General features: G+C 43.4%; 1 protein-coding gene across 1 annotated transcript; it reads left to right on the forward strand.

Moving 5' to 3' along the window:
• The first annotated feature begins 35,191 nt into the window (after positions 1-35,191).
• GCM1 (glial cells missing transcription factor 1) lies at positions 35,192-52,656 on the forward strand. The gene is made up of 5 exons (XM_060111133.1): positions 35,192-35,266; positions 47,143-47,395; positions 48,432-48,544; positions 50,140-50,268; positions 51,922-52,656. The coding sequence occupies exons 1-5, from the start codon at positions 35,192-35,194 to the stop codon at positions 52,654-52,656; spliced, it is 1,305 nt and encodes a 434-aa protein (XP_059967116.1).
• The last annotated feature ends 9,354 nt before the right edge of the window (positions 52,657-62,010 follow it).

Below are 62,010 nucleotides of genomic sequence, written 5' to 3' on the forward strand. Positions count from 1 at the left end.
CCTTCTTTTTTTAAATTTCATTTTATTTTATATTTTAAGGTTTCACATTTTGCTTTTTTATTTTTTTAATTGAAGTCTAGTCAACATACAATATTATATTAGTTTCAGATGTATAACATAGTTTTTCGACATCTATATGCATTAGGAATTGGTCACCAGGATAAGTTTAGTAATCATCTGTCACCACACAAGGTTATTGCAATGTTACTGTGTTCCGCATGCTGTGCATTACACCCCCGTGACTTATTTCTTTATTTTCCAAATGGAGGTTTGTACCTCTTCATCCTAGTTTGCTCCTCCCCCACCCACCTCCCCTCTGGCAGCCACTAGTTTGTTCTCTGTATCTGAGTCTGGTTCTGTTTTGTTGTTTGTTCTTTTTATTTTTTAGATTCCACATATAAGGGAAATCATACAGTATTTATCTTTCTCTGTTCAGTGACCTTTATTTGTCTCAAATGTGGTTTCAGCGCTGATGTTTCATCCCAGCATTTCACACTGGCCTCCTCAAACTTTTTTTTTATCAAAGTCTTAACAACCATCATGTCGAAGTGACCTTAAAAACTGTACAGAAGGCGCCTTTTGGGGACAATATATTCATGGGAAAAAAAATATCTTTGTCCCCCTTCTCCCCACCCATCTGTGCTTCTGCCTAAAGGCATTTGTATTTCAGAGCTTAACACTCTGTTCTTTAGAGCTTAGGTGCCAATTTTCATTTTCAGAAGCCATACCAGAGAAACAGAAATCCCTTTTTTGACTTGACTCCTTGGAACTTTGTAAAGAATGAATGTCAGATTCGGGCTTTATTTAAACCCTGCTTTAGTTCATTAAAGGACAAATTCTGTCTATTTAAAATTTTAATCATTACATGTCAAGAGCCACCATAACCAGACTCAGTACAACTTTAAAACACATCAGCTGATTTGGGCAGGGTCACCAAATGCATCCATTTTTCATTGCATTTAATCTCAAACATCTTTTAGATTTTGCATTTAATCTCAAACATCATTTTTGGCTTTTTAAAAAATTTTATTTATTTTATTTATTTATTTTTGGCTGCATTGGGTCTTCATTGTTGCACGCGGGCTTTCTCTGGTTGCAGCAAGCGGGGGCTACTCTTCGTTGCGGTGCGCGGGCTTCTCATTGCGGTGGCTTCTCCTGTTGTGGAGCACGGATTCAAGGTGCGTGGGCTTCAGTAGTTGTGGCACGTGGGCTCAGTAGTTGTGGCTCGCGGGCTCTAGAGTGCAGGCTCAGTAGTTGTGGCACACTGGCTTAGTTGCTCCTCAGCATGTGGGATCTTCCTGGACCAGGGCTCGAACCCATGTCCCCTGCATTGGCAGGCGGATTCTTAACTTCTGCGCCACAAGGGAAGCCCCATTTCTGGCTTTCTTACTGGTCACCACAGTCGCATCTTTAAAAAAAAAAAAAAAGAAACAATACGTTTAATCAGATAAGTCAATATTAGGAACTATTCACTACTCACATAGAGCATGTTTTTATGTTGTAGGCACAAATATTCCCCAAATGTAACTATCTGTGTGTAGTTTTCTCAAGAAAATTTACCTGAAAGATGATCATAGATTTTGAACTCCATGAAAGAAAATTCTAATTTTCCCTCTGAGATTTTTTTTTTAAGATTAGTAAAGAATGTTTTAACAAAAATGAACCACAGAATGAAGTTAGATTTTTAAAGTATTTTTAAGATCTGTAAGTAAACAGTGACTTCACCTGCCTACTCTATGAAAGACCGTGGAAGTTTTAAATGAACCCCCCAATGCTGAGCTGTGTGTCTCTTTATCCCTTTACCCCAGCCTCTGCATTTTAATGACATAAGTCAAGTAATGCTATCCTCTGTTTGAAGATCCAATGAAGTCACTTTTTCTAAACAAAGGACGAGTTAGACTGGACTTTAAACATTACTAAAGGTTTATCTCACAAGGTTCTCCCAACCTAATGGTTCTGGAGACCTAATGGAGCTGATTTTAATAGGAGGGGTGAAGGTGGGGGCAGAAGACGGAGAGTTGGGGAAGGAGGCAGATTGAAAAGGATTAAAAAAAAAACAAAGACATCTGGCCTCTGTCTGGGTTGAAAGTGCACTCGCTTTTTGCCTCCCCAGAAACAACTGGAGAGGAAACATGGGTTAATGTTAGGGAGACACTAGGAGTTAACCATTCAGGGTACAGAGGAAAGCAAGAAGGAATTCTAAAAATTGTGCCCTCCCTTTCAAAACTGAAGCCGTTTGCAAGAAGCAGAATGGGAGAGCTTATTAGCTTGACTCCTTTGCCCTCGGCAGCAGGTGCTCCCAGGTGAAATCCTGGCACTTCGTAAAATGAGAGTTCGCTCTGCAAAATCAGAATTGAGGGCACCAAAGAACAGCCATCAGGTGAGTTTGGCACAAAACTAAGTCGAAATTCCACGTTTGTGTCGGGGGCTCCTCGACCTCCCCACCCCCCCATTGCCTTCCACAGAGGTAACTGAAAAGAAGTCAGACAGACAGAGCAGCCACTGACGGAGCTGCCATCCTTATGGGCCACTGCTCTGTCATCCTGCAGCATCAGTAGCTTTGGGAGGAGCAAGGGAGGGTTGCCAAGGCATTCGACTGTATGTCCACTTCCATTCTATTTTCAGTGCCCTTTATGCAAAAGAGGCCCTGCTGCAGCCCCACTTCCTCTTAAGAAGCTTGCCACCCAGATCCACCCCGTGCCTTTCCACAAACCCTGAGAATTGTTTTACTCCCCATGGCCGACCGACCCCATGGCTGGTGCTATGAGGTGGATCCCTTCCTCCTTTCTTCTCCTCCTTCCTATGTCTTCCTGCCCTCAAACAATTTCAGCCCTGTACTTGATGCTAGAGATACAAGGAAGACCAGAACGTTCCCTGCCCTCGAATCCTTCTCAGTCCAGTGAAGGAGACATAAACTGAGGTCTGAAAACTCTGGCTAATAAAGCAGCATGTCGCAGAGTTCCAGCTCATATGGAAAGTAGAACTGACGTCTTCTGACTCATAGCAAAAGCTCCGTCACAGTGCCACATACGAAACAAGCTATTTATACATGGATGAGTTCCATTAACAAATAGATTTATCATTTCAGGAAAGGCCATTGGTGCCAGGATAGCAGCATTTCAACTACTACCTTATCTTCCTCCCACTCGCTACAGGAAGACTTTATCTGAAAGAATATGTTCCCCCACGGCTAAAGAGGCTGCCCAAAGGACACAGGCTTTTCTTACCGACAGGTGTGCAGCACATGTGGGTAAGGCCCTTCCCTCAGCATAGGGACCACACCCCACACTGTCACTCATGAGCTCCTGAGGCAGATGGAGAGGCAAGGCCTGGCCAGCCAGTGCCGCCTTCTGGAGGGACGAGGGCCTTGCAGGTGTTGTAGTTGGTGGCGCAGTAGAGGCAGATGTCAGGCCTTCCAGGAAATTCTTCCCTTTGTATACAACAGAGTGTCCTAATGCAGCTGGGCTTTTAGCGGTTGGGCACATTAGCAGCATCAGGAAATTCAAATCGGGGATGGATGCCAGAGACCACGAGAGGTACCAGAAAGACCGAGAAGCTTACAAGTTTACAGATAGCCTGGTGACACAAAATCAGAGAAAACATTAGGGACCTTTATTTAGTCCCTTATGAGCAACTCTCAAATCTTTCTGATTTCAGATGTTACAAATTCATCCCACCAACATTGGACCTGTGAGTCTCAGAGAAAACAAGTCTCCATTGCTTGAGGAACGACTACTTCATTTACTGTCTTTCAACCCTACCCTGCTGCAAACTGTCAGGTCCCTACCCCTTTCTCTTCCTTACAGATCCAAAAATGGTTCTATAAAGCACAGTTTGAAAACCACTGCCATGGTACATTACTGGGAAACTTGTTCATGTGTTAAAACTCAAACATCACTTCTATTTCAAAGATCACCTCCTCAATGTTTTGGTTAGCTATAGCTGTGTAACAAACTACCCAAAACATAGTGGTTCAAAACAACATGGATTTTATTTGCTCCCAGCACTGTCACCTATTAGCAATGTCAATGTGTATGATTCCATGAGGCAGGAATTCAGGACAGCTCAGTGGAATAGTTCTCCTCTATGTGGGGTCAGCTGGGGTCATCAGGTGGCTGGGCTGGGCTGGTTGGGCTGGGCTGGAAGGTCCAAGAAGTCTTCACTCTCATGGCTGGTGCCTGGGTGCTCCTCCAAGTGGCCTCTCTCTATCCGCATGCCTAATGAGCTTCCTTACAACATAGTGGTCTTTGGGTAGTCAGTCCTAAGTCCATGATGGCTGGCTTTCAGGGGAAACCATTCCAAGCAACAAAGGCAGGAACAGCAGCAGATCCCCTGCCTCGGAAGTTACATGGGCTCACGTCTGCTGCACTCTGTTAGTCAAAACTAGTCACAAGGACTTCCCTGGTGGCGCAGTGGTTGAGAGTCCGCCTGCCGATGCAGGGGACATGGGTTCGTGCCCCGGTCCGGGAAGATCCCACATGCTGCGGAGCGGCTGGGCCCGTGAGCCATGGCCGCTGAGCCTGCGCGTCCGGAGCCTGTGCTCCGCAACGGGAGAGGCCACAGCAGTGAGAGGCCCCGCGTACCGCAAAAAAAAAAAAAAAAAAAAAAAACTAGTCGCAAGACCAGACTAGATTCAGAGGGAAGGTAGGTAAACCTGCCTCTCCGTGGGGCAAGGGCAAAAGAATTTGCAGCGACCTTTAATCTACCACAGTGAGGGCAGCTTTTCCAGAACTCCAGTTGAAGCCTCAGACTCTATTATGGTCTCTCCTTGCCTCTTGAATTTCTGTTTCATGACATTTATCATAAGTTAGTTATGTGATGAACTGTCTTCCTCATCAGGAACCTTATGGCCAATAAGGGCAGGGAATGAGGTGACTCTGTTAGACTCACCATCACATACCCACTGCCTGGGGCAGTGCCGATGCATCGTAGGCTTTTGGAAAATGTTTGTTTAGAGAATAGGATAAACTGTTACCAGGAAAATAGAAAAACACACTTAGGGAAAGTCAGAACAACATAATGTAGTTCATGTGGTATAGTTATATTGGAGGAAAAAAGATAAAATAGTGCTCTGAGTCTTTGAAATCCATCTTTTTGGGTAACGAACTTCTCATTAACCACTAGAAATCTCATACTCCCTATCTTTTCCACCACGGAGGAAAAATCTGATATGTTCCATTTAAGCACATCTGTATATGAATTTTCCAGAGTATCTATATATTTAAAAAAATTTTTTTAATTGTGGAAAATTACACACACAGAAAGTTTACCATCTTAACCATTTCTAAGTGTATATTTCAGTGGTGTTAAGTATCTTCACATTGTTGTGTAACCATCACCACCATCCATCTCCAGAATGCTTTTAATCTTGCAAAACTGAAACTCTACCTATTAAACAACTCCCCATTTCCCCACCTCCCCAGCCCCCATTTTATTTTCTGTCCCTATACCTCTACTCTATAGATACTCCATGTAAGTGAACTCATACAGTATTTGTCTTTTTGTGTCTGGCTTATTTCACTGAGCATGATGTCCTCAAGTTTCGTCCATTTTGCAGCACGTGTTAGAATTTCCTCCTTTTTGAAGGCTGAATAATATTCAGAATCACCTATATTTTTAAACCAGGTTTTTTCTTGTAATTGTGAAATTAATTATATCTATTCTGAGAAGGTGTAAGAGAACGGCAGTGCCTTGAAACACTAAACTTACCTACCCATGCACACCGTATAGCCTTATTCTTTTTTTTTAGAGTTGCTTTACAATATTGTGTTAGTTTCTGGTGTACAGCAAAGTGATTCGGTTACATATATGTATTCTTTTTCAGATTCTTTTCCACTATAGGTTATTGCAAGATACTGAGTATATCAATAGATCCTATGCATTTTAGTTATTCCTCATCTTCTCCGGAAGATGTCGCTAGTCCTTGAAAGTGGAAGGTCACATCTGGCCATTAGGCAATTAGGTGATAGATTTTCCTTCAAATAAATTCTACTTGGCCACCCAGACAAAGCTGTGCTGAGCATACCCAGGGAATCGTGCCCCTGACATCCTCCCATCTGCCTTTTCAATCTCTTTTCTTCTTGTTACAACCTCCCTCCCCATGCCCTCCCCCTCCTCCCATCTTTTAATACTGACCTTTTCCAGGAGTCTCTCTCCTGGGCAGTCACCTTGGAGTTTAGTAATCCCCTTCTCATCCTGCCAGACTCACCTGCCATGTCTCTTGTATCCCAGAGACCCTTCCCAGTAAACACCCAAGTGTGAATAAGATCACAGATGGTATTTCTGAGTGAAAGGTTCGTAGCTGGGTTTTTTTTCCTTTATTTCCCAAGCTTTCTTTGAATTGGTTACACATTTTATAATTTAAAATTGATCTTAGGGACTTCCCTGGTGGCACAGTGGTTAAGAATCTGCCTGCCAATGCAGGGGACACAGGTTTGCGCCCCGGTCCAGGAAGATCCCACAGGCCATGGAGCAACTAAGCCCGCGAGCCACAACTACTGAGCACACACGCCACAACTACTGAAGCACACACGCCCTAGAGCCCTTGCTTCACAAAAAGAGAAGCCACCACAATGAGAAGTCGGTGCACCGCAATGAAGAGTAGCCCCCGCTCGCAAGAGTAGCCCCCGCTTGCCACAGCTGGAGAAAGCCCACACACAGCAACAAAGACCCAACACAGCCATAAATAAATTAATTAATTAAATTAATTTTTAAAAGTTAAGTCAAGTTTTTACTAGGTCAGCAGTGGCATAATTCTACTCTGTCTTTTACACCCAATCTTCCCGATTTTTGCCATTACTGAGCACCATCTGTGTTATTATTTGCTTAATAACTTTAAAAAAATTATTTTTATTTATTTTTTTGTTTTTCATTGACGTATAGTTGATTTACAATCTTGTGTTAGTTTCTGGTGTACAGCAAAATGACTATATATGTATACATGTATTCTTTTTCACATTCTTTTCCATTATAGATGTTATTACAACATATTGAATATAGTTCCTTGTGCTATACAATAGGACCTTCTTGTTTATATATTTTATATATAGTGGTTTGTATCTGTTAATCCCAAACTCCTACTTTATCCCTCCCACACCCCCATCCCCTTTGGTAACCATAAAGTTTGTTTTCTGTGTCTGTTTCTGTTTTATAAATAAGTTCACTTGTGTCATATTTTAGATTCCACATATAAGTGATATCATATATTTGCCTTTGTCTGACTTACTTCACTCAGTATGATAATCTCTAAGTCCACCCATGTTGCTGTAAATGGCATTATTTCATTCTTTTTTATGGCTGAGTAATATTCCATTGTATATTTATAACACATCTCTTTATTCATTCATCTGTTAATACACACTTAGATTGTTTCCATGTCTTGGCTATCGTGAATAGTGCTGCTATGAACATAGGGGTGAGTGTATCTTTTCGAATTATAGTTTTGTCCGGATATATGCCCAGGAGTGGAATTGCTGGATCATGTGGCAACTCTATTTTTAGTTTTTTTAAGGAAACTCCATACTGTTTTCCATAGTTATTTGCCTAATAACTTTTATTAAACTTATTCACTTTTCTACAAAGTTAAATAAGTATATCTTAAAAGATAATTTTATGTGACATTTTAAAATGGGAAACGCATTTGCCACAAATATAAAGTAACCATAAAAATAAATACAACAGAAATAAAACAATATTCTCAAATCAACTTTAAATCATTGCCTGCAGGAAGCTGGGATCCTTCGTTAAAAGGGTGATTAGCAAGTGTTCGGGGTCTTCTCCCAGGGGTCATCAGATTGATTGCAGGAGCACTGAGTCATTGTTAATTAGTACAATGGGCCTCATATCTCTTTAGGGTTCATTTGCACTTTAATGAAGTAATCTTGAAGACTACACCTTGGCTGGAGGGAAAGACTTTCTCAAAGTTGTATTTCAGATGTAGGGGCTGGTGGGCGTGGAAGAGGTGTGTGTGCACCCATTAGGGTTAGGTGGCCTTGTCCCAAAGGTGATACCCCCTGGGGTGCACTAAATTGTTGGGCCTGCACCCAGGCCCCACAAGCAGGGATTAAGGTACGAAGATGATAGAGTCATCTACCAGGGCCTGACCATAGCTCCTGTACTCATACAGATATTCAAGAAGGCGAAAACATGCTTTTCTTGTTTTTTCGACCATGAGCATTAATCACAGACAGGCAGAAGGAAAAAAATGCAGCAAAGCTGAGAGCAAAGTGCTGCAGAAATAGACTTCCTGCAAAATTGTCTTTGCAGCTTTTTCCCTCTTCAATTTAGTCTTTGCTCATTGCTACAGTTATTGTCAAGTCACTAATTACAAGTGAAGTCCCAAACACTAGATAAACCTATGAATATTAGGCTGTAGTAGAAAGAGCTCTAGAGCTGGAAGTAGGAAACCTGAAATCCAGTCCTCTTCCAGCACTTCTTCGCTGTATCATCACCAAGACCCACTCATCCCATCGCTCATCACGTCTCATCTGCCATTAAATCTTCAATTCCCTCCCCCTTATTTGAATGAATTAGGATCTGAGGGCTCCAACAAGAACCTCTGTAAGATGAGAGCGACATCTTATCCCCACCCTGGAAGGCTGGGGACTGGACCAGATAATCTCTTGTACCCACCAGTTTGGAGGTCATAGAATCCTATGAACGAGCAAAATCAACTGTACACCTGTGCCTAATTCTTGAGCATGAAGCAAATACAAGATATACCACTGTCTGAGATGTCAACAGAGACAGTTATGTATAGATAACCAACAATGCACAGTAAGGATGATGAAGATATGTAATTTTTATTGAATCCTCACAACAGCCCCATGAATTAGTTTCTATTACTATCCCCATGTTAAAGGGGTAGAAACCAAGGCACAGAGAGTCCAAGTCATTTGTCCATAGTGCACAATCAATACGCAGGAGAGAGGCTTTCGACGGGAGTTGTGCTCTAAGTGCTAACATCACACCACTTAAGCAAATAGGAGGAAAAAGATATACAAACCACTGCCTCGCCCTCAAAGCCTTGCACCTTAAAGGGGGTGGGCACAAATGCAAGCACTAAGCCAGGTAGAATGCAGTCAGGGGCAAATACAGCTGTTAGGAGAAAGTGTTCCTTCTGGATGGGCGTGTAGGCAAGAGTGAGGGGCAGTGGGCCTGGTGATTCCCTGGGAGGGAACACAGAGGATCATGCAAATAGAATAGCACAATTTTCAAAAGATGGCCTGATGGTCCCCTTCACGCCTGGCCTGCCACCTGTGTTCTGACATCAATCAAACTTAACATCACTAATAGGGACAGCAGGCAAGGGTCCCTGATGGGATGGACAGGAAGCCCACTGCCCCTCTGAGGAAGGAGTCTTGCTCCTGTTAAATCAGTTAAACAAGGAGGCTATAGACCCGAGGTGGCTTTAATGCCATGGCGACCTGAATAAGCAAAGCAAAACCTAAGCCTGTAAATGCCTCAAGGTTACGAAATTGAAACCTAAGGACAACCAATCACAAACAGACAACTAGGCTTTAAGCTACAGCCAATCAATAATTTCCATGCTCTGTTTCTGCCTTTTCTCTCTAAAAGTCTCTCCCAGTCCTGCTAGTGGAGGACTCCTAACCAGCCCTGGTTTGATGCTGCCCAATGTGGAATCAATTTTTGCTCAGATAGACTTAAAAATTTTAATATGTCTCAGTTTATCTTTTAATACTCCCAACAACCTAATGATGTCCTCAGAGCTAACTTACATGAAATGCAGGAAATAGAGGAGAAAGTTAAATGATACCACAAGGAAGCAAGGCAAAAAATCCAGAATATGGAAACATTCTGTAGGAAAACAGACCTGTTTTCTGTAAGTCAATGACATGGGAGGTCAAAGGAGAGGGGACTAGTGTGGATGAAAACACTAAAGAGCAATAACAACGTCATGTAATATGGACCCTAACTCCAAGAAGCCAACTGTAAAAAGATATTTTTGAGATAATCAAGGAAGTCTGATTATGGGTGATGTAGTGGATAATACCAAGAAAAAGTCATTTAGTTAGGAGTAAATGTAGCATTGTGGTTGTATAAGAAAATGTCATGCTTTAGAGATCTGTCATGCTTTTAGGGATCTTATATAATTTCCAGCATCTTCTTTAAAATATTTTAGCAAGAAAGAAAAAAAGGGAGAGATATAGAAGACACGGCACAATTTTTATACTATTGAGTTTCACCAATGGGGGGGGGGTGGTCACTCCACTGGTCTCTCTCCAATTTTATGTATGTTTGAATATTTGTAACAAACTACGAGTACACAGCCCCAAGCTGGAAACAAACCAACTGTCTGTCCATCAACAGGTGAATGGATAAACCAATAGCCATACAATGGAATACTACTCAGCAGTGAAAAGGAATAGACAGCTGATACACAAAACAACATGGATGAATCACAAAAGCCTTGTGCTGAGTGGAAGAAGCCAGATTCGAAAGGCTGTATGCTCTATGATTCCATTTATAAGACATTCTGAAAAAGACTAAAGGGACAGAAAATTGATCAGTGGTTGACAGGGCCTAAGGTAGGAGGATGGGATTGAGTTCAAAGAGGCAAGGGGAATTTGGGGGGTGGGGATGGAAATGTTCCATATCCTGGTAGAAATGGTCTATATCTTGGTGGTTATACATTTGTCAAAATTTATAGAACTATGCACCAAAAAAAGGTGAATTTTACTCTAAATAATTATACTTTAATTACTTTAATATACTACTCTAAGTAGTATACTTTAATTAACCTGAGTTTAAAAACAAATAGAATGAGACCAAGAGCTAAGGAAGAAAGGGAGGGAGGAAGGGAGGAAAAGAGAGGACGGGGGATCCTCTGCATAGCAGGCTTGGAGCCTGGAGACGGAACAAAACTCTTTGCAAACACTGCCCAGTGCAAGGTCAGAGACATCTTGAGAACCACTGCTTCCCTGTGACTGTTTCCACAGTCTCAGGGAGAAAAACAAAAATATATAAATTCTGCTTCTCTTTTCCCTTCGTGTTTGTTGGGCTGTGCTTCTTTTCCTCTGCTGTGGCCCCTTCTCCTTACCTTATTCATACTCTCTTAGGAAGACAGTCTCCGCATAGACTCAAGTGCTGGCTGATGAAAGCAGGACTGAAACATTTGATCTCACCTTGATTTAACTAGAACATCCTGTTCCGGGGTTGGAACAAGCAGTGACCCAGAGGTTTTTGTTCAAGAATCTGACTGTATTGATCCAAGTAAATGAAAGATAAGTATTTTTACTGCAGCGTCTGGCTAAGAATTGATGGGAAAATATTCATGAAGAGTTAAATAGAAAACAATGGTGTTCTCTTGCCAGCATCCTTTTCAGGTAGTGGAGAATTCATTTCATTTTTTTAAATTTAAGTAATGAATTTATTTATTTATTTTTGGCTGTGCTGGGTCTTCATTGCTGCACGCGGGCTTTCTCTGGTTGCAGCAAGTGGGGGCTACTCTTCGTTGGGGTGTGCAGGCTTCTCATTGCGGTGGCTTCTCTTGCTGTGGAGCACGGGCTCTAGGCACACGGGCTTCAGTAGTTGTGGCGTGTGTGCTCAGTAGTTGTGGCTCGCGGACTCTAGAGCGCAGGCTCAGTAGTTGTGCACAGGCTTAGTTGCTCCGCAGCAGGCATGTGGGATCTTCCTGGACCAGGGCTTGAACCGATGTCCCATGCATTGGCAGGCGGATTCTTAACCACTGCGCCACCAGGGAAGCCCCGAGAACTCATTTCAGATTTCCATTTTTAGCAAATATGTCCCATATCTCCCTAGGCTGGAGCCCCTGACCCTCCTCGGGACACCTCTCAGACAGAAGAGTTGCCTAATCACAACCTGTTTATTTCACCCTAAATTTTACAGTCCTAAGTCCTTTGCCGAGCTGTCATTTTCATGAGATCAAAGTACATTTGCTTTAAGAGGTACAAACTACTATGTAGAAAATAAATTAGCCACAAGGATAGGGAATATGGCCAACATTTTATAATAACTATAAATTGAGTATAACCCTTTTTTTTTTTTTGCCTCTCCACACTGCTTGTGGGATCTTAGTTCCCCAACCAGGGATCGAACCCAGGGCCTTGGCAGTAAGAGCAAGGAGCCCTAACCACTGGACTGCCAGGGGAGTATAAGATTTAAAAATTGTGAATCACTATGTTGTACACCTGAAACTTATATAATATTGTAAATCAACTACACCTCAAGAAAAAATAATAAAAATAAATTCTACTGCTAAAAAAAAGTACGTTTTCGAAAGACTGAAAGTTGATTGATTAGCAAAATAATAAACTTGTTGATGAAGTATTGTTTCTTGTAACAAGAATTTTGGTGACCATCAAGAAATCAAACTATTAGAATTTTTAAAAAGTGTTATTTTCATTTCATATCTTAACCTTTTATTTTTATTTTAAAGTTTATTCTTTAAGTGTTAGAATGGGTAATCCATTCCAATGGTTGAAAAAGTAGAGTGGAATGTTTCCTTCCCTCAGTTGTCCCCATTTGCCCACTACTCCCCTCCCTAAAAGTTTCTTTTGTATTCTTCTAGGGATTTTAATGCATATGAATGTGAATATTTACTTACTTTTAAAACCTAAACTTTCTATTAAAGTATATATGTCTGGAGGAAAAAGCACACAAATCATAAGTGATCAGCTCAATATTTTTTCTCAAAGTGAACATACTCACATCCTCCTAGATCAAGAAAGAAAACTTTCTCAGACTCTCATGGGCCATGATACCTAAAGAGCTTCCCTATTTTATTTCTTGAAAGCAGAATAGTATTCTAAAGAAGAATAAGCCATAAGTTATTTTATCAGCCCCTACTGATGGACAATTAGGTTGATTCCAATCTTTTTTTATCATTCATATGTCTAATGAAGACATTAAGACTTTACACAAATTGTTTTCTTTGGGGGTCATAAATGGAAGTTGTAAGACATTCGTAAGTTGTTCTTATTGTTCATATACTGGGAATATATAAAATATAACAATATAGCATATGATCAAAAAGTCATATAGAGGGATTAGGGAGACCTCTATATGGCTTTTGGCCAATATTGGCCATTTTAGCAATTATAGTAGCTGATACCAAAAATAACTAACATTTTTGCAGAGCTCTCGTATCATAGAGTCACTCAATAGTTATCGCACACACATTCATCTCACCAGTGAGGCAAGGATGTATTATCATTTTCACTTTACAGATGAAATGCCAAGAGGTTAAATGACTTGTCCAAGGTCTGTAAGGAGAAATGAGGTGGAGTAGCCAGTTGCCTGACTTGATGTCTAGCATAAAGGCAGCCAAGCAATTATTTCATTTAGCCCTAGGGTGAATTAGAGCTCACTCCACCGTGCAAGCTCCATGCCATAATCGTTTAGATTAATTGCTCAAAACTAAAGCCAAGCTTTCCAGTGGTAATGACTTAACTTGTTAAATATAACCATGACCCTAGGGAAAGTAATATTTTAGATCTAACTATCTTCTTAACTTGGATTAGGTAAGAAACTTTAAACAGGTTTGAAGCAAAAATATTCTATTGATCCACTGTGGGTCAATAAAAAGACATTTGCTAAGGATCTGATTCAACTGATTTCTTCCACATCAGGTACAGGATGGGCCAGAACCTAGTTCTTAGATTACCACCCACTCATTTTACTAAGTGAATGCTTAATTACATCTTTGAATATTTTGCTTAACTGTGTTTACTAGGTGGAGCCATAGGGGATGTGGCTCTAGCATCTGGAGATTTGTATTTAAAAAACAGATCGGGGGGCCTCCCTGGTGGCGCAGTGGTTAAGAGTCCGCCTGCCAATGCAGGGGATACGGGTTCGTGCCCCGGTCTGGGAGGATCCCATATGCCGCGGAGTGGCTGGGCCCGTGAGCCATGGCCGCTGGGCCTGCGCATCCGGAGCCTGTGCTCCGCAACGGGAGAGGCCACAACAGTGAGAGGCCCACATACCGCAAAAAAAAAAAAAAAAAAAAAAAAACAGATCGGGGACTTCCCTGGTGATCCAGTGGTTAAGACTCTGCGCTCCCAATGCAGGGGACCCAGGTTCAATCCCTGGTCAGGGAACTAGATCTCACATGCTGCAACTAAAGATCCCACATGTCTCAGCGAAGATCCCGCAAGCGGCAGCGAAGATCCCACATGCCTCAACTAAGACCCGGTGCAGCCAAATAAATAAATATTTAAAAAAAAAAAAAAAACAGATCGAACAGACCAGGACCCCAGCTCTTGGTGTTATGATGGAGCTTCACATTGGTAGAAAGAATTGCACAGGCTTCTCCTCCACAACCGATTCATGAGCTGGGACTAGTTTTGAGTTAGGGGTCGTCAGGAGTCGTCCCAGGCTCATTCCCTTGGATAAGGGAGCGTGGAAAGCCAACCTGGGACCCACACTGGAAACCGGTTAACTTCTTTTTCAAAAATTGGAGCCCTTGAAGCGCAGCCCTCTTGGGCAAGAAGGGTAGTTTAGGCTAAATGGCTCTGACCCCACATCCTCTGATTCCATTCAGTTTTGTGGCCATCTGCCTATTGTTGTTTCTGTCTAAAACAAGTAAGCTTGGGAAGAAAGAGAAAGAAAGATGGCTAGGAAGAAAGATGGTTAGGGCTCTCCACTAAAGGGTCCTATCTCTTCTTTTTACATCGCATTATTAATGCAATGACAAGGCTTACTTAGTTATGGGCAGCATAAGGTTTTTTAAAATGAATAATACTAACATGGCTAGATGGATGCTTTTTGCATTTAATTATTAACTGGTAGAGATTCTGCAGTTTTAATACTTATCTTAAGTGAGACTTTACGGTGACATAGAAAACTGTCTCCCTCCTGACTCCCTACAAATCTTAGGGCCAATTCCAGCCCTATCCACACGTTGGAGTGATGAGTGTACTCTTAGGCACAGCTGGTTGCCAGTTTCCCAGGTTTCCCAGCCTCCTCCTCCAAAACTTCTAATGCAAGTCTGAGGGCTTCCCAGGGCAGAAGTGGGAGGAGCTTAAGTTTGGGGATGAGAAGGTAGTAGGTAGTAGCTTTTCTACTGGTTTTATCTTGGTTTTCTCTTCTAGGTAAAATAATCTGGATCTGGACTATAGCGGTTGGTTCTTCTGAGTACAAAAGACAGTGCATTCTAAATAGTCTTTAGATTTTTTAAAACAAAGACAAGTTCTCTGAGATCCTCATCCTCTAAAGGTCTAGGAAACATCACCTGTCCAAATTATTTAGGTAACATTTTTTTCTCTATTTTTCCCATCTTCCTTCACTCTTCTCATTCTCCATCACTTCCTCTTGTCCAAAACCTCCAGGCAGACGTCAGGTCAACTTGATTCTCTTCAACTGCAACTTCATCAAGGAAACCTTTAAATCCCATAAAAGTAAGTGATTTGTTATATGTTTACTTCTTCGTGTATTTTTAAAATATTCCTACCTATTTAAATAATTTAAGTTTATGTTATTTAAGTGTGTGAATTATTTTAGGAACAAATGGAATTATAATCACAAGCAAGTGTCCACTTCTAACTTTTCCTTTGCTGTTATTTTGGGAAGTTCTGCTTTGATTTACTGAAATTTGCTTTCCTTATGGTCTCCAAGACTGCATACATGACGCGAGTGCCCTTGTCATGCCTTGGATCCTCATGACAGGAACACAAGGTAGCCTTTAGCAAGCTGGAAACAACACTATTTGTGGAGTGAAAAAAGACTGAGGTCCTCAATTTCACTTTTCAAGCTAATAACCTGTAATCTGTGCAAGTGACTTAAACTTTTTAAACATTGCTATCCTTATAGGTTACTAAAATAGAAACTGAGGCATATTAAAAATTTGAAGAGTTTATTTGAGCAAAAACTCATTCAAATCAGGTGGCACCAAACTGGACATGGTTAGGAGAGCTCTGCTGACAGAAAAGACATACAGAGGGAAAAGACATACAGAGAAGGTGCAAAGCACAGAAAGGAAATTGTGGGATTGGCTATAGCTTAAAGCCCCATTGGCTGTTTGTGATGGATTGCCTTTAGGTTTTGATTTTTCTACTTAGACATTTCAGCCTTAAGTTTTGGTTTGCTTATGTAGCCGCCAAAGCTTTCGGGCCACTTCACTCCACTGTCCTCCTTGTTTAATGAATTTTATGGGTAAAATGGAGATAACACATAACTCACAACGTCGTTGAAAAATTAAGTACAAAACAAAGGCAAAATCATCTAGCAAGTAGACATTCAGTTCATTCATTTGACAAATATTCATTGAGAGGATTTATTGTCAAGCACCTGGAACTAAATAATTGAAGTGGACAAAACAGACAAAAATATATTGCCTTGTGGAGTTAACATTGTAGGCATAATAAGTACGTGGTATAATATGTTAGACGTTACAGGGCAAGGTCCTACTGGAGAGCAGGGCTGAAGGATCAGGAGGTCAGGTAGGTCACATGGCAAAGGTGACATTCAAGCAGATTTGAAGGTGACAGAAGTTCCCCATGCTGCTGTCTAAGGAAGAGCATTCAAGGTAGAGGGAACAGCCAGTGCAAAGGCCCCAAGCGGGAGCAGCCCTGTCTTGTTGCAGAAGCAGCAAGCAGGTCATGCATTGTGCTGAGTGGGTGAGCGGGGAGATGAACGGAGGTGGAGTCAGAGAGGTGAGGGATAAGGAGGCAAGGTCAATTGAGTTTTGTAGGCCGTTCAGGGACTCTGGCTTTTCCCTCTCTTTCTTCCTTCTGAAGTATACTTGATGGGTGACACTATGTGTTACAGGTGTACAATATGGTGATTCACAGTTCCTGAAGGTTATACTGCATCAATAGTTATTACAGGGGCTTCCCTGGTGGCGCAGTGGTTGAGAGTCCGCCTGCCGATGCAGGGGACATGGGTTCGTGCCCCGGTCTGGGAAGATCCCACATGCCGCAGAGCGGCTGGGCCCGTGAGCCATGGCCGCTGAGCCTGCGCGTCCGGAGCCTGTGCTCCGCAATGGGAGAGGCCACAGCAGTGAGAGGCCCGCGTACCACAAAAAAAAAAAAAAAAATGTTATTATAAAATCTCTGGTTTTTGCTCTGAGTGAAACGGGGAGTCAATGCAGGGGTTTGATATGACTTCCATTTAATAGGATTTTTCTGGAGACTGGGTGGAGACAATATCAGACAATAGTGGAAGCAGGGAGAACTGTTAGGAGGGTATTGCCGTAATCTAGGTGAGATGATGAGGTGGTGATATCCGTGAGATGTGGTCAGAGATGCTGGATAAATTGTAAGTGGAGAGCCAGCAGAATCTCCTGACCGATTCTAGGTGGAGAGAAAGAGGGTGATCAAAAAGACGTCAGGGATTTGGGCCTGAAAGGAAGGATGGGGTGCCAGTAACTGAGGGAGGGTTGGGATGCTGGGGAAGGTGAGGGACCTGGAGTTCACTCTGGACTGATGCTTGGACTGTGATGTTGACTCTGTGGGGTCTCTTAGATGTTCCTGTGGCGATGCCAGGCCGGCAGTGGGTGACGAAGCACGGCAGGGGAGAGGCCTGGGTGGGGGTATTTATTTGGGAGTCATAAGCCTGAGAGATGGGCTTTAAAACTGTGAGTCAGGAGCAGCCTAGAAAGGTAAGGGCAGGAAGAGAGCGAGGAGGTCCTGGGGCCCCAGCGATAAGAAGGGAAAAGAGGAACCAGGGGAGGAGGCTATGAGGAAGCATCCAGTAGGCGGGAGAAAAATCCAGAGGGTGTGGTGTCTTGGAAGCCAAGTGAAAGGAGAGCTTTGAGGCCGAGAGCAATCCCGGTGTCACAGCTGCGCAGCGACCAGGTAAGATAAGCCGGGAACGGCCGCTGGCTTTAGCCTCACAGGGGCCGTTGGTTACTAATGCGAGCAGTTTCGGTGGAGTGATGGGGATGGTTTAAGAGAGATTTGGGGGGCTTCCCTGGTGGCGCAGTGGTTGAGAATCCGCCTGCCAATGCAGGGGACACGGGTTCGTGCCCCGGTCCGGGAAGATCCCACATGCCGCGGAGCGGCTGGGCCCGTGAGCCATGGCCGCTGAGCCTGCGTGTGCGGAGCCTGTGCTCCGCATCGGGAGAGGCCAAAACAGTGAGAGACCCGCGTACCGCAAAAAAAAGAAATAAATAAAATAAAATAAAAAAGAGAGATTTGAGGAAGAATCGTGGCCTTCAAGTGCAGATAATTCTTTGGGGATTTCGGCTGCGGAGGAGAGCAGTAGCTGGTGGGAGCAGAAGGAAGGCCGGGAAGAGGTTTTCTTTCTTTCTTTTTATTTTTTTAAGATTGGAAAGATTACAGCTTTTTGGTGTGCAAATAAGAGTGATTTAGTAGACAGAAAACCTGATAATGCAGAACTGGGTAAAATTAATGGGGCAAGGATCTTGAGTACAGGAGAAAGGATGGAATTAAGTGGCTTTGGATTGGAGCACAGAAGGTGGGGGGTCAGCAAACGCTTTCTAGAAAGGACAAGATAGTAAATATTTTAGTATTTGCAGGTCCCACGGTCTCTGTCACAACTGTTCTGCTGCGGCTCTAAAGCCGCCGTGGACGATACATAAATGAATGGGCATGGCCACGTTCCAATAAAACTTCGTTTCAGTTCATCGAAATTTTAATTTCATATAATTTTCACATGTCGCAACCTATATTCTTCTTTTGATTTGCCCTCCTTCGACCATTCCAAAAGTCAACGGCAGGCTGTACAGAAACGGGCAGTGAGCTGGATTTGGCCCCCAGGCCAAAGTCTGCCAACATCCAATCTATGTACCTGAAAAGAGTAACTCAGACAGGTACAAAGAAATTGGGTAGAAGTGGTGAGGGGAATCTGAATTCTCCGGAGTGCTTCAATTTTCTCAGTGAAGTAGGACCCTGAGAATGAGGATGAGTGAGAAAGTATAGAAGATTTGAGGAGAGAAGCAAAGACATAAAATACAGAGCATGGATTGACCGGGAACATCTAAGTAGAACGAGTCTCCCTGCAGCCTTAAGTCCCCTTTTGAGGTCTGCCGTCTTGAGTTTGAAGTCAGATCTCTTCAGGGGAGGCTGTGTTTTTCTGCAGCCGCGATACAGAGTTGTCACAAAGTTGGGCTTGAGAAGCTGTGGTTCTGCCAAAGGAGTTTCAAGTAGGAGGAAGCGAAGTTAAGAGTTTTCATCTAAGAGATTATAGATGATTGTAGGCTTATGAGAGATTTAACAAAAAATAATACAGGACGCCCAGTTAGATCTGAATTTCAGATAAACAACAAATATGTTTTTAGTATAAGCCTGTCCATGATTAGGAGGAAGAGAGAAGATAAAGCAGTCCGGGGAGATGTGCAAATTGGGACATCAATGGATTGGAGGTCTTGTCTGGGAACGGGTGTTGGGGAGGATCACCAGCAAGGACAAGGTAGAGTCGAACGCCTGACCTTGAGATGCTGAGCAGTGGCAGCTACCGGTCATGACAAATGTTAGGGTTCAGCCACTGGAGGAATGAGTGGCATTGGGTGGGGGAGGAGATCATTGGAGGTAAGGAATTCAAGGAACGGTTCAGGGGGATCCTATACATTGATAGGGTATGGATAGCGCCACGGATGACTAACAGTTCACACTCACCACCGTGTGTCCAGCTCTATGTGGGGACATGAAATAAAGATTAATCAGGATCCCAGTCCAGCGTGACCTAGAAAGGGCATTTAGAGCTAGATCTTGGGCCCTTGGATGTGATGCTAAGAACTTCAGACCACTGGTTTAACATCCCTCCCCTCCTGTGTGAAGGAAAGTAACAAATCAACGAAATCAGTACACCTCACCCGATTTGACATACCTGAATATGAAAGTGTTTAAAATACTTGCAACACATTATGTTATGATATATATATATGGGGGTTGGGTTAGCTGCAGTTAGGTTTTTGGTAAGCTTTCATAATCTTCTGATTACTTTTAAATGAAAGTGATTTAGAAAATACTTGAAGGACATTCTTTTTAATTTGCCCGGAACAAGTGAGTAAAATTAGACTGAATAAAAAGAGGAAGGTTGAACCCTAAAATATGCCTGTGGTTGATGCTGCAGGGTGGGCTTAAGGAGGACTTAGGGAGGAGCCAGCAAGGGGGTGTGTGACCCGAACCAGGTGTAAGTTCTGACCTTCCAGAAGAGGGAAGAGGCAGGCAAACATTTTCTGCTAACTCATGTCCCTGGTCCACTTCAGCGTGAGCTCACCACTCCCCTTCCCCTTCGCACACCCAGGCGGTCACTGGGATTTGGAAACAAAAGCTCCAAGGAGACACACAGGGGCTTTAGAGTTTTCAAAGTAGAGTCCACTCGGCAAGATGTTGGCTAAGATGTGTGGCCACCTCTCCAGAAGGTGAGCTCTTGTTATCCAGTCAGAAATGAAAAATGATTTGGTTATTATGATTATGATAGAATAAGCTCAGGAAGAAAATACAAACTCAGTAGAGAAGTGGCAAACCCACAGCAGCTACAGAGATCCTCACTTGGCTCTGGAAGGGATGGAAGAACGGTACGGGAGAGGGACTGGGTGATGGTTAAAACCCCTCTAACCTACCTCTGGAGACTAAGTTTCCAGGGAGCAGAGAAGGGGTTTGTGCACAGCTGTGCCCTCAATTCCTAGAGCAGCTCCTTGACAGAGAGGAGACGGATAATACTTGTCGAGTGAATAAATGAGTACAGAACAGTGAAAGAAAACCTGGGGAATCTCCTCGGCTACCTTTGGCCACTTAACCAGATGTGTGGCCTTGGGCGAGTTAATTAGCATCTCTGAGCCTCAGTTTCCTACACCTCCACACCTTTGCAAAGCAGAAATGAGATAGCGCTTAACTTTTAAGAATAGTGATTGCTGTGGGTTACTGATAGGAAAAGAGATGGGGCGTGATCTTTGCGTGGTGGGAGCGTTTTTTTTAGAACTAGCTTGAGAATTTTAAAAGGGGGCGGTACTTTAAAATTTTGGGAAATCCTGGAACTTAGAAGAAAATTTTTCAAGTAAAGTTAAAAAATTATGTACTTTCTATTATATGTCAACTCATATGGAAGACAGTTATATACATTATCTGCAGAAAATCCTTGGGGATAGGCAACATCCTAGGAAAAAACATAACAAGTATGTAAATGGCTAAACAGCAGCATGTAAACAGGGGTGATAGGGCTTCAAACCAAAATTCAGGTTTAAGTATCTTGGAATGTTAAAAGCAAATTTAGAGGGTTAGTCCCATCTCCCACACAGAGCCCAAATCTTCTCTGCAATAGTGAAATCTAGATTTGGAGCCAGAGTTAGACCTCTTAAGACAGTCCAATTCATTTTGAATTAGTTGAAGGTTTTTCCTTCCAAAAAATTAAAGTTAGTCTCGAGCAATTTCCCTTCTCTGGCCCTGGCTCTGACCTCTGGAGCTGCCCGGAGGAAATACAGACCAGCCAGAAGGACAGGGGGTTGAGTCCTTCTCACCATCGTTACTGCTTCCCACAGCCGTGCACTCAGGGGACACTCAGGAAATGCTTGCTGCATCGAACCGGGCCTTGCCTTTTCTCGCAATGACGCCTAAGAGACGAAATAGCCCCAGTCTCCAGCCCTCCAAGAACAGGGCTGCTGTTGCCCTCCGAGATCCTGGCTCCAAGCCTTTACCTGAAAACCCCCTGGGAAGATAGGTTTATGCTCTCATTAACTCAGTCCGTCAAGAAGCATCCACTGAGTGCCTACTACGTACCAGGCGCTGTTGTAAGTGCTGGGAACCTATCTTCTAACAAAACAGACAGATTACCCTTGTATCTTCTGTGTGAGAAAGTAGAGAATACACAACGAATATAAGATCTTCCAGAAGGTGATAAGTAGTAGGGGGGAAAAAATGGAAGCAGGTAAGAGGAATTGAGAGGGTCAGTCGTGCTTTCAATGTAGTGGGATGGCTGTGTCAGCCAAGAAGAGGAGGTGATGAAAAGGTATCCATGAGATCATTGTGAGGGGGAGTGGCAAGGGAACAGGCTGTGTAAAGTGCTGAAGTGCCAGCCTGCATGGTGGTGGGGAGCAGAGTGAGCTCGGGGCAGCAGGGGACCCATCACAGAGATGCTGTCAGGCAGACACGTGGGCTCGGGCTGCACTGTCCCCAGCAGGAGCCTCCAGCCACGTGGGGCTACCCAGCTCTTGAAATGTGGCTATGACCTACTACATTTCAAAGACTTTGAATGAAAACAAGCATGTGACATTTCTCAATTTTTACGTGGATTCCATGTTGAAACGGTAACAACTTAGAGATACTGTGTTAAATAAAATATACTATTACAATCATGTCACTCGTTTCTTTTTACTTTTTTATTATGGTTACCAGGAAATTTAAAACGCCACATGTGGCTCCTAATCTGTTTCTATTGGATGGTATTGGTCTAGGGTCTTGCACACCCTTCTGAGGACTTTGGCTTTTATTCCAATTGAAATGGGGATCCCTTGGAGAGCTTAGAGCAGAGGAGTGACAGGTCTGGCTTTTTACAAAAGGATCACTCTGGTTGCTGTACTGAGATTAAATTGCAGGGGGTCACTCATGGAAGCGGGAGCCCCTTCAGGAGGCCATGGCAGTGATTCAGGGGAGATAATGGTGGCTTAGTCTAGGGGGGTAGCGGTGGAGGCGGTGAGATGTTGTTGGAGTGAGATGTTGTTGGAATCGGATGTATTTTGAAGGTAGTGCCTACAGGAGCGCCTGCAGGATTAGACATGGGATGTGAGAGAACGGAAGGAACCAAAGGTGCATGCAGTGATTTGGGCCTGAGGAGCTGGCCATTGCCTGAGGGAGGAAGACCGTGGGCAGAGCAGTGGACTGTCAGGATGTCAATTTGGGTGTCAATTACAGTCATGTGGAGATGCTGAGCCAACAGCTGGGTGTTAGAGGACAGTGCCCAGGGGAGAAATTTGGGAACTGTAATATCTGAGTGGTCTTTAAAGTCAGGAGACTGGAGGAGCTCACCACGGGAGTGAAATAATATTGAGAAGAAGGCTAAGGACTGAATTTAAGAATATGAGGTTGGGGAGAAAAGGTGGAATCAGCAAAGGACTATGAACGGAGGAGGCAGATGGTGGTGACCTGGAACCAAGGAAGAATGTGTTTCCAGGAGAAGCAAGAAGTCAGCATGTCCAGTGCTTCTATAGACAGAGTTAGGATGAGGATGGAGAGCTGACCATTGGGTTTAGATGATGTGGAGGTCAGGAGTTTTTTGGAATAGTCTGAGCAAAAGCCTGATAGCAGTGGGTTTGCCCGAGAATGGCAGGAAAGACTTTGAAGACAGCGAGCATGGAAAACTCCAGGAATTTTACTGGGAAAGGGAGGAGAGAGATGAGGCCATAGCTGACAGGTACTTGGGGCCAGAGAGGGATTCTAATTAATGATGGGGTAGATAACAGCAGGTTTGGGTGCTCGTGAGAATAACACAATAGAGAGAGGAAAACTGATGACGTGGGGTAAAGGTGGACCATTGCTGGAGTCAGGTTCCCATGGAGATGAGAGGGGATTCCAACCAGGGCACGGGCAGCCTTGCCTGTAGGAGCCACGGCAGTTCCCCTTCACTAACAAGTAGGAAAGCCAACTGTAAGGGTGTGGATGCAGGTGGGGACGTCACGGAGGGTCTCTTCCAGCTGCTTCATTTGCTCAGAGAAGTGGGAGGCAAACCCACCAGCTGGGAGAGGCTTTGGAGGTCTTGCAGAGTGAATTCAAAGTGTAAAATAGGTGTCCAGGAGAGAGTGAGAGAGAAAGCACTGGGGAAATAGGGGCTGATTAAAGTCCCCCCCCACCCCGACACCTTGGTACTTTTCGGAAGTGGGTTTAAAGTGAGAGCAGTGGGCATGGTGGTGTGTTTTCTCTAGCCACTTTTCACAGCAAAGGGCCAGGAGTACAGTAAGCCCGGGGCTGTGGCACCTGCCAAGGTGTGAGCGTGCCCTCAAGGGAGCGAGCCTAATGACTGACCACAGACTTGACTCGTTCAAACAAATATTTGCCGAATGGCCGCTGTCATCACATCAGTAAGGTAATAAAACTGCTTTTGCGCTCAGCTTACGTTGTGGTCCTGTTGCCATATCAACCGCCTCTCTGGTGACGCTGCGTGCTCTTGCACTGCATCCCCGTGGCCGTGGCAGGAACTGCGGCTACTGAGGCACCAGATGAGACAGGGCTGCCGCCTCCTGGCCAGTTTCTGCTACTGCAGATACGCCAGGACCACATCTACAGCTAGCTTCTCACTGCCCTGGGCTGGTGAGCGGTAAAAACAAGGACCCGACCAAAGGCTAGTGCTGGGCACCCAGGACCTCTGCTTTTCCCCACCCCTCCGTCTTCCATTCTCATTCTCAGTAAGGAGCAACGAAATCCCTACTAAAGGACGCTCCTTTCCTGGGAAGGTTTCCACCTTAGCAGACAACTTTAAGTATCCAAAAGCCCTCAAGAACTATGGAAATGAAACAGTCATTGAATTTCAAGCATCTGTGGAAAATCAATGCAGGAAATATATGAGATGCAAAAGTCTGCCTTGTGGCTACTCGTCCACATACTACCATATAGATGGTATATTAGCATTTTTGTCCTCTTTGACTTTGGTTTCACTCTCTGGTTAGTAGGTTTTGCTGATTTCACTTTCCTACTTGTTATTAATTTTTCATTTCACTGTTATAGTTACAATTTCTCAACTATACTTCAATAAGAAATAAAATAAAAGAAAGATAAAAAAGAGTTCACTGTCATGGAAAACCATCACATAAAATATTAAGATTAGAAGGACCTTAAGATGTTGTCTAGCTTATATTTCGGTGCCTCACAGTGAAATTGTACTCAGGAAGTGACTTCAAATGCTCATCACAGCTATGGACAGGCAGTGTGGACAAAGGGACAGGGTTGAAGCTGGTGTTGTTAGACCACTGGTGGGGTCGCTGGTACCCCACCTGGTGATGAGCTAATGGCTGAAGTTCTCACCTTCTTCATCTATAAAATTGCACAAATAATCACCCTGCCCATCTTGTAAGATGGTTGTAAAATCACATGTTGTAATTCAGATCGAAATAGTTCATTAATGGCGTACTGCATTTGTATTCAAAGATAAGTTTATGGAATTTGCCAGGAATTTTGCTACACGTTATGTGGAATGTGCAGTACCTTCAGTCCTTCTCTAAATTCAGAACATTCCCTGATCTTATGAAACTTACAATTCAGTAATATCTCTTTAGAGAAGAGGGGAAAACAACAAAGACAAAAATCTTACTTTTTTTTTTGAACACTGGAATTTGCTTCTCGAATTTGAAATAACTCAGTGCATACTTCTCTGATCCACGTCCACTGCCATTAGCTCTATTTTGCTTTTTTCTTGGCTGATGCATTTTCTCTACCCTTTAAATGAAGGCTTAAAAAGCTTAAATGCTGTGGAAACATCCCAAATGTCCATCAGCGGATGGATAAGCAAAATGCGGTATGTACATACAATAGACTATTATTCAGCTTTAAAAAGAAATAAAATTCTGAAACATGCTACAACATAGATGAACCTTGAGGATTTTATTCTAAGTGAAATAAGCCAGAGAGAAAAAGACAAATACTGTATGATTTCACTCATATGAGATACCCAGTCAAATTCATAGAGATGGAAGGTAGAATGGTGTTTGCCAGGACCTGGAGGGAAAGGGAAGTTATTATTTAATTGGTATAGACTGTCAGTTTTGCAAAATGAAAAGAGGTTTGGAGATGGATGGTGGTGATGGATGCGCAACAGTGTGAATGTACTTAATGCCACTGAACTGCACATTTAAAAATGGTTAAAATGGTAAATGTTATGCTGTGTATATTTTACAACAATTTTTTTAATGGGAAAAATAAAGCAGCCTAAGTGCATTGTAACTGTGTAAATCCAGTAGCATGCCCGGAATTGAAAACAGCTGTGCATACTTTTCTAGTCTTACACATCTGTCACAAACAATAAGCATTCCATACACCTGTGGGGCTTGTTGAATTGCCCTGGATTTCTGCATATCAACTTTCAAGTGACTTCAATGAATTTTTCTCAAGGTTGAGCTTTCTGGATGAAGTTCGAAGGCATTTTAAGAAAGATGACTGAAATAGCTTTCAATAAATACTAAGTTTCAAGTATTACATTAGAGAAAAAGGAAGAATTACAGGGAGTCACTTTCAAAATGAGTCCATTTCAGCCGAATAGTGTTTCCAGCCCTCTGAATGACTGGGATTGCTGGTAAATGTCAGCCCTTCCATTAGCAGGGACCTTGGGCAATCATCTGGTCCAGCCCGTGCCTTCCGGCAGGTAAGATATCATCATCCCATTTTGCAGATGTGGCAATCCTTGTGCCCAGAGAGGCAAAGAAACTTGTGTCAAGTCACACAGAAAGCGGAGGAGTGGTGTCCAGAACTCGGGGCTCTCGCCTCCCAGAACCTGTGCTTATTTCTGCTGCATCATGCTCTGGTTTACGTAACTTCTCTGAGTCTCTGTTTTCCCACCACATTCTAGAGTGAAAATGTATCCGTTCTAATTATTGTGTAAAAATTCTTTGGGTGTCCCAGGCTGTTGCTTATCTGGGAAAAGGTGGGTGGTTATCTGGAATCAAGTTCTGGATTCAGAGTCTAAAGACAAGAATCTGAGCCTGTGATCTTGGTTGAATTGGTTAACCTCTATGAATCTGACTATCTGTTTAAAAATATGTCAATTCAAAGTGTTTTTGAAAGAGTCAAGTGAGGCTTGTTAGTGCATGTATTCTGTATAGTATAAAGAAAAGTTTTCAAAAAGTAGTCCATGAAGACTTGGGGGTTCCCCAGACCCTTTCAGAAGGGTTCCAAGAGCAAAACTATTTTCATGATAATACTAAGCTGTTACTTGCCTATCTTCACTGCAAATTTCTCACAGGTATGCAGTGGGGTTCCCAGAGGTTACATGGCAGGTGGTTTTGTAACAGATTGAATGCAGGAGCAGAAATGAGGTGTCCAGCGGTCTTCTATTAGGTTAGATAGTAAAAAAAAAAATAGGCAGAAATGTTAAACAATGTGACTTCTCAATTTTTTGTTTTGAATATAGTTATTTTCATTAAAATGTTATTTATGTTAAAATGTAATGGGTTATTACTATTATTTTAGATGAATTAATAAACATTTCAAAATTTTTTCAGTTCTAATTTCTAATATGGTAATATTGACAGATATAACCAAATACACAAAAGCTCTTTTAGGGTCTCAATTTTTCAGAGTGAAAACTGTCCTGAGAGCCAAAAGTCTGAGAACTCCTGCTATAAAGTACTGTACAAATAGTAGATATTTTTACTTTATATCATTGACCTTTAAAGAAAAAAAGTATCACATGATTTAAAAAAAAAGGATGCATGCCTCTTATGGAAAAGTTAGAGAATTATAGATAAATAGAAAGAAGGAAATAAACAGTATCAATAATCCTATAACACAAAGAACAACTGTTACCATTTTTGTTGCACTTTTCTCACTATTCTCTCATTGTAAATATCTAGCCTGTGATCTTTACAGGCTTCGTCAGTCTTCAGAGTTTAAATTGGGGTGGCACGGGGAGTTTGGGGCGGTTATTCGCTGGCCCTCGGACCACCAGCAGGATCTCGGCTCCGCCCCAGTCATCTCTGGTTGTTTCATCGGGTGGTGTCTCGTGTTTGCTCATCACTGAGTCTTTGGTTACAACACGTCCATCTTTTCCTTCCTCTTCTGCTTTGCCACTTCGGAGCTGGGACTGCTAAGGTCTGCACAGCCCGCCGCCTCCTGCGGGTCAAGCATCTCCATCTCCGCGGGGCGTACCCCCACTCCCCCATCCCCCCCATCCCCCCCACCACCCCAGTGCAATGGGCGGGAGCTCCGGGGCTACGGAAGTGGTGGGTGCTGGGTCTGCTGGAATCGGTCCTGGGTGCCGAAAAGCCTGGCTGTGGGCAGGGCCTCCCTCCTTGAGCGGTATTTTGCCCGACGGGCGCTGATGTTGTGCAGTTTTACCGAAAGCATCTTCTTCCTCATCATCTCCCTTCGATTCTTGCCCACTTTCTAGTCCTGAGCTAGGAGCCCCGTGGAGGGCTAGACACGGGGCAGTTTGCACACTGAGCTCAGAAGAATATCGCCAGAAAGAGCCTCCCCCTGACGGCCAAGTTGCAGAACTTTAGGACTTGGTACTTTACAGCAGCAGTTCTCGAACTTTTGGGTCTCAGGACCAATTTTCACTCTTAAAAATTGAGACCCTCAAAGAGTTTATGTGTATGTGGTTATATTTGTCAATATTTACCATATTAGAAATTGGAGTTGAAAAATATTTTTAATATTTATTAATTAATCTAAAATAACAGTAACAACTTATTACATTTTAACAAATAATATTATTATGAAAAATAACCATAACACCATATTTTTATGAACTATAAAAAATTTTTATGAAAAAAATTGGGTACCTCCCTCTTTCATAGAAATGGTGGGATCATATTCCTGCTCCATTTGATCTGTGGTTCTTAAGTTTTTCTTTTAAAATGTTGGTGTTGATTTTCTAATTTGCAAAAATGTTTACGAAACAGCATAGTTTTCTCAGTCCTGCCAGTGCCCACATTGTTATCAACCTGTAGGACATCCCATTTCTTGCCTTTGAGCACAAAATTAAAGGACAGCAAAATATTTGCTAGAAATTGGAGACAATCTACCACTATGAATTTGAGAACTTGTTTTTGATTTTTTTCCATTTTTGGGGGGTTGACACTTGGGTTTGTGCTTGTGATTTTGATATTACATACACGTATGTTAGTCATCATTTCTATTGGCAAAACAGTTCTCAAGTTTTAATATTTTAAAATTTCACAATATTTTCCAAAATCACCATGACAGCCAGGGGCTTTCCCACCTGAACCACTGACAATGGATCTCAACATCAGACCATGTTTGTCTTGTCTGCCCAGAGATTTGGAAAGAGAATGCTAAGTCAGCCTCTTCTTTCTCAGAACAGATACAGCTCAGAATCCACTTTAAAATGACGCAGGTTCTCTATAGAACTGAGATATTTAGACAAAACTTGGAGACGCTCCATGTGAGAATCACAAATGGCTTAAAATTTGAGAAACCCTAAAGGAAAAATCCAAAGTTCTCTTTTACATAGCACAGCAAAGCGATCTCTGAGAGGTCCCTTGGTTACTTGCTTTAAAGCTGCCTGTGCTACCTAAATGTCTCATTGGGTGAACGGTGGCTGTTCCCTGGGTCCTGCACATTGACTCAGGTGAGACATTAACAAGTATTTTCTGATTTTAAGGGGTATCAGACAAGTGCCTTAGGGTGCCCACCTTTAGAAGCATAAATAAAAGGGACAGTGCTTTATTTTGAAGTCTGGGCTAATTTCAGGCTTACTTAGATGGGAGATGTGTTAGTATATCTCTAACAGGTGCAAGCTGAAGCTGCTCACCTTTAAGGGGTGAGAGTGTAGATGGTCTTTGGGGATCACGTGATTGGGAAGGAGAGGTTAGGGCTGGCCTTGGGCTTGCCTGCATCCAGGTTTCTCTCCTTCCTCTCCCTTTGTCTGTCTCTCCCCTCTGCTTTTCGCTCCCTTGTTGGTTTCATCTCTCAGATCTGTCATGTGGCTGCAGAGGTGACCACAGCAGCTCTGAGGTCAGGCTTACAATTTGGCATCTGAAATGAAAGAGCAATACCTCCACCTCTGATTTGGAAAATTCCAGGGAAGAACTGTGTAGGTCAGACTGGGTCCCATGCCAGAAGGGACAGAAAATTCTGATAAACAGCCTTGGGGGAGGAAAGAAATATTCTGGAAAATGGTGAGGTAAGGAAGCAAGAGAATCTTGATGCCAGAAGGGACTGGTATGTCAGACAGACTTACTCTATCAGGAAGGGAATGCCTTTTAACGTCATTCTTCTCTCGTTGATATTTCTTCTTTGACCAAGGTCAGTTTGCTGATGCCAAGAGATTGGTTACTTCACAATCTTCTAAAGATCAAGTTACTTAACCTTCCTGTGCCTGTTTCCTCATACTAATATGGCTTAATAATACTATATCTCATGAGGATTAGAGAATAGCATCTACCTCACAGGGATGCTCTAAGGACCAAGTGCTTAGCATGGCACCTGACACATAGTAAGTGTTTGGTCAAGGAAAGCTTTCGTAATTACCATTGTTATTAATAACAATGACAGAGATCCAATTAGGAGAATTTGGGCAAGAATGTAGGGCGTGGCCTTAAGAGAGCAGAAGTGCCATCACCTGTCTGGGACGTACGGTCAGAGCTCAACCAGAGTGTGAAGACGGAGCACCTTAGATCCCCCCGTGTCAGAGTGGGGTTTGTTCTTGGGACAAGGATGGATCTGCTGCTGAGGCTGGGATTCCAGCAGATTCTTCTGTAAAGAGAAGAAGAGTGGAAGATACCAACCTCACCTTGAAGGAAATAGCAGCTTAGCAGGGAACTAGGACTAACAGGCATGCACAGTTAAAGCAACAGTACGTACAGTCGTATTACAATCATGCAAAGTAAGACCTGCATTTGGTGAGGTATGTAGGAAAACAAGAGCATGAAAGGAGTGACCGAAATGTTACCTGTGGGAATCTCTAGGAGATGGAAACATGCGTTGTTGTTGTTGTTGTTGTTTAAGATTATGAATTTAGGGCTTCCCTGGTGGCGCAGTGGTTGAGAGTCTGCCTGCCGATGCAGGGGACACGGGTTCATGCCCCGGTTCGGGAAGATCCCACATGCCATGGAGCGGCTGGGCCCGTGAGCCATGGCCGCTGAGCCTGCGCATCCGGAGCCTGTGCTCCGCAACAGGAGAGGCCACAACAGTGAGAGGTCCGTGTACTGCAAAAAAAAAAAAAAAGTTATGAATTTATTTTGTAATTAAGAAAAAAAAAGTGCTAGTTTTAAGTGATGTAAGACAGCTTATAACTCAGAGTTCTGGAACACCACTGAAGTGAGAAATCCTGTGCTCTAGACTAACATGGGACATAAGGGGTGACATTTTGGGGACTCCTGAAGGATGGAGGGGGTATAAATGTATGGAGGGGAGAAGACAACTCTGGAGAGGAGCCCTGAGCAAGTGGATAATCATGGCAGGTTCAATTATCACCTTATTTCCTCACAGCTCCACGTCCACTCTTTGCCCTGCTTCCTGATTCTGGAGCTGGACCCTATGGACATTTCTCTTTGGCCAGCTGGCACAACGTCAGGCTCTGTCCTGCTACCATTGTTCAGGGTGTGGAGAAAGATCTGACCAAGGAGGGCCTACAAAGAGCAGACTGAGATTAGCCAGAAAAAGCACAAGAAAATCATTCAGGGTCTTCACCTCCAGATGGAGGAGTTCACTCGTGAACTGAAAGCTTAGTGGGACATCTTCCCAACATTGCAAAGGTCTCCCAGGGCCTAACACAGCCGGTGAGGCTTCCCCAGCATCTTGTCTCCCAGTGTGCTCATTCCTCCTTCTGATGGTCTGGACCTTCCTACAGGTACCAACTTCTCATCAGGCTGAGCACACACTTGTCATACCACTTTACCTTTGCCCATGGTGTTGCCACTACCTAGAGCAACCTCTTTTACACCTTGATGCCTTGACTATTTGTCCTTCAAAAGGCTGATCAGGCATCCTATTGGTGTAAAAAGTTTCCCCTGAGTCTCTTCCCTCCAGCTTAAAACCTTCCCCCTGTACATCCTTCTAGACTACCTCTATGCCATGCATCATGTTATCTTAGGCTGATTCAGTGTCTGCTCATCTTTTCCACCACTGAACTTCTTCATGGCTTTAATGATCCCCTGTATCTCCAGAGACTAGCAGACTGCCTGGAACATGGCAGGTGAACTGTGCCCCGACTGCTGAGAATGTCTTTTGAAGGCAGGATTATATTATTCTGGGAGATTAGAACACTCAGAATTAGTGGGGCATCATTGTTAGGGGCAGGACAGCATTTTAGTGCTTCTGGTTTGGGAGATCTTGGTTAACCAATATCTATTCCAATAAATTCCATCACTGTCACGTTTCTCTCTGTCTGTCTCCTCTCTCTAGTACACATGCAGAGGTAGATGGTGGAGGAATTAGAATCTACCGTTAATCAGTCTGCCTTGGGCTCAAACTTTGAAATTACAAGAAGGAAAACATCTGGACTTCCTCATGAGAATCTTTGCAATGTCCATTTCTGTTAAAATGCCTTTTGACATAAACAAGGGGAAAGTTCATAGGCGTACTATAGAATATTCATCACATTGCTGGCATTCTGCAAAGAATTGGGCTGGTTAAGTGGCTCCTAGGTCACTCTTACCTATCCCAAGCTGAGAGCATCTAGATTTTGATTGGATTATTGCCAGAGCTCATTAGCATAGTGTACCTTGACCTGGATTAGGGAACAGCAGCTTCTGCATAGAAAATGACCAGAGCTTGCTGGGACCTGAACCAGAGATGAGATTTTTATGACACAGTTTTGTCTACATCTCCATAAGAAGTCAGAGGTAAGGAAACCATTACAAAGTTTCAGTTGTAAGATTAAAAAAAAATGGGGAAGTAATATACAGCATAGGGAATATAGTCAATAATATTGTAATAACTTCATATGGTGACAGATGGTAACTTATGATGATCACTTTGGGATGTCTACAAATATCGAATCACTACGTTGTACACCTAAAAGTAATATTGTAAATCAATTATACATCAATTAAAAAAAAAGGTAAAGAAGCCAGAAATCCTGAGGAGAGACAAATGTAAGGGATGTGATAATGGCCACCTCATTTCTACAGGGTTTCATTTGTTCTGGTCGGTTTTCTGTAGAGATAATGAAACTTGAACCAGTTTCAAGCTTGGCCCAAGTTGCTTTGAAAAAAGAAAGTCTTGACAAATGGAGTTTTTTAATCCTAGAGGAAAACTGAATTGGCTTGTTTATGTTTTAAAGGCTGAAAACCATCTTTTCTTCTCTCCTGTGTTTTGGTCTTAACTTTCAGAGAAATATTAAGTTCATGTTCATTCATTTGTCAAGAATTTATATCAGAAAAAAATCGAAAAAGTAATGTAGTTTTTCTGCAGCAGGATTTTTGATTCCCCTTCCCTTAATTTAAAAACAAAAGAATTATATCTATTTACATTGCCTAGGCTTAAAACAACGTCTTTGATTTTTTGAAATGTGAATCTTGTTATTCAAGGTTTTGTAAAAAGGTCAGCCTGTTCCAGTTAGCTGTAACAAAGTTTAGACCATCCAAGTTACTGTTGTTAATGTTAAAAAGTACATAAAACCGTTGCTATCACATTTATCCTTGATATTTGTGTCTAATATACTTGTTTAAGTCTGAATTAAAGTCAGTCTATGGCATCATTTCTTCAGTAACTTGGTGTTTATTTGCCAAACATAGAATTTGATTTAAAACTCAATGGGGATTTAATCTTGCACATCAGTGTTTGAACTGGGGGGCAGGGGTTTCATCTTTTTGAGTCTTGGACCACTAAGTTGTAGGTGAGTGTGGGTAGGTGCATTAGGGAAGGAAGAGACTCCTATTAGATTGTTATTTAGTGGCCAAGAACTTCATTTACATGTTCAGGTCAACAGTCTTCTATATCCATACACTTGCCCTCAGTACATCTCAGTGAGTGACAAGTATTAATTAGGGTTACATAAAGCTAAGTAACTGAGGAACAGAGTGCATGGGACTTCCTAAGGTTGAGACTATTAAACTAACTTGTGGTTTGAGTGACTGTTAAGTAGTTCTATGTAACATCATTATGGCCCTTGTTTTTTACTACTTTATTTATTTATTTATTTATTTATTTTTGCGGTACGCGGGCCTCTCACTGTTGTGGCCTCTCCCGTTGTGGAGCGCAGGCTCCGGATGCACAGGCTCAGCGGCCATGGCTCACAGGCCCAGCCGCTCCGCGGCATGTGGGATCTTCCCGGACCGGGGCACGAACCCGTGTCCCCTGCATCAGCAGGCGGACTCTCAACCACTGCGCCACCAGGGAAGCCCATGGCCCTTGTTTTTACTAGCGCACCAGCGAATGGAAATGTCACACATGTAAATGCGTTTTATTCATATTCTGCTAACAAGCACATTTCATCTCAAAATGATTGTCTTTTTTTTCCTCAGAGTTGAACACTTTAAATTTCTTTCCTTCTTTTTTTCTTTTCTTTTCTTTTTTTTCTTTTTCTTTTCTTTCTTTCTTTCTTTCTTTTTTTTTTTTTGGTTGGGGGTATATCCCCTTTAACCAATTATAACTAGAAACTAGTATTTCTCATGGGGGAAAAAAACACAGTTTGCACAAACATTTTTGAACATCTATTGTTTATACAATACAATTTAATCAGAGTAAAGTCAGACAGAATTTTCTTGTAGGGGGCAGGGAAGAGTGAGATTGCTAAAGATAAAGCCAGAAAGTCTTGAAGGGTGCTTTGTATTAAACAAAGTTGAGAAACACTATTTTAGAGCAATAGTTCTCAAACAGTTTTGACCCCCAGGGGACATTTGGCAATGTCTGGAGATATTTTTTAACAAGGAGGGGTGGGTTGCTACTGACACCTAATGGGCAGAGACCAAGGATGCTGCTGAATATCCTACAATGCACAAGGTAACCTCCACAACAGAGCGTTACCAGGTTTGAAATGTCAATATCACCAAGGTTTTAGAGGAGTCTAATTATCATTTGATAATATTTGAAGATATAAAATACATACTGGATTGTTCATCTCTATGGAAATTTAGATTTTAAAAAAGACTTCTAGACACATCTGGTTGTGATGTGCCCCTCTTGTAACACACCCCAGGTTAGCTAATTTATGAAGGTGTATCCATGGAAACAACTCTAAGCCAGCTATCCCTCCTGCCCCAACAAAGGTACATGGAGGATAAGCTTTTAACCATTGGCTACAGGTGACAACGGTCCTTACTAAGGCCTTCCTGCTTGGGGCTAGCAATGAGGAAGGAAGCCTAAATCTGAGAGTGAATGTGATGATCTTCTTTTGATCTCCCATGGTCAAGCTTTATTTCAGCAAGGTCACTAATGGCTCCTACATTTTGTTTTTGTTTGTATGTTGGTGCTTGCCAAAATATCAATGAAACAGGCTTTTCTGGCAGACGAGCACTGATTTTTGTCACTTTAATGGTCAGTGTTACTGTCATTTATTTTTTAGTGTCAGAAGACAGTCTACTAGTCTAAAAACTGCCTGGGTGGACTAATCCAACTGTGTTAAGAGCCTTTGAGAACAAAATTCTCAAGCACTCCTGAGGGCAGTTGGATAGACGGAAACCTGTGGGCGACCCGACTTTATCATGGAACTTGAGAACGTTGATTCTGAGGACAAAGAGACGTTAAGCTGGGATATTAATGATATGAAACTGCCACAGGTATGTACTTGCTTTAACACCGCCTTCAGCATTTGGTTGTGAAGTCTTGACCGGTAACTTGCTAAGACCTGAAAGGAACTTGATGAGGGTCCCAGCTGGGTAAACACCTCTCCTCCAGAGCTTCAGCTGGACATCTGACTGAGGACTTTTAAGAGGAGGTGCTAAGATCTATGAATTGAGCAACACCTTACCAACCAGACTCACCCGGTTACAGACTGAAGCAAAGAAAATGTTACTTCCCTTCTCTTTCAAAGTTGGCTTGGGGGCTTCCCTGGTGGCGCGGTGGTTGAGAGTCCTCCTGCCAATGCAGGACACACGGGTTCAAGCCCTGGTCTGGGAGGATCCCACATGCCATGGAGCAGCTGGCCCCATGAGCCACAATTACTGAGCCTGTGCGTCTGGAGCCTGTGCTCTGCAACAAGAGAGGCCGCGATAGTGAGAGGCCCGCGTACCGCGATGAGGAGTGGCCCCCACTTGCCACAACTAGAGAAAGCCCTCGCACAGAAACAAAGACCCAACACAGCCATAAATAAATAAAATTAAAAAAAAAAAGTTGGCTTGGCTCAGATGGCACCCGCCTGCCAGCTAGTAAAATAAAATCCACGCTAATGTGTTTGTCCATAGATCGACTCTCTGTAATGCACAAGCTCCCATACTACCTTATTTGCTATAGTCATGGGTTTAACCTAAATCTGTCACTGGAATGTCCCAGTGAGAGTGCTCTTCTAGAACTTTTGTAACTAGTACACAGTCCACAGACATGGGGCTCCTCTCCAACTACAGAGTGACTTTCATTTCATGTTTTCTTCGCTTTATCTTTGGCAATTGCCTTTTTTTTTTTTTTTTTTTTTTTTTTTTTTTTTTTTTTTGGCTGCCTCGGATCTTAGGTGCGGCTCATGGGCTTTTCGTTGTGGTGCGAGGGCTTCTCTCTAGTTGTGGCATGTGGGTTTTCTCTAAGTTGTGGTGTGAGGGCTCCAGAGCATGTGGGCTCTATAGTTTGCGGTATGCAGGCTCTCTAGTTGAGGCTCGCGAGCTCAGTAGTTGTGGTGCGCGGGCTTAGTTGCCCCAAGACATGTGGGATCTTAGTTCCCTGACCAAGGATTGAACCCACAACCCCTGCATTGGAAGGCAGATTCCTTACCACTGGACCACCTGGGAAGTCCCAGCAATTGACATTTTAAACTCTTAATTTGGTGGAAAACATTAGTTGTTTTAATTTTTTTTGTTGTTGTTGTTGCCACGCCACATGGTATGTGGGGTCTTAGTTCTCTGACCAGGGATTGAACCTGTGCCCCCTGCCATGGAAGCTCAGTCTTAACTGCTGGACCACCAGGGAAGTCCCCGAAGTGTTTCTTTTGTTTCTTTTTATGTTTACCCTTAAATCTCCTCCCGTATTATCTCTGGGTAGGTCTTAGAAAAGCTGGGAAGCACCAAGTATGCCCTACTTTCCATCCATTTAAGGATGGTTCAATACACCACAGCTAAATCATGCAAATATCTATTTTAAGGATTTATCTTTGTAGTTGCTTGTAATTGGTTTACAATAGTTGTAGCTGTTTTAGAGGAAACTTTAAGGTTAATTTTAATTACTCCTGGCTCAGGGACCCATATTCCTAATTCATGATTGCAGCTCTCAAATAGAGAAGATGGGCATCCTCAAAAACAAGAGTTGAAGGAAGCAGGTACATAGATGATTTTGCAAAGTCACATCGTAGAGCAGGAGCTTTAATGGGGTCTACGAATCCTCTGAACTGGCGGGCAACACTGTACTAACGTTTATTTTTTCTGGGACAGAGGATTCATATCATTCATCAAATCTGTAGACAAAAGGAAGAAACACTTCCCTGGAGGGGATCTCAGGGCTCATAAAAGTTCATGTTCCAACATGAATTTTCCAAAACTCAAGCATTCTCAGCTATCCAAGACATTAAAATGAGACATTTACAGTAAAAATACACATTCAATTTTGGAAGTGTATCATTTTTAGTTCGTAGAAAAAGTTTGATTGTTCGTGGAAATAGGTAAGTGCCCTTCAATTTGTTAAATATGCCCAGGAAATGATTAAAAGAGCAAAATAGGGGGCTGCCCTGGTGGCGCAGTGGTTGAGAGTCCGCCTACCGATGCAGGGGACGCGGGTTCGTGCCCCGGTCCGGGAGGATCCCACATGCTGTGGAGTGGCTGGGCCCGTGAGCCATGGCCGCTGGGCCGGCGTGTCTGGAGCCTGTGCTCCACAACGGGAGGGGCCATAGCAGTGGGAGGCCCACGTAGTGCAAAAAAAAAAAAAAAAAGAGCAAAATATTCCTTAGTATTTTCTGAGCAGAGTCAACACCATCCTTGTCTGGGTTTATGCTGGCTTTGGAATCGTATCAAGACCTAGTTGAGGTGAAAAATAAAAGGTCTTGGAAGGATTTCCAAGCACAGTAGATTTTATACTTCAAGAGTGTTTCTGAAGGCAGAGTGGTGTATGGTGAGAAGAACAGGGCTAGGAGACCAAGTCCTGGCTTTGAATTCCAGTCCTGCCTCTTTTTATTTGTAGAATTTCACAGGGTGGTTTAGCTTTTCTGAGGCTCCCTTTCCTCTTCTGATGATGAAGTGCTTGCACTATATAGTCTCTTACGGACCCTTTTAGTTCTAAGAGTCTAGGATTCGGTGAACTGAGATTTGGAAGACGGCCTGCACCCTAGAATGGGGGCCGGGTGCCAACCACAGGGCCTGGCACGTGTTAAACACAAACGACAAATACGAAATTCACGAATGATTGGCTCTATGGCTTATCTGTGTGACTCTAAACAAATCTATTTTCTTAAGTCTTCATTACTTCCTCTGTAAAATGAAAATAGTAATTCCTTAGATACCCTTCTTAAATGTCTAAGCTGTTTAGAACAAATGTGTTCCCAAAATGTGTTCTGTAGTGTGTAAGTTACAAGGAATTTTAATGGATGCTGTGAAGGAAGAAAAGGACTAAGTTCAATGAAGTTAAGCCAATTTTTTTTTTTTTTTTTTTTTTTTTGGCCACACCGTGCATCACGCAGGATCTTAGTTCTGACCAGGGATCGAACCCATGCCCCATGCAGTGGAAGCGTGGAGTCCTAATCACTGGACCGCCAGGGAAGTCCCTAAGCCAATTTCTCTACTGCAGACATGGTGCCTTTCTTACTGCACTGGCGGCTCTCTCAAGAGGAAGCTGTTGGCATTGTTGCCCTAACACAGTCTTGACTACAGAGCCCTTTTTTCATGGAGCCCCTTGGGTGATGAGTGTGCCTCAGACCATCTGTTTGAGCATTAAAACATATGTTTTAAAGGATTACATCTATAATAACATGCACTGGCTTATTACTATTATACATTTCCCCAATTTCATTCTCTTTCCCACCCATACAAAGAATTTGCAGTTTATTGTTCATATTTTTATATTCTTGCCAGGATTCCTGCGAATTCCTGTAGCTTGTAGACAAATTCCTTTCTTACTAATCCACCCACCTGCTTCAAGTTTTGAGATGGTTACCCGAGTGCTCACTGCATCTTTTGGTCCTGGGAACTCCATAGCCCTTTATACATCCCAGATAGATCAAGATCTATGGGTTAATTTTTGGCAACAGTGAACAATGACATCCTTATCAGGATAGCAGAGGTTTTTGAGTGACAGGGATGTGCAAGACACCATAGCAGGCTCAGGGATACAGGGGCCGTTAAGCTATGTTAACTTTCACAGAAGGGCTCATGATCTTCTGGACCAGTGGAGCAAGATCAGTGTCCAAACAGAGAATTGATGCCGTGTAGAAAAATGCCAGAGGCGCTGAAAGAGGACGTACGTAATTCAGCATGACTCAGGCATGGGGAGCAAGGCAGAACATCTGGCCAAAGGCTCTCTGGACAAGTACATTGTAAAAGGTGAGAGGATTAGGGCAGGTGAAGATAAGAAAATCCAGGCAGAGTAGAGCATTTTGAAGACTGTTCAAAGGCTACATATGGGGAAGCTGTGCACAGGCATTCAGCAAGGGGATCTGGGAGGCTACCGGCGTGAAAGGTGGTTTGGACGCAGGCTATCCTAAGATGATTCAGTTATTTTATTTTATTTTATTTTTTAAAAAAATTTTTAAAGCGTTCTTTTTAAAAAAAATTTTTTTAATTTATTTAATTATTTGGCTGTCCCAGGTCTTAGTTGTGGTGCACAGGATCTTCAATCTTTGTTGCGGCATACAAACTCTTAGATGCCACATGTGGGATATAGTTCCCTGATCAGGGATCGAACCTGGGCCCCCTGCATTGGGAGCACGGAGCCTTAGCCACTGGACCACCGGGGAAGTCCCGATTCAGTTTTTTTGTCTGTTTGTTTGTTTGTTTTCGGTACACGGGCCTCTCACTGTTGTGGCCTCTCCCGTTGCGGAGCACAGGCTCCGGACACGCAGGCTCAGCGGCCATGGCTCACGGGCCCAGACGCTCCGCGGCATGTGGGATCTTCCTGGACTGGGGCACGAACCTGTGTCCCCTGCATCGGCAGGCGGACTCTCAACCACTGCGCCACCAGGGAAGCCCCAGTTATTTTTTTAAAGGCAGTGGGAAGCCGTTAGGCTTGTTGAGCTGGAAAGCATCATGATCAGATCGAGGGCTTGGACGGTCTCTTGCCCTCACTACATCATCCCTCCCTGGATTTGTTTCATGTGCTCTTCTCCCTTCTTTAAGCTGCATGTATGTCTTCATAAATCTTCATCCGCTCATTTCTGATCCCTTGTCTAGCTTCTGGTTATTTTGATACCACTTCTCCTTTATCCAGCCTCCACGGAGTCAGCCCAGAACTGCAGGCACTTAACTTACTCAAAACCCTCATTGATAAAAGCCTCTTTATTCCAGACCAATGTAATACACCAATTTTGCTTTCCCTTCCTATTCCATTAAACTACATTTGCATATTAAAAGTTCAAATATAATTGCTTTAGGGTTTGCTTGGTCCAAGCAGCAAATGTCTGGGGTTGGGTTAGTCTTACCTTTATTAAAAATGTTCACTACATGGTTCATTACACGGATACTTCTTACTAATACTGATTATTAATACTTGGGAGCCATGAACCCCTAAGAAATTTATTTTTTTTTTCCTGGTTGAAAATCAGGAAGAAAACCAATTCCTTTTTCTCCTAAATAGTACCCACTGAGCAGGGAGATGGAAGCAGCCACTCTTCTCCCAGCATCTGCCAGGTTCTCTGAGCAGAAGCACAAGGTGTTCCAATAGCCCCACAGCAGACAAACACCCCGAATCATTCTGTTCATGAACATGAGCAGTTTCCAGATGAAACCCATGACCAAAGCCACACCAAGCCATTAACTCACACAATTCCAAGGTTTAAGTGTACTTTTTGCAGAGAAAACCTAAAACTATACATAGGCTAAACATAAATACAGGGCCACCTGCAGCTTGGAGAATGAACCCCAAAGAGGCCACGTCTCTGATGAGTTCATTCCTGGACCGTGATTTTAACCAGTACAATTTCCTTTGCCTCAATCTTAGGAGCAAAGGTGAATCTTTGAGCTTGTACTGTGAACTTGTGTGGATAAATGTAATCAGAACAAGCTAAGTGTAATCAGATGTGTCTTGGCGCTAGGGAGCTAAGGGGTAAACCAGATTCTGGATTTCTGGTCAATTATTATCTGACTGCATGATTAGGTCACTTTGTTGTTGGTCTGACGGGGACACTCGTGACTTTGTCCTCTTTGTCCAGCATTGTTCTTGATCTCAAGGTCATTTGAACTCTCTGGGACAGTTCCATGTATATGGACCCCGTGGTCATTGGGTCCCCCCACTTTTGGGACCAGAATTCTTCTGCTACCCTGTGCTTCTGGGGTCATGAGGTTGGTAACAGAGACTCTCCCTGGGTGCCCAGGAGGTCTCTTGCTTAGCTGGGTGGAGTTGGAAAGGAAAGGGAGAAAAGAAAAGAGGGGGTAACAGAGTTTGAAAGCTGGGGCACTCTGTTCCACCTTAGTGCTGTCTGAACAAATAAGGAACTTTTTCTCCTGCATCTTGACCATTTAACAAAGGTAGGAAATTGTAAGATTAGTCAAAGGAGTAATGCTTAACTCAAAAGCATTTTGTTGATGAATTTCTCCCTTTGAAAACACTTGGAGTTGGGTTTCCAGTTGACTCGGAGAGATAAGTTCCTGAAAAGTTGAAGGTAAATCAAAATGCTGGAGGAATTTTTTTTTCTGTATTCCATAAGTAACGTCTAATTTTTTCCTCTCTCTGGTTTGCTTAAACGTGTATCTGTTTGCTAGCCCGGTTTTATTTGGAAACATTTATTTACAAGGAATTAATAAGCTATTCTTTTTTTTTTTTTTTTTTTGCGGTACGCAGGCCTCTCACTGTTGTGGCCTCTCCCGTTGCGGAGCACAGGCTCCGGACACGCAGGCTCAGCAGCCATGGCTCACGGGCCCAGCCGCTCCGCAGCATGTGGGATCTTCCCAGACTGGGGCACGAACCCGTGTCCCCTGCATTGGCAGGCGGACTCTCAACCACTGCGCCACCAGGGAAGCCCAATAAGCTATTCTTATTAAAGAAAACCTGGCAGATCATTGCTTTACATTAGAATAGATTATATTCCAAGGGAAAAATCAAATTTAATATAATAACATGATAATGTAAATATTTTTGATACCTTATTTCAGAATTTTGATTTTAACTCATTAGTTTTATGTAATAGTGTATATTTAATTCTTAAGTTACCCTATTAAAACTTCAAGTAGTTAAATAAATTAGAATGAAGGGAGGATGAAGGGTGCTCTGGTTGCACAGGGCAGCGGTCCCCAACCCTTTTGGCACCAGGGGCCGGTTTTGTGGAAGACAATTTTTCCATGGACAGGGGTGGGGGATGGGGGGCAGGTGGGAGTGTGGGCATATGGTTCAGTTAGTAATGTAAGCGCTGGCGAGTGATGGGGAGTGGCAGATGAAGCTTTGCTCACTCGCCGGCCTCTCACCTCGTCCTGTGCGGCCCGGTTCCTAACAGGCCAAGGACCAGTACCGGTTCACGGCCTGGGGGTTGGGGACCCCTAGCATCGAGTTTCAAAGATTTTGAGTGAGTTAGAGGATTAAGTCTCTTAGGGAAAGAAACTACATACATAAGGCCCAGAAATATTCATTAAACCCCCAATGACATTACCCATGAGATTATAAAATATAAATTTGTTATATTTACACGTTGGAGACCTTAAGAATATTCCCTTTAAATTATAAACTTCTTAACCAAGAGGAAAAACAAAGAGTTACTCATGAAAAGTTAGAAATTAAAATAAACAGAAGATCTGAAAAGAAAAAAATGTTTTGTGGGGATTTGCTAAACAAGATTAAGAAATAATTATTCTTCCTTTGAAAATTTTACTCTCTAGTGCCTTAAATTTGGGAGCTTTTCAGAGTTCCTTATCATTCATTGACACCTGGGTTCCTTTGCATCACTGGAATCTGGGTTTTCTCATAACTGCAATGTCAAAAAATGTCAAAAATCTCACTAAGCATCCAGGTCAAAAGACTGGTCATAAATAAATAGCCAAGAGAATATCTTGATGTAAATACACTTACTCCTAAGTAATTTTCTTGAGGTCATACTTTGTCAATCTTATTACTGCATTATTAATGGAACTGGAAAACTAAGGTACCAGTGGAGGAGCTGTTGAAAAAAAAAGCTTAACAGACCTTGGAATGTAGAATGTTTTGTGGGCTTTAAAACAAACCTCCACAATGCTAAAATAATCAAAAACACAGAATGTGTTCTCCCACTACAATGGATGCAAACTAGAAATTAATAGCAAAAGGCAACAGGAAAATCTGTAGATACATGGAAACTAAACAATATATTTCTAAATAATCCATCAAAGAGGAAACCTCAGAGGGAGATCAAAATATACATTAACCTGAGAGAGAGAAAAAAGACAGTAGAGCTCATTTCTTCCTCCACAGGCAGGGAGTGCTTGCTTTAACTGGAGTGTTTGAGCCGCTCTCACAGACACTGTCGTTCCTCCTGGTTGGTGGAATTTATGCCACTGACCAGCCTGAAGGGACCCCTCACCTTTAAAACATGAAAATCTCAGCTTTCCTTCAAGTCCATCTCACCCTTTTCTCTGCTGCCCTGACAACTGTGCTTTGTATTTGAAGAATTCAAATCCTCAGTCCAAATTGCTAAAGGTCCATATTTTAACATTTTAACCGACATTTTTATTCTTTCAGAAGATAAAATATTATGTTTTCTGTGGCATTTCTGTGGCAGAAGACAAGAGAGCACTATTTAGAGCTTTAGGTCAGAAGGAAGAGAAGAGAAGGGGGTGGAGGAAGGAGACAGGGCTGCCTGCGGGGTTGCCTGAGGTCTTCTCCTCACCCCGGGCATTGAGTCTTGTCCAGCTCAGAATTACCAGGGAAGTCGGGGAGAGAGGGAAAGAACTGGAAAAAACAGCTCATTCAGCATCTTGGCCTGGCCAGGCCTCTTTCCTAGACACTCAACTGTAATTGCCCAATGGACCAGAGGGGACTCCTCCGGACGCCATCTCCCTTCTTCCTGCCCTTTTCGAGCAGCATTCCCTTCCCAAGCCACAGGGCAGCACCGGAGGGGCATTGTCACTGCTCTGAGAAAGAAGGTCACTAACAAGATCTGCACCAATTAAGCTTTTGTTTTATAGGGGCTTGGACTCCTGTCTTGCATTTGGCTTAACAAGGTTTAGAGCATGAAGTGACCTCTCTGGGGGTCATCTCTGTCCTAAAAGCTGGTGGCCCTCACAATCATACTGGCTGGTGTGTGTGGCCCCAGATCTGACAGAGTAACAGCTAACACTGATGTGGAACTTGCTGTGTGCCAGGCACTGGTTTTATTTTGTTTTTAAAAATTGAAGTATAGTTGATTTACAATGTTGTGTCTGGTATGCAGCAAAGTGATTCATATATATACATATATGTGTGTATATATATTCTTTTTCATATTCTTTTCCATTATGGTTTATTACAGGATATTGAATACAGTTCCCTATGCCAGACACTGTTTTTTTTTTTTTTTTTTTTTTTTTTTGCTGTACGCGGGCCTCTCACTGCTGCGGCCTCCCCCGTTGCGGAGCACAGGCTCCGGACACACAGGCTCCGCGGCCATGGCTCGCGGGCCCAGCCGCTCCGCGGCATGTGGGATCTTCCGGGATCGGGGCACGAACCCGTGTCCCCTGCATCGGCAGGCGGACTCTCAACCACTGCGCCACCATGGAAGCCCTGTGTTTTTTTAAATATTTATTTATTTTATTTATTTATTTTATTTATTTTTTTGGCTGCGTCGGGTCTTAGTTGTGGCACGTGGGATCTTCGTTGAGGCACGTGGGATCTTTCGTTACAGCGCGCGGGCTTCTCTCTAGTTGTAGCATGTGGGTTTTCTCTCTCTAGTTGTGGCGTGCAGGCTCCAGGGTATGTGGGCCCTGTACTGCAGCACATGGGCTCTCTCACTGAGGCACACGAGCTCAGTAGTTGTGGCGCGTGGGCTTAGTTGCCCCGCGGCATGTGAGATCGTAATTCCCCGACCAGGGATCTAACCCACGTCCCCTACATTGGAAGATGGATTCTTTACCACTGGACCACCAGGGAAGTCCCTGTTTTTGTTTTTGTTTTCTTTTCCACTATAGTTTATTACAAGATATTGAATATAGTCCCCTGTGATATACAGTAGGATCTTGCTGTTTATTATATATATGGTAGTTTATACCTGCTAATCCCAAACTCCTAGTTTATCCACCCATCCCCCCTTTGGTAACCATAAGTTTGTTTTCTATGTCTGTAAGTCTATTTCTGTTTTGTAAATAAGTTCATTTGTATCTTTTTTTTTTTAGATTCCACATATAGGTGATATCGTATGGTATTTGCCTTTCTCTCACTTTCTTCACTTAGTATGATAATCTCTAGGTCCATCCATCTTGCTGCAAATGACATTATTTCATTCTTTTTTATGGCTCAGTAATATTCCATTGTATAGATATACTACATCTTCTTCATCCATTCATCTGTCGATGGACACTTAGGTTGCTTCCACGTCTTGGCAGTTGTGAATAGCAGGCACTGTTTTGAATGCTCTGTGTGTGCTAACTCGTTCAGTCTTTCTTCACAACATCCCTGCCAGGCAGGTAATCCTGTGACCTCCATCTCACAGAGCAGGAAGTGGAGCCCTGAGAGGGAAGGAACTACTGTAAGGCCCTCACCCAGGGCCTTCACAGGCTGTGCTCTTACCAGGGGCTGGTAAGCTCTCTGTGAAGGGCCAGATAGGAAATATTTTAGGCTTTGTGGACCATACAGTCTCAGCTGCGACTACTGGACTCTGCCATGGTGTGTAAATGTATCCACAGACAACACTTGAATGAACATGGCTGGGTTCCAATAAAACTTGATTTATGAAAACAGGCATTGGGCTGGATTAGGCCCATGGCCCTAGTTTTCAGACCACAACTCTTTGCTATTAACTAGAACTACCTCTCGTGTACATACAACCTCTCATTTCTATTTCCTCAGACCCACCTCAGTTCCCATGGAGTTCCGTACAAATGACAACTATCATTAATTATATAAAATTTACAGTTCACAACACATCTGCTCTCCACAGTACTTTTGTGAAGCATGTTTTATCAATGTCCCCATTTTAGAGAAGAGCAAAATTCGGCTTCAGAGACAGTCACCTGCCCTGAGTCTCATGTTACAAAGTTCTTTGGCATGTTCTAAACTTGAAATCTAACTGAAGAGACACCTACTTCCCTGAGTTGCTTTTCCATCCTAATGATGTTTGCTTTTTTTCCTTCTCAAACATCTTGTCTTTCCTGTCTCATATCCTATGCTGTGTCTTCTTGTTGGGGAAGCAAAGCAGAGGCACCCTGATCTCTCTTCCTGGAGCTTCTAGAATCTTCTACCATAACCTTCTATAATCTTCTTGCTGAAAATGTTCTTATACCAAGGCTCTGGAAGCTACGGGGGTGGGCACAGCCTAAGTTTGACTACTGAGACCCCTTAATGATTCTCACCCTAAGAATCTGTCAAACGCCACATCCTTTTGAGCCACAACTTCAGTGACTGACATTTATTCTGAGCTCCCTCCAGGCTAGGTGCTGTGCTAAGTAATTTTTATATATTATCCTATTTAATTCTCAGACCCACTTGAGGTAGGCAGGTCTAGTTAGTTAGCCCTATTATGCAGGTAAAGAAACTGAGACACAGAAAGCTAAATAACTTATGCTGTAAGGACTGACTATCCTGTGTCTCTGCCCACTCAAAGGAGAGTTTAGTTAGGTATTCATGGGCAGGGAATTGTGCCCGTCCTGGCAAGAACACAGACGTTTCCAGTCAAAGTAAACTCTTCCTCACCCCTCTGCCCTGTTTGAGGCGCATGAACATGAGTGTAGAGCAAAGGGGAGAAAATCTCCACCGGGGAGAAAGCGGCTCTCCAGCCTTCCACCGCGTTATCTCAGGTGGCTTTGTATAAACCCTCCGCTTTCCCAACAAGGTAACCACCGCCCGGCGAGAGACATTATCTCACTGCCCCACCCCAGTGCCGTCCACTGTCATTGTGCAAGAACACAATCATGTTACTTCACCTCCAACATTCTCAGTGAGACGGTCCTCACTCTTATCACCAAAGGCTAGAGAAACATCAATCGGGGTAGAGGGGCGGCATCACAACTCACTCTGGTCCAGGGAGCAGCTGTTGGGTGGACCCAGGAATCACGTGCTCGCGGCTGCGCTGTGCGTGCTCAGACCCTCACGGCGGAGTGAAATCCAGCTTGGTCTTTGCTAGAGGTCTCGCGCCCAGCTCTCAAGCGCCAAAAGCAGCTTTAAGCACAGTGGTGTTTTCCAGCTGAAACTATAATAATAGTCTTTGTGTTTTCATCAGAATGTGAAAAAGACGGACTGGTTCCAGGAATGGCCAGATGCCTACGAGAAGCACATCTACAGCTCGGAGGACAGGAATGCGCAGCGGCACATGAGCAGCTGGGCCATGCGCAACACCAACAATCACAACTCCCGCATCCTCAAGAAGTCCTGCCTGGGCGTGGTGGTCTGCAGCCGCGACTGCCTAGTCGCTGAGGGCCGCAAGGTCTACCTGAGGCCTGCCATCTGCGACAAGGCCCGGCAGAAGCAGCAGAGTGAGTGAGGCTCCTGCCCCGAGGGGCCACGACGTCCCCGCACCCCCCAAGGGCCCATCCTTCGCCCTGGAGGATGGTGGAGACCAAGGCCGGTCCTTTAGGTTATCTTAAGGAGAGCCATCCAGCTCCCTGGGCTCTGGTATCCGTCCCAAAGATCTGCCATGCCCAGGGCACCCAGCATTAACCTCCCTCGGGTTAAGACGCCTGACTCGGGCCTCTGTTAAAAGGAAGACACATCACTTAGGGAACTAACAGTAATTCACCAACACACCCACCTAACGTTTAAGAGAAAGTTGTGTATCACGCTTGCCACCTCACATCTTGGGGAATGGGGTCCCCAAAATGATCTCAGTGAGTGCTTTGATCTGGAGTGGGAGCCGGGACTGACTCTGAGGTTAGACTCAATTCCATGCCATTTAGGGTCATGCCATAATCACATGCTGAGATAATTCTTCATTTTGTTTTTTTATCATATTCATCAGATTGTGAAATAGATGCGTTTGGCATTCCCTGTGCCTTGCCCACTTCAGACCTCAAGTTACTTCATGTTCTTTCCTTGTAATTTGTTTTCAAAACTTGCTCTCAGGGCAGGATCTGGTATCAGTCATTTACACTTTAGTGAAACTTTAGTAGCTGCGTTCTCTCCGTCATGTGGTTTTGCTCCTTGACCCTTAGTTCTAATTGTGAAGTGAAAGAATTTTTTTCTGCTTCTCTACGAAGAATTTCAAGTATCAGTAAATAAGGAGGGAGGGATTTTTTTTTTTTTTTTTTTTTTGCTCAAAGGAGCTCTCCCCTGTCCTGTAATATATCCCACTCTGTAGGCAACTGCTTCCTCTACCACGTGTGAGAGTGACCTGCGCTGCTTTGGTGGTCTGGCCTCCTAGGCTCAGGGGTCATGCCCAGTGTATGAAAGCCTATAAAACTGTGCCCAGGTGGAATATTTGCCACCCAGGAACCTGAAATCAGCAGGGCTGCACAGACGCAGGTCACCTTCCTGAGTCACCTTCCTGAGTCACCTTCCTCTGCTCCTTTGTAGGGAAACACTGTCCCAACTGCGATGGGCCCTTGAAGCTCATTCCCTGCCGAGGCCACGGGGGCTTTCCTGTCACTAACTTCTGGAGGCACGACGGACGCTTCATATTTTTCCAGGTTGGATTTGAGTTAGAGATTCCATTTCTCTTTAATTCAGGAACTCTTCACAGAGGCACAGAGGACCAGCAGGAGTTTCCTCCAGGAAATGCACAGGTGGAGGGGAGCCTACACCCTCCCTGGGGGACCCTCTGGGCGAGCAAACGTCTATACCCCAAACCTTGAGAGAGGAGTCAGGGGCTGGAGCCCAGGACAGGGGCGGCTGCCCCTGCCTCAGGCTCCGAAGGGGATGCTGCGGTCAGTAACCTGCTTAAGCAAGCACTGGCCTTCCACAGACCCAGCTCTGTAAACATGGACACATTGCTTTACTCCCCTAAGCCCCAGTTTTCTGTAAAACGTGGTGTTAAGAAGTCCTCATGGGGGAGGTGGTAGAAACAGTGGCCTCTGACAGTTGGACTGCCTGGGTTTGAGTCCGTGCTAAACCTGTCTCTGAAAAGAAAACGTTCTGATGTGTAGGGTTTGCCAGTTTCTGGGATATAACTATTCCCATCATGGCTGATATCAAGCCATTTTTTTTGTTTGTTTGTTTGAAAAAGCTAATTATTTTACTATATATTCTTTCTTACTACTTATACGATCATAAGATTGAACATGGAGTTTCATGGCAAAGCACATGGCAGAGCTTGACAGAGGTTCTCTGGAAAGCTGTCTTTGGTAGAAGTGTGCAAGATGAGCTGAAGTTTTCTCTCCCTTCTTTCCTCTTTGTTAATTCGGTTTCTTCATCAAATATATTTTTTAATTTTAATTTTATTGGAGTATAGTTGATTTACAATGTTGCGTTAGTTTCAGGTGTACAGCAAAGTGTCAAGCTGTCTTTACAACCAGCTCACAAATTTCCTGAATGGCCAACAGTTGGCTTTTGGCCTGGCTGGCTCTGGCACACTTGGAATCCTAGCTCCCGCACGGACTAGGGGAGGTTTCCCAGGTGGTATAACCCCTCCATGCCTCCTGGGAAGGATGATAATGGTATAGCCCTCACAGCCTTGTGCTGAAGGTTCAGGGAGAATTATGTAATCAGCATTACTTGTCATCACTGTGAATGTGACTTGGCCAGGCTGGGGAGAGACAGCACGCAAGGAAGGAGCATCGTCAGCAAAGGCAGATGGGCAAGCGGGAGAGTGCATGGGGGCCTTGGGAGGATCTTAAAAGGATGGGGGAAAGGGTGGGGGGTGGGATGAATTGGGACATATATATATATCTCCATATACATATCTCCCATATATATTGACATATATACACTATTTTTTATACTATTGATACTATGTATAAAGTAGATCACTAATAAGAACCTATTGTATAGCACAGGGAACTCTACTCAATGCGCTGTGGTGACCTAAATGGGAAGGAAATCCAGAAAAGTGGGGATATATATATACATATAGCTGATTCACTTTGCTGTACAGTAGAAACTAACACAACATTGTAAAGTTGCTATACTCCAATAAAAATTAATTAAAACCAAAAAAAAGGTTGCTCCAATCTTGTCTTAGTAGTCAACTGCAGCAATACCCAGTCCGATGGCAGGGCACAGGATAAAGCTTTACACACCGTGAAGTGCATCTAGTTATTTATTTCACTGCTTCGTCTCCTCTAAGTCAAAGGGAGAGCATGACCATCCAAAGCCAGAAACCAAATTGGAAGCTGAGGCCAGAAGAGCAATGAAGAAAACGCATTCTGCCTCTTCCTCTGTCTCCTCGAAGATGAAACAGGGCCCACAGATAAAGGTAACCTTGCCCCATGCAGCTTCAAAACGTACGACGACTTGCCATCCCTGTGGTGGCGGCAGTAGATTTCCCTGTCCCTTACCTACAAATGAAGCCGAAAATCACATACCTTCAGGCTCACCCGTGAGTCAGCCTCTGCCAAAGAAGCTGAATCTGCGGGTTTCCTCTTAATTTCTACCATCTTTGTAGCATGCCCTCAACTGTAAAGTCCATAGAATTTCAGAATCGTCTTCCCTACTACAATTAAAAAGAGACTCGAATCAGCACTTAACCTATGTCTGGCACTCTGTATTTCTGATAGAACCAAAATGAAATGATCTGCACAAAATATGAGCCTTGTGCTTTTTCATTCTTCCCTAAAGCAGATGATTTCCTTAGCGCACTCCACCAAGATGAAATAACCAGGCAGTTTCTGAGAACAGTGCTCATCCAGGGATGTGGGGATGGAGGCTTCTTCCCGCAGTCAAACTGTGATGTGAAGTTCATGGCTTTATGGGTGTCATACTGTAGGTTTGTGGGTTTGTCTGCTTAATAGTGTTACTAATTCCTCTACTTTTTCTACTGTCCAATGTTCCACATTTCAGGAGTACAGAAATGAAGCCAGTCCATCCCTGGAGGCTCTAAAGTACCTTAAGAAGAAAAATTGTAATCTGAGTCTCTTGTAGGGAAATAGGAACCCCTGAATCCCAATGACCAGTCTTATCCCATCTCCCAGCCCTGGAAGAAGTTGAAGGGTATTTCCTCCCACTCACCCTACCTGGTCACAGTCTCTCCAACCCCATCGGTCGATAGTTTTACCTAAATAAGAGGATAACGTAATTCTCAACCAGATTCTTTTCTTGCGATTAACTGGAGGACAATATACTTTCTCCACTGATAAAAATAAATTGACGGGCTTCCCTGGTGGCGCAGTGGTTGAGAGTCTGCCTGCCGATGCAGGGGACACGGGTTCGTGCCCCAGTTTGGGAAGATCCCACATGCCGCGGAGCGGCTGGGCCCGTGCGCCATGGCCTCTGAGCCTGCGCATCCGGAGCCTGTGCTCCGCAACGGGAGAGGCCACAGCAGTGAGAAGCCCGCGTACCACAAAAAAAAAAATAAATAAATAAAAATAAAAAAATTAAAAAAAAAAAATAAATTGACCACCTCGTATTCCAGAGATTTACAATTTAACAAAATGAGTTCAAAGTCTCTTGAGAAAAAAAATAAGCCCTGGTCTCATGGAATCCACACAGCACTAAAAAATAGAAAAAAGTCAAGGAGGGAAATGAGGTTCCCCTGAGAGTTATACTGAGGATAAAGTAAAACTTTGAAGATAAAGTTTGATTTTTTTCAAATAGCCCCTTACAAGTTTCTCACAGAGTCAGTTAGGATATCAGACTTGGGTTTAAGGAGAAACATTTTAAACACACTCCTGTCTGAGTAAAGAGCAATTTGGCCCTTCCTGGTTGGTCAGATTTCAAACGGAAATGGCAGCAGCCTTTAGTTCTTCCAGGCCTTGGGTGCTTGTGCAAAGCCCTGTGTGTGTTTGTGCTTCAGGTATGCAAGGAATGAAGAAAATCTGAAGAGCACTTATTTGTGCAGGGTCACTCGTGAGTGTCTGGGGTAGTTAGGTCAGTTTAACTTATTAACATGAGTTTTCTGTTTCCTTTCCAGCCTCTTCCAGGTGCAACACAAAGTTGGGAAAGTTTAACTTGGTCTTTCCAGGAAGGTGTCCAATTGCCTAGTAGTTACAGTGGACATTTAATAGGTAACGCTCCCCAGCAGAAGGCCCTGAATGATGGCTCATCCTTCTCTGAGAGTTATGCTTTGGGGAGAACCTCTGACCCCAGAGACTCCACTCCCACCTTGGGCCCCACTCAGCTCTACGAGAAACGCGATTTGTCCAATAGTCGGGTCTCCAGCAGCCAGGACCTGCTTCAGCCTCCTGTCTCTGGAGTCTTCTCTGATTACAGTGATCTGCAAACATGGAATAAGAATGTTGCTTTGGGGAGAAATCCTTCCAATGACAACAGTTGTCCCAGTTACCCTTTTCCTCTGACCAACTGGCCTTACGACTTCTCCCCTTCCCAGAGCTCTTCAGAACCCTTTCTCCAGCAGATTCCCATGGAATCACCAGCAGCCAAAACTAGCTGTCACTCCTTCTGGCCAAATCAAGGTGGTGAACTTTATGAAGAGAAGGTGCATGTGGATTTTAACAGCTACCACCCTTCCACCACTTGCCATTCACCTCAGGAAGACCCCTTACTCCTCACCTACACCTCTCAGCCCCATCATCAATATTCTCTGACTGGCAAGAGCAGCAAATGGGATTTTGATGAAGAAATGAGGTACATGGGTTTGGATCACTGCAACAACGAAATGCTTCTAAACCTCTGTCCTTTAAGATGATCCAAATCGGGAGACTTGTGCACTGCCGGTGGAAATGTCATTTCATGCAGCCTCTGTGGAAAACAGTATGGAGGTTCCTCAAAAAATTAAAAGTAAAACTACCATATGATCCAGCAATCCCACTTCTAGGTATATATCTGAAGGAAATGAAATCACTATCCTGAAGAGTTATCTGCACCACCATGTTCATTGCAGCATTATTTACAATAGCCAAGACATGGAAACAACCTAAGACAGATGAATGGATAAAGACAATGTGGTGTGTATATATATATACACAATGAAATACTATTGAGCCATAAAAAAACAGGAATCACATCATTTACAACAACACGGATAGACCTTGAGGGCATTATGCTAAGTGAAATAAATCAGAGAAGGAAAGACAAATACTGTATGAACTCGCTTACATGTGGATAATTTAAAAACCCGAACTCATAGAAATAGAGATCAGATTTGTGGTTGCCAGAGGCAGAGGGTGATGGGTGGGAGAACTGGGTGAAAGTGATCAAAAGGTAGAAACATCCAGTTTTAGATAAATAAGTTCTGGAGATGTAATGTACAGCATGGTGACTATGGTTAACAACGCCATATTGTATATTTGAAAGTTAAGAAGAGAATGGATCTTAAAAGTTCTCATTACAAGGAAAAAAAATATAACTGTGTGGCGATGGATATTAACCACTCTTATTGTGGTAAACATTTTGCACTATATACATATATCAGGGCATTATGTTGTACACCTTAAACTTATACAAGGTTATATGTCAGTGATATCTCAATAAAATTATATCTCAGTAAAACCGGGGGAGAAAAAATGACCGAAATCTTTTATAGCCACTTAAAAAGCTGCTTTGGGAAATGGCTGAAAGAATTTCTTTAGGAAATGGTTTTCAGAAGGTAACCACAGATAAATCAGAATCATGACGATGAGCAGAAGGCAAGACTTCTCTCTTCCCACAAGTGATCTGTTGGCCTGTCCTCCTCCTCTCTAGTACTATAGGGGTACTAGAAGTACTAGAGTACTCCTCAGGAGTACTAGAATATTGGAATACTCCTCAGGAGTACTCGAATACTCCTCAGGAGTGCTAGAGTACTAGGACCGTTTTCAGGAGTGATAGAGTACTCCTCAGGGAGAATTGAAAACTTGTCCCATCTGTGGCAGGAAATGTCCTCTGCTATTTTTTTTCTCCACAATATTTGGGGTTCTCAGCACCTCAACTGCATTATCTGTTGCATTTTCCATGTCCTTGGAATCATCTCAAACAGAGCAGACATGAAAGGCCCAGGATCTCACCTACGCCTTCTTGGAAACAGAATGAAGGAAGGGAGAGAGTGAAAGAGTTTCAGAGGAGCAGAAAGACGAAGATGCTACCACTGAAGTAATAGTACTTTGTCTAGTATGAAACTTGTGGGGTTGGTTTATAAAACATGTGTCCTCTAGTTGATTTCTAAGACTCGTCAAGACAAGGGCTATGACCCAACCGCATTTCCTGAACACAAAGAGCAGCAGAATTGAAGAACTGCATAAAGAGACTTTTCAGTGGCACCAGATGGTCTCCTTTCCTTCTTCTTCCTCCTCACTGTCTTCCATGAGAGCTCCAGTTTTGTCCCATTTACCTTTATTTTTCAGTGCCTAACAGCACCAGGTTCAAAATATGTGCTTGAGAAATGTTTGCTTAGAAGAGTCCTTGTGTAATGAACATGGCCATGGTCAGGCAGCTGTATCTGAATGCCAGTACCTCTTTTTTGCTGAAGTACTTTACAAAAAGGTGAGCCTAGACACAAAATCTGGAAAGAACCATACAATCAGCAAACATTTTCAAAATAAATGCTCTTTTCTATTTGAATGGTGACAAATGCACATGATAAAAAATTGCTTCCTAGTCTCCTTCTTAAGGCATCATTGACTAGTTTCTTGTCTGTTTTCCAAAGATTAGAGATATTTTCTGCATACAGTAGTCCCCCACTTATCCGTTGGGGGGTTGCGTTCCAAGACCAGTGGATGCCTGAAACCATGGATAGTTTCAGGCTATGCTATGCTATGTTTTTTCCTATATATACATACATACTGATGGCAAAGTTTAATTTGTAAATTACGTTCAGTAAGAATATCTGAATTGCCAGCATCATTACTCTTGAACTTTGGGACCATTATCAAGTAAAATAAGGGTTACTTGAACACAGGACTGTGATACTGCAACAGTTGATCTGATAACTGAGATGGCCATCAAGTGACTAACTGTTGGGGAGCATATACAGCGTTGAGGCCTTGGACAGAGGGATGATTCTTGTACCGGGTGGGAAGGAGCCAGACAGAGTGAGAGTTCATCTCATGACTCAGTGAACAATTTAAAACTTATGAATTGCTTATTTCTGGAATTTTCCATTTAATATTTCAGACTGCAGTTGACCACAGGTCATTGAAAGCACAGAAAGCAAAACCATGGATAAGAGGGGGACTGCTATATATGTAAGTGGTATCATACTAGATTCATTTCTAACATGACTTTTGTCATTTTTGGACACAGTTTGGACATCAGATCCTTATAAGGATAAAGGACCACAGCTACCTCATTTATAATGGTTCGTAATACATTAAATGACTATATTGTAATTAATTTAGTCCCCTACTCATAAAAATTTAGATTGGTTTGAATCTAGTAAATTATTTTGTCTCAGTATATAAATTTATATATTCAGTTTAGCAGAGTTATAAAGCAAATGCTTGTATAAGCGCCATCCAGGCCAAGATATAGAACTTACTGGCATTTCAGAAGGTCCCCAGTATCACCTCACATGGGTCAGAATGTCCATCATGAAAAAGTCTACAAACAATAAATGCTGGAGAGGGTGTGGAGAAAAGGGAACCCTCCTACACTGTTGGTGGGAATGTAAACTGGTACAGTCACTGTGGAAAACAGTATGGAGGTTCCTCAGAAAACTAAAAATAGAATTACCATATGATCCAGCAATGCCACTCCTGGGAATATACCAGGACAAAACTGTAATTCAAAAAGATACATTCACCCCTATGTTCATTGCAGCACTGTTCACAATAGCCGAAACATGGAAACAACCTGAATGTCCATCAACAGATGAATGGATACAGAAGATGTGGTAAAGAAGGTCCCCTAACTGCAGCCCTCAATCCCACCCACTCCTGATCACAAGCCCCTTCCTGCATCCCGAAGGTGATTGCTAAGGTGGCTCTTTATATTTTTACTACCTTTATATGTATTACTCAACAATAGTTTGATTTTAGCTTTTTGGGGAGAACCTAACAAATAGAGTCACATGGTGTACTGTTAAAAACATTTTGAACTATAATGTACACACAAAAGAGTGCACGGTCATAGCCTAAGCTCAATAAATTGTCACAAGAACACAGCAGTCTGGCCACCACCAAGTGCAAATTCTCTCATATCTGCTTTTTCTGCTCAACGTTGTGTCCAGAAGAATCATCATATTGTTGTGTATAGCTGTATTTGTTATTTTCATTGCTGCATTAAATTTATTTATTTGCACCTAAAATGCCTTTCCTCCATGCTCTAAGACAGGTGTCTCTGCTTGCTAAACATTTTGGCTTAAAATTCTAGGAATTTTGTCTGATAAAAAGTGTCTGATGTAATTCACCTCCCCTCAGAGAGCCCCAGGAGTTTGCATCTCCCCACCCTGCATGGTCCTTGAGTATAAACAACCAATCAGGGAGCTATAACCATTGGATCCGAGGGTTTGAACAAAGTTTAAAGGTCACTTGTGCAAATATCTGAACAGACATGAATCTCCTTTACAGCTTCCCAAACAAAAGCTTATCCAGCATGTGTTTGTATCTTTGCAGAGAAGAGAAATTCTTTCCTTCAGAACATAATCAGCATAGTAATTTCATCAAGTGCTTTGAATTCAGGTCATTTCAAGGATGCCTTACTGTTCCCTGAGGACAAGGAAAAAATATTAGGTCTTCAGTTGAAAAATATTAAAAGCCTTATATACACCCAGGCATCCAAGTCTGTGTGAGTCAGAAAGCCAAGCAAAGGACCCTGAAAATGCTAGTCCTTACTCTTAAGATGCAGTTGTCAAAACAACCTAACATTTGCACTGACCACAATACATGGAATTTCAAACTTTTGGACAGAACCCAAAGTACTTTTTAGATTAGGGACCGGCTGGCAGGCACAGCATTACAAAGAAAGGCCTTTAAATTAGGCTCTGTTGAATATTCAAAAGGCCAGAAAAGGAAAGGACAGGCTTAGGGTGGAGCAGGCTGTGGGATGAAGCCATGGGCGTGGAGCAGTCTCCTGGGTCTGGGAGGCTCCCCCTGCACCTCCAGAAGGTGTCAAGGAACAGCCACTGCGTGGGTGGGAACTTTAGTTTCTATTTGGTCCAAGGCTTTCTGGATATTTCAAACATTTCACATCTACTAAACTAGGCACTCTGCCCTCCCAAACCTTTTTTCTAGAAAATGACAGTCATGATATTTTTCAAAGCGAGAACATTGTACATAGCTTGAAACATCAGATGGCACCACCAAACTTTTGACGAATAACAGCCATCTCTACCCATCCCTCCCCACTCCCAAGTCCTTTCCCCACACTCCACTTCTTAATTCTTTTAGCTGATGGCATTTTGTTTAGGTGTTGCCAGCCTCTAAGTGGCCTTGACTCCAGATGGTGCCTTAACAGCCATCGCTGCTTCTTGTCAACCAGCCCTACCATTTAGGGGTCTAAGTTAAACTGGACCTGGACATTAGGGCTTGGTTGGAAGCTGACTGTCTTGGTGGCCAGCTGGGTGCCTCCAAGCTCACAGCATGAGTGAGATGGGGAGGCTTCAGGAGTGGGTGAGGGAGACATAGAGATGAGACTGGTGGTTGTCAAGGGGGATGGGGGCAGGGAGAGGAATTTGGGTGTGGTAGATGCAAACGATTACATTTAGAATGGATAAACAACAAGGTCTTACTGTATAGCACAGGGAACTACATCTAATCTCCTGGAATGAACCATAATGGAAAAGAATGTTTAAAAAAGAATATATATGTGTGTGTGGCTGTCACTTTGCTGTACAGCAGCGACTGATACAACATTGTAAGCCAACTATACTTCAACTTAAAAAAAAAGGAGTGAGTGAGGTAGGGTTGGGGGAGATGGAATGGAGGATAAATAATTGCACATGGTGACTGAGGAAAAGAAGATGGAATGAATTTTAAAACCAGAAACAACTCCCAAATTCTCATTCTGTTGTTCAAAATAGAAAGAATCATTGTTCATTTTCTGACCAGAATCCCTCCCTTAAAATGGAAGTATTGTCCTATGAGAACAGGAGGCTTTTGGCCCAAGGTGATTTCAGTAATTTATCCTCTCATCCTGCAAATATCTGGAGGATTCCTCCAGAGCAGTTTTTTGTTTCTTCATCAGGAGAGAAGAAACATACCTGACTTGTTTCTTTTTCTAGCTTCCTTTGCCTTGCTAAGAAAAAAATTATTTTGGAAATCTAAGCATCCTCTGCTAAGCCTTGGGGTTGTTTATCTAACTGTCACAGAGAATTTGTGTTCCTTTTGGTACAAAATAAAATACAAGAATCGGCAGTAACCAGGAGACATAGGGTTCTTTGGGCTGATGCAGGCTGAGATGTACAGCCTGGGAATTGTCATTCCTTCAGGTTCCTTTTGTGTGACCTCATACCAGCAATTTTCTCCTTGTGCAAACAATGGAACAGATCACTGTCCTCTTTACCCTGAGAGAGTAAAGAGCTCGTGTCTAATTCCCTGTCTGTTCAGGCTCTTCATATGTCCTCAACAGACCTTCCATGGACTGGCCTTTTCCCACTTCTTGGAACCATTTGGTTTTGCTCTGGTTATAAGGCAAATGGAAAACATCCTTTGAGGAACTCAAGTCTATGAGCTGTTGAGACTCCATCCTGAGATGCTGAAAGCTTTCATGAAGGCTGGGACAGAAGGTTAAATAGTCTGAGACTTTAAAAAATAATTTTTATTTTTTTATACAATTTTAAATGTTACACTCCATTCATAGTTATTACAAAATATCGGCTGCATTCTCCATGTTGATACATCCTTCAGTCTGTCTTACACCCAATAGTTTGTACCTCCCACTCCCTCACCCCTGTGGTTCCCCTCCCCCTCCACTGGTAACTACTAGTTTGTTCTCTAGATCTATGAGGCTGCTTCTTTTTTGTTGTATTCACTGGTTTGTTGTATTTTTTAGAGTCCACGTATAAGTGATGTCATACAGTATTTGTCTTCCTCTGACTTATTTCACTTAGCATAATGCCCTCCAACTCTATGCAGGTTGCTGCCAATGGCAAAATTTCCTTCTTTTTTATGGCTGAGTAGTATTCCATTGTGTGTGTGTGTGTGTGTGTGTGTGTGTGTGTGTGTTATCTCTCACATCATCTTTATCCATTCTTCTGTTGATGGAACTACCCTGAGACTTTCTATTGAGAGCATAGAATGTGCCAGAAGTTGTGCCAATCTATACACTACCTTATTTACTCCTCAAAACAATGATGTAGAAAGTGTGATTGTCTGCGTTCCACAAACAAGGAAACTGAACTCCGAGATGCTAAGTAACCCAGAAGGACACCCAGGAGACAGTGCAGAGTAAGGGTTAGTTAAGAGAATGAGACTTCAAGGGGGTGGGGAACTGGGAGATGTTGGTCAAAGTGTACAAATAAGTTCTGGGGATGTGGCACACAGCAGGCAAGGTAGACTTCAGGGCAAACTGCTAGTATGATTGACCGTCCCTGACAACCAAGCAGGTGAGCTTAAGTCACATCTGGGTTACACCTGTCACTCGGTGCTGAGAGGACTCAGGGCTGCAGCTGGGCACCCACAACATCCAGTGACATTCACTGAGGTGCCACCATGAGGGCCTGGCAAAGCCACGCCACCTCCACAGTACTCCATGGCGTCCCCAAGGTTCCCACACAAACACGCGCCTTTGTGCATCAGTTGCCATGCTATCTCCAGCAGCCCGCTTCATCAGAGTCACCGTGGCTTCTCCTGCTGCATTTTATTGGCGCTGTGGTAGCAAAAGCTGCCAGGGCTTAACCATAGGATGGAGACACAGCACTCTGGGCTAATGTGAAGAATTCTTGGCGGGGATGTGGAAACTTGCTTTGGATGAATAGAGATCAAAAGGCTGACTTTAATGATAGCTTCCTTAGAAATGCTCGGCATTTCGCAGAAGCCATCAAAGTCTGGCATAGTCTGCATGGCTAAGTAATTGTCCTATAAGCAAAAACCTGAAGCTGTCTCTCTCTTTGGCTTCCGGTTTCTTGGGCCAAGCCCATCATCAGGACATAGATAAGATGTGGGCTGGGCAGCTTGCTTTGGGCTTTTAGTGACCCTGCAAGATGCTGCTGAGAAACCCACGAAGCGCTGGCCATGGAGATCGAGATCTCCATCTTCCCTTATGGGAAGCATGTTTTAGGGAAGCAGTGGGGGTGATGACAAGATCAGATTTGGGCGAAAGCAGCCGATAAAAATTGAGGATTAAGTAACCAACCTGGGCAATCCCGTTCACCCGACTCAGGAGTGTGGTGTCAGTACCTTGGAGAAGTAGAAGGGGCTTGGGACTGGGTGTCAGAAGATTTTGTAGGGGAGGGAAACTTTCCTGTACCCTCTCAGGTCTTTGGCTGGGACCCTGGAGATTAAACTGCTGAAGACAGATCAACCGGATAAAGAGATTTATTTCAAATGCGTATTGAGGGCCTTACAGAATTCAAGGAAAACCCCAAAGAGGTGGTCAGACCCAGAGGCTAATACAAAGGACAATACATTTGTGGAGAAGTGTCACAACAGAGGAGAAGGGCTCTGAGCATCTAGGGGCAGTGCATTGTGGGATGGTAGACGTACAGGGAAACTAACAGAAGATGAGGTTTGTTTTAGGAAGCTTTGGGATGTGGATTCCTCTCCCTGCCGTCTCTGGACTGATGAGAGTCTATGGTCCTCTCCAGTGAAGAAGAGTCATTCTGACCTTCCTGGTACTAGAGGGGAGGGAGGCACCTTCTCATGGGAAATTTATGCCCAGCTTTTAGGCAAACGGGGAAAGGCAGAGAGCTTTGCTTGCAGTCTACTGTTTCTCAGCTGCATTCAGCTCAAAGCAATCCTTATGCCAAAGTGGCATTATTTGGAGAGGCACAGTCTGCTTCCTTTCAGCTTCGTATAACTTACCGACAATCTCTTTCCTGAGACTGGAAGCAATTTGAGGGCAGGACCTCGTCTGTTTGTTCACCATTGTATCTCCACCATTGTATCTCCAGAATGTAGCACAGTGCCTGGCCCATTTGTTTGACTGCATATTAATGGGTTTTGAGCTGCTCTGAGCCTCTGTTTCCTTGTCTGTAAAGTGAAGATAATGGTCTTGTCTTAGCATCTGAAGATCCCTTTCTACATTGACTTACTCTGCAGTGGAGGTTGCCAGGTTGGTCATAAGAAGGAAACAGTCTAATCTTCCTTCTTGATTTAAATGGAAGCTCCTCCTTATTTGAATGTTCCCAGAGAAACATGGCAAGATGTGACGGAGAGCACAACAAGACTCATTGCTGCAGATTACCTGTGAGCGTGTTCTCATTTTGTCCACTCCCGTGATGAAGGTTTGGCTCAGAGTTTGAAATATGTGGATGCAGACACGACCCACACATCTCCCTTCTGCCAAGGAAATGGCACCGAGGTGGGGATGGTGCCATGTTACCCTCCAAATGCTACATTCATAAAGGCTGAAAGGACAAGACCAATCAAGGCCCGTTCTTGCAGTTGCAAAATGGAGTCTTTGGAAAATGCAGCCTTGTGATAGCTCACTTGTGTTTTTATCAGAACATTTCAAACATTGGTAGCAAATCTCTGGCTTAATGGAAAACAGTCCTCAAAGTTAGAGTTAGCTGTCCTGGATCCTACCGAAGGCATTCTCTGCCTTGTCCTTGGGTGAGCCATATTTCTCGGGGCCTCAGTTTCCTCCGTTGATTGTAGCATCTAAAAGGGACCCCTAGAGTCTAACGTTTTTTGGGGGGGGGGTGTTTTTTGTTTTTGCGGTACGCGGGCCTCTCACTGTTGCGATCTCTCCCATTGCGGAGCACAGGCTCCGGACACGCAGGCTCAGCGGCCATGGCTCACGGGCCCAGCCACTCCGCGGCATGTGGGATCTTCCCGGACTGGGGCACGAACCCATGTCCCCTGCATCGGCAGGCAGACTCTCAACCACTGCGCCACCAGGGAAGCCCTGTGTGTGTCTTTTTAATTTGATCCAAATTTTAAAAATATGGACATTTCACACACAAACCAGCTTCTCTTTAAACATGGGAAGATCTGGCTTCAAGGAGACAGTCAACAGGAGACTAGTA

Source organism: Mesoplodon densirostris, chromosome 10, assembly GCF_025265405.1.
Source record: "Mesoplodon densirostris isolate mMesDen1 chromosome 10, mMesDen1 primary haplotype, whole genome shotgun sequence".
NCBI classification, from domain to species: domain Eukaryota; kingdom Metazoa; phylum Chordata; class Mammalia; order Artiodactyla; family Ziphiidae; genus Mesoplodon; species Mesoplodon densirostris.

Excerpts from the sequence above, each read along its gene's own strand:
- GCM1 (XM_060111133.1), top strand. The coding sequence starts at position 35,192 with ATGGAACTTGAGAACGTTGATTCTGAGGACAAAGAGACGTTAAGCTGG. Across the intron at positions 35,267-47,142 it reads ATGATATGAAACTGCCACAG|AATGTGAAAAAGACGGACTG; the intron begins GTATGTACTTGC and ends TGTTTTCATCAG. Across the intron at positions 47,396-48,431 it reads GGCCCGGCAGAAGCAGCAGA|GGAAACACTGTCCCAACTGC; the intron begins GTGAGTGAGGCT and ends GCTCCTTTGTAG.